Source organism: Crinia signifera, chromosome 2, assembly GCF_055691185.1.
Source record: "Crinia signifera chromosome 2, ASM5569118v1, whole genome shotgun sequence".
Lineage (NCBI taxonomy): Eukaryota > Metazoa > Chordata > Amphibia > Anura > Myobatrachidae > Crinia > Crinia signifera.
Window position 1 is genome coordinate 72,172,849 of NC_139218.1, and position 72,089 is coordinate 72,244,937.

The following is a 72,089-nucleotide window of genomic DNA, read 5'->3' on the forward strand; positions in this document are numbered from 1 at the left end:
ACACATGCCTAGGAACGTACGGATCTGATGCTGGGTCTGTGGCAGTACCATGTTCTGAATCGCTTGGATTCTGTCGTCGGTGAGGTGTCTCAGCCCTTGGGTAAGGCAGTGGCCCAGATACTTAACCCTGGTCTGGCATAATTGCAGCTTATCCTTTGATACTTTATGTCCTGTCTCTGAGAGATGCATCAGTAGCTGTCTAGTGTCATCCACTGATGACTCCAGTGACTCAGAACACAACAATAAGTCGTCGACATATTGTATCAGTATCGAACCACTCATGGGTTGAAAGGATTGTAAACAATCATGCAAGGCCTGGGAGAAGATGCTGGGGCTGTCTATGAACCCCTGGGGGAGTCGTGTCCAGGTATACTGTACTCCTCTGTAAGTAAAGGCGAACAGATACTGGCTGTCAGGATGCAAAGGGACGGAGAAGAATGCTGAACACAAATCAATGACTGTGAAATGAGTACAGTGAGGTGGGATTTGCATTAGGATGACAGCTGGGTTTGGCACTACGGGGAATTGGCTCTCAACTACTTTGTTTACCCCTCTTAAATCCTGCACTAGTCTGTAGCCCCTCCCCCCGCTCTTTTTCACAGGAAAGATGGGACTATTGGCCGTGCTGGAAGTTCTAACTAGGATTTCCTGTTGGAGCAATCGTTGGATCACTGGGAATATTCCTAGCTCAACTTCAGGTTTTAAAGGGTATTGCGGTATTTTTGGGGCTATCCTGCCTTCTTTTAAGCGGATCTCTACTGGAGCTACATTTGCCATCAGCCCAGCATCCTGTCCATCTTTAGTCCAAAGGGAACCCGGTATTTGTGCTGTAATTTCAGCTACCCTAGATGGATTTGACTCTACAACAGTGGAATACAACATTAGCCTCTGAGGACTGTCCAGCATATCTTGCACTTCTTGTGTAAGATTTCTAGGAGTGTCCAGGAATACCCCATCGGGAGTGCAATAGATGACACATCCCATTTTACATAGTAAATCTCTACCCAGGAGGTTAGTCGGGGCCGCTGCAGCCAACAGGAAAGAGTGTTTGGTATGCAGAGGCCCGATTGTAACCTCCGCTGGTTTCGTCAGTGGGTAATGCTGTATTTTTCCTGTTACCCCAATTGCTGCTACTAATTTCTTGGCACAACCTAGACCAGGAGGGAATGTTGTTAACGGGTTTGATACAAAAAAAAACTTTATGTTTAAACTATTCCACTTACCCATATCTGAGGCTCCTCCCTCAGATATTGTCTTATGTTACCTGGATGTGGGGTGTATGTGTGTCCTACTCCCTGTTTGCATATATGTGTCATGCTTAGGGCGGCGTTGGCTACTAGGTGGGGCTATGGCTATGTGTTGAGACCTACCTGTCTTCTCCCATTGTGTCTCCCAGTTACTTACATATGTGTTATGTTTCCTATGGTTACTTACCCTGCAATGTCTGGCTAGGTGTCCTTTGTTTCCACAGTTGAAACATACCATTTGGTTTTGTCTTTCTGTCATAAATCGTTTGTCCAGATCAACAGCAGATTTCTTTAAAGTGTGTATTGACATCTGTCTGCAGTTGGGGTGAGTGGTTTCTGTGTTGGTTCTCAGATTTTCCCTAAGACCTTGTATCAGCACAGAGACAATCCCTCCCTTAAGATGTATGCTGTCCCTGGGGCTGGGGATACCAGAGTGTTCTGGCAACGCCTGTAAAGCACGGTTGAAATATCCGCTGGTGGACTCACCATCTTTCTGTGTGATGGTGAACCCTAGGGTATTTTCAACTGTCGCTGGGAAATATACACCCAATTGTATATTTATTAGGCGTATATTTTCCTGGTTGCCCTGTTCAGTTAAAATCTTATCGCCCTCCACATCACTGTCTCGAATGAACTTCTGGACATCTATGTGTGAAGGGAGGCAAGCTCTCAACATGTTTCGCCAATCCTTATTGGTGGGCTCATCTGAATTTCCTCGCTCCCTTACAAATTTCTGACACTTTGCCAGATCTTTGCTGGGATCAGGGAAATTTTTGATGATTGAATGACGTTCCAATCGTGTCCATGTATTGTGCATGTCACTATCCTTTACAGGCATTACCTCATCCCCGTCTCCCCGTCCACAAGGAGGTTCCACTGTGTGCAGAGGGTGGATCTGTATCCCCCCTGCACCATTGGACAACATCCCAGGAGCAACTATCTCTGTGCTGTGTTGTGTGTACTTACCTGTGTCTCCAATCGTGTTCCTGGCATCAGCCATCTCCTCGACCAGAACGGCAGCAGCAGCTTGGGCTGTCTCAGCCTCTCTCTCCTTTCCGCTAGCTTCGCAAGGGATGGCTGATGTCAGGAATCTCCCTTGTGGATCTGTATCTTGCTTATAGGGGGTAAAAACAGGGTACAAGTTAGCAATGGATACATTATTACTCATGTCTTTCTTATGAGTCATTAACCCCTTCGGCACATATGGGGGTGGGGGAGCTGATTCTATTGTGGCAACGGTTGCATTTTTATTGTGGCTGATTGCGTCAAGTATTGCCAGACCTCTGGTTCCCCATTGTTCCTGTCCTTCCTGCCACAATTTAAGAATATCTATATGCTTCACTCTCTCCTTACGACTGGAGAGTAGGCATATTTCATCTTTTACTGCTGATAAGATTTCTGGATCGAAGCTACCAACACTGGGAAATTCTAACTTGCTGCCTTGTGTCATTTTTCTCCATTTATTTTGGTAAACAACTGCGAGTTCACCGTGCTTACAGCACATAATAAAAGCAGCCGATCCTTTTGGCCGGCTTGCTTCCTCCCTAACATGCACGTTATCACAGCGTGACCCGTTATTACCCATAATTACAGGAATAAACGTTCACGCCTAATAGATACCGGTGGGTTATTTAAGTTGAGAGCTCCCCAACCACTCACTTCTCCACACAGTGGCACTATTCCGCAATCAAGCGTGAAGCCCACAATGCGAGGTAATGTACTCAATCGCCAAGTCTTTCAACTAGTAGCGAACTACTAGTCAACTTGCAAGGCGCGGCCAGTCTCTCCAGGGCACAACAAACTTGTTTTCCTGTGCCCCCAGAAACTGGATTTCTAAAGTAGCTAATCGGAAACAACTGGGTTCCGATGTATCTTCTTGTACCCTCCTAGCGGAATCAGTTCCACTGAAGGGGCAGTTTCTATGGGCACGTCGGCACGTGAACCCGGTCCTAACTGGACTGTCCTACACTGGACTACACTGCGCTTGAGTCGTGCCGTCACACACCCGTTCGCCTCAGTTATTTTTCACACTGGGCGCTAGTTACACCTTGGTCTTATGCTTATTTTTGAAATATTTCTGTACAGAAAATCTTCCCAGGCCGGTAGCTTTTCACTAGATACTTATGCAGGTATAAATCCCTTATAATACGCTATAGGAATCTATTAAAATAATGCTTGAGTTGCTTGTTTTAAAAAAAATGAACAAAAAGAAAAAAAAACTTATTTTCTTTTATTAATCACCGCCTTATTCGCAGTATATTACTATACTGTTTAAATGAAACTAGTGGTTTAATACTGTTCACCTTTGAGTTCCTATGTGTGCTGCATGTGCAGTACCAATGAACAGCCACGTGTGTACGTGCGTTGTTCACAGGCCGCCGATGTATCGGCCACCCACGTGTTCTATAGTGTATTTGCAAGGTTGCGCTCGGGTTTCGCTATACGCAGTAATTGCGCCTAAATGTGGAATAAATCCCTTAACTCCGTCCGAAAGTTACGTATCAAGATGCGAAATAAATCCCGCACTTAATCCGTAAATCACGTACAAAGATGCGAAACTTTCCCGATGTGGGCACGTGCGCGCGCACCTTGCGTAATACACAATAGACGCTTTACGTTACTGTAAAAGGCCCAGGACTTGTCGCCACGTGGCGGAGTCCCTGGTTTTGCAGTAACTTAACAATAAAAGTTATAGTTTTGCACAGAGGGGATCCTCTATGTACTATAATAAACACAGACTCCACGTGTGCGAACCTTATCGCACGTGGTACATATACTGTAATGAACAAGCAACTCAAGACACTATACCCCGTTAAACTACTTGTGGCAGGCAGAAGTACAGTTTACTAAATACTTAATATATGCTTTAAACACGTGGTTTTCACTTATTGTACTCCGGGTTCAACGCTAGCACTTCCCAAACCCCGCACCGCCGCGGACCTGGCCTATCCAGCAATGGATAATACTTCCACCCTTTTGCTGGTATAGGTCGGGTCGCACGCCTGGTACTGAGTTCCGGAATGTGGAGCGGACGGACGATGCCCCCAATTGTTAATGGTGATTAAATATGACCAGAGAGACAATAAGTGAAAAGCGCAGGTTACGTAATAAGTCCGCAACCTGCGTACCCTTTATACCTAACTACGTGCGAACAAAACGTAGCGCAGCGTAGCGTACCTTTTATTGTATTTTGTACACCAAGAACCAATACCTTAATAAGAGATTCCTTCGCAGTACTTTGTCTCTAATCTGCGAATATACCTTAAAGGACAGTGTCCGTAATATACCTTATCGCTATTATGCGAATAAACAGACACGACCACTGTATAGAAATAAGGAGATAAGAACTCCGTAAAAAGGTTGTATTTAAGTCCCTAATGGACAAAAGGGGGGTTACAGAAATAAGAATAAACAGGTATAACAAGTGATACAATATACTAACAATGAATACTAAACAGGCTCTGCTAGGGGGAAAGAATACAGATACAAGACACAATCAGCCAACAATACAATAAGAATAAATACCGTTAATGCAACCGTTACCCGTCTCATCAAATATGCGAAGCGCAGTCCGGTCAGAGCTCACTATCGTTCAGGGATGAACTATAGTCCGGTAGAAAGTCAGGGAAAGGTAGATGTGCCGAAGTGACCGTGGCTGCTCTGGGTCGCCTATCTTATAGGGTCAGAAAGGGGAGGTCAAAGGCCGTTCTCATTGGTCAGAGATCGTATGTCAGGTCAGCTGTGATTGGGGGGTAAGATGATACACCTGGTTTGGCTAGGTCCAGGGGAGTGAACTTTAAGAGTCCTTTGTTTGATGGTTTCGGCGTCAGCAGTTATAAGAATCGGTTTCATCTAGATTCCTTTGTTACATACTTTCAACAGAAACTGTCCCTGGAATAAGGATTATGTCCATAACTATCGAGCCGTGTATATTGCGAAATATTCGCAATGACCGGAATACTTCGCACAATGAACGGAACGGAACGGTACTAAACATGATACAGTCAGATGTATGCAGGGCTAACTAAGCTATGTGTGGCGTTCTAAACCTTTAACTATATTTTATTTAGTGTCAGTATGTTATTATGAATTTATGTGTGATAGTATGGCTACTCTTCTGGTCCACTTTGTCACACATACTCGGGTATGGAAACTTTATTTGCGCAACTCTGCGAACCAAAATGGCGGCCATACTATCCTAAAATGGCGTGTGTGCAACTAGACTTCCACAGTGGTATGGGTGGGGAGGAGGTGCTTGGGGGTGGTGGGAGTGGGGAAGTGGTGGGTTTGGGGATACTGTGTGTGGTGGAGTTGCAGTGATGGGGTTGGGTCGTGTGGGTGGTGTCATTTGGTTAGGTGCCGGGCCGCATGTGGGTGTTGTAGGTGGGGGTGCTGTAGTTGGGGTGGGGGTGCAGCAGTTGTTGGAGGTGCGGGGTAGGCGTGGGTGAGGGGTGGTAGTGTGTTGTGGATGGGGGAGGGGCGGGTGTTGGTGTACTGCGGGTGCTGGAGGTGTGGTTGTGGTGTTTTGCAAGTGGATGCTGTTGTGCTGTGGGTGGTTGAAAAGTGGGTGGGGTGGTGCCGAGGGTAGGTGTGGTGGTGTCGTGGGAGGTTGGGGTGCGAGGGTGAGGGTAGTTGTTTGGGTGTGTTGCGGGTGGGGTAGTCACAGGTGTGAGGATACTGCGGGTGTTCAAGTTCCACATGCGGGGTGTTTTTGAATGGGTGGTGTGGGTTGGTGAGGTGCAGGGGTGGAATGGTTGAGAGACAGGCAATTGCGGGGGTGGTGAGGGTGCCGGATGGATGGGTGCGTGGGTACCACAGATGGGGGAGGGGGTCTGCGGTACCTGCTGAGGGATTGAGGAGGTGCGCTATGAACAGTGGCGAGAGAGAGTTGGGGGGGGGGGTGGAACCCGGTGTGGATTGAGTAGGTGGGGAAGTGATGCTGGGGATGGGGAGGGGGGGGGGGGTTGTGGGTAGGGGGTGCTGGGAAACCTGCCAGTTGAAAGAAAAGGTACGGCAGTGAGAATGATGGAAGATGGGGGAGGGGGGTTGGGGGGGGGGACTGCGACTGGAGATGCTGCAGGGGGATGTTGGTGGGGCTGTGGACCTTGTGAGGGGGGAGGGAGGGGGCAGTGGGTACCTTAACCTGGGACCTATGTACTATAGCAGGTGACGGCAGAGGTCTCTGATGGGGATAGGGGGAGTGTGAGCATCTGTGGCGTTCAATAGAAGTAAATATTTGTGGGGGCAGTGGGGGATGATATGGTATTTAGTATGTAGGGGGGGGGGGTAAAAGCAAAGTCCAGAAGAGGAAATAAGACACAAAAACGGATAATGTGCAGATCTAAACAACATTAGTGGTAAGCAGAGAGCGGCGTCCCGCTAGCTGCTGCTTACCCTCCCTGTAGTATGTATTGCCGAGTGTGGTCTGTTCTGTGCCTGTGCTGGCGTCTGCTATGTGTGACAGCAGCGGCCGGGAAATAGTTGAGCTCGCCGCCGCTGCTAAGTAGTGCCAGGGTGGGCTCATCCCCCGGTGAGACGCTTACTGCAGGGGCGCTAGTGTGAAGTGGCGGTGACTGGGGGGGGGAATAGTTGCGCTCGCCGCCGCTGCTAAGTAGTGCCAGGGGGGCTCATCCCCCGGTAAGCCTCTTACTGCAGGGGCGCTAGTGTGAAGCGGGGGTTCCCGCAAATCGCGGGAGGGGGGGTGCGGGGGGCCCGTGAATCGCGGGAGGGGGGGTCGCGGGGGTCCGGGTGTACATGTGGCTGCCGTCCCTATTGGCTACATTATAGGTGTGTGGTATTGCAGGGGGTGTAGTGCAGGCAGAGGCCAATATGTTTGTATTATATATTTGAGTACGTGTGTGTGGAATGGGATCATTCGTCAGACTGCATTTAGGTCTACAGTCATTAGGTCGACTCCACTAGGTCGACTGGCAGGAAGGTCGACCTGACTTAAGGTCGACATGGGCCAAGGTCGACATGACTTAAGGTCGAATTTGCATAAATGTCGACATGAGGAAGGTCGACTGGTCATAAGGTCGACATGGGTTTTTCACTGTTTTTTGATCCGAATGTCGACACAGTCGACATGGACACAGTTGACAATGAGAATCGGACCCTCGCAATGCTTCGGGCACGGTGCCTCGCTGCACTCGGCACACTATTTTATTCTCCCACCACGCCCTAGTGGATGGTAGGGCATGAAATACCGCCTGTCGGCACATGTCGGCTCAAAAAACAGTGAAAAACCCATGTCGACCTTATGACCAGTCGACCTTCCTCATGTCGACCTTTATGCAAATTCGACCTTAAGTCATGTCGACCTTGGCCCATGTCGACCTTAAGTCAGGTCGACCTTCCTGCCAGTCGACCTAGTGGGGTCGACCTAATGACTGTAGACCTAAGTATATTCTAATAGATGACCGCATCCCGTGTGGGAGTGTGTGTGTGTGTGTGTGTGTTTGTATAAGGCTGGGTGGGGGGTGGAGTTTCATGTGTGACCCCGCCCAGCGTTATAGACACACTCTGAGGATGATTGACACATGTAGCCAAATAGATGAGAGATAATATTTACATTTTAAAGTATTTTCTTTAAATGAAGTGAAACACAGTAAACAATGAATGCAATGTTATCTAACTGGAATTCCCTCGTGGAGGAATCCGTTGCTACGGGCGGTCCAAAGACCACTTGGCAGGCATAAAACTACATTTCCCTGTCACAAGCCCCCCCCCCCCCCCCCTCCCTTCCCCCCCTTCACTGACTATTTCTGCTTATAGCCTGAGATTGAGTTACTGATTTGAACATCTACAGGGATTGACAACAGGGGAGCTGTGTTAGTAACTGAATTATTTTAAAGGTAAAATGACAGGTAAGCTGGAGACCTCTTTCCTTGTGCAAAAGTGTTGACCAATGACATAACGCTAAATGCATTTAAGAGAATACATTATTAATACGAACACTGTGTAACCTGGCATCTGACACTCAGCACTTGCACCTGGCTCTGCAAATAACATCCAGCACATTACTACTGACTGCAGTTACAACACATTACAGGAAATAGCACACATGGCTTACATAAGGTTACATAATGTTCAGAATGTTTTACTACAGTTTTATTTTACCTAGTTTTTCCCCCTTGTATTTGCTTTGATGTCAAATGAAAGAAAGTTGAAGGAACTATACTGTATATTGTTTTTGAATACACTGCATTTTTTTCTGTACAGGGTAAATACTGTCTGCTTTGCATGTATCCACACATGTTAAGGTGCCCATGGGATGCGGTCATTTGGTCTACAGCATTATGGTCGACATGGGAAAGGTCGACATGGGTCTAGGGCGAAAGGTCATTAGTTCGACAAGTCGTTAGTTCGACATTCAAAAGGTCGACATGGGGTTTTCCACTGTTTTTTTGAGCCGACATGTGCTGACAGGCGGTATTTCATGCCCTACCATCCACTAGGGCAGACCTGGGCAATTGCGGCCCTCCAGATTTTGAGGAACTACACATCCCAGGACTAGTTTTGCTATGTGGCCATGCTGAAACTGATGCAAGGCATGCTGGGATGTGTAGTTCCTCAACATCTGGAGGGCCGCAATTGCCCAGCCCTGCACTAGGGTGTGGTGGGAGAATAAATCAGTGTGCCGAGCGTAGACAATGTCGAACTAATGACCTTTCCACCTAGAACCATGTCGACCTTTTCCCATGTCGACATTTTCCCATGTTGACCTAATGGTATCGACCTAATGACTGTCGACCATAATGCTGTAGACCAAATGATCCCAACCCGTGCCCATACATGTTACAATTATTGTATACAATATCGCATCTCATCGCATCACCTACAACCCTACGTTATCCTCTCCCTACACTGTGTATCTTTAGTCCATCCGTGCCACCCTGCACCTTGCTCTGCACCACAGTGTGGTTCTGATGGGGTGAGTCTGCAGTCTTAATATGTGTTTTTTTTTTATGTGGTTTTTTTTTATGTGTTTTTTCTTCATGGCAGGTACGGGGGGGGGGGGGGAGGGGGCTGTCCAGATTTTGCTATGGGGCCCACAATCTTCTGGTTACGCCCCTGTTACATTCAGTGGTGTAACTAATGTCCTGCAGACCCCACGGTGGCATGGGGGAGCCAGTGCTCCACTGCCGGGAGCGCCGGGATGCAGCTGCCGCACTGTGCTGACAGGCGGGCGGGTGTTACCTAACCTGCCTGCTTCCACAGTGAAGTAGCTGCAGGAGTCTCCTTCCCTCCCCGAGTAGTGGGTGCAGATGCTACAGAAGAGAAGACGGAGGCTCGTACCGGAGCTGCTGAAATCTAAATTGATGTGTAATAATAAAACGTTCTAACAATGTGGGCTACATGCAAAGCAGACCGTATTTACCCTGCACAGAAAAAAAGATAAATGTATTTACTCCCCTTACACAGCAACATGGTTTGTTCCAGAAACTTGCTTGTCTTGTTTTAACTCCATAACAGAGTCAGACAGTCTGGCCATATGTCTGCACTGTGGAGAACTAATGATCCATGAAATAATCACTAACCACACTTTCATTATCTGCAAATTATCTGTATCCAAACAACTGAATCAAATCTTTCTCTTCACTCATCCCGGTGACACAGCTCAACATTGGGATGTAGGAGGGCCCGAAGGAGCCAGGCACCTATGCTAAAGATTTGAGAGGCAGGCTCCTCCCTCTTGCATCCCGGATATCTTCAGTTTAGTTTTAGGTGCCCACCGGAGTGGGTGCTATGCTGAAGGGCTGCCGGAGCAGCCACAAAGAGAGCTAGCTAGGGTGTTTTTTTATTTATTAATTTTACACTTTAGTTAGGCAGGCACAGTGTGAGGATTCTTTAAGAATCCTCACACTGACAGCACAGCAGGGGCTGACAGAAGCGCGTCCTGTCAGCTCCCTGTGCGCTGAGAGACGCTGTCTGGTCTCTCAGCGCAGCGCTTCTACCTCCGATCTAAGGGAGGTTTTCCTGGGCCCTGGGGGACCCCAGAGCCAGCTCCCTGATTAGGGGGGGGTTCTTGGGCAACGGGCGAACCCGCGATGGCGCCCGCCATTTTGGAAGGGGCTTCCTGGCTGAACTCCTCAGAGGTCGCAGCCAGGTACAGGAGCTCATCTATTGGGCACATCCATGTGATCCCTTACGTAGGGGAGTCACAGGATTAAAGAAATCCTCAGTGGGAGCGGCTTGCAGGGGAAGTTTAGGCACCAAAACCTGATTCTCCCCGCTGCAGCAGAGACTTAGGGTGACATTCTATGGTTTGACTTAAATGCGCATGTTTTTTTTGCGCACCACATCGCCGCAAATCGCACTTTTAGAAATCGCACTTTTCTGTCAAAATTCGCATATTTAATGTGATGCGTTTTTGAGGCTGAAAAGTGCGAAGTGGTGCGATTTGCGGCGAATTGGTGCGCTGTCTTTAGTCCTGAAAATGTGCGATTTTCATGTCTGAAAATCGCACGTTTTCAGGAAAGCGCAAATTAAAAAAAAAAAAACGAGCGCGGGGTCCCCCGCCCGAGCATAACCAGCCCCGGGCTCACTGAGCCGGTGCTGGTGACATAAAATCAGGGTCCCCGACAAATAGGGGTCCCCTTGATTTCATGAAACCAGCACCAGGCTCAAGGTCCGGTGCTGGTTCCCAAAATACGGGGGACAAAATGACTAGGGGTCCCCCGTATTTTAAGAACCAGCACCGGACACAACCAGCCAGCAGGGTAATGCCACAGCCGGGGAAAAATATTATATAAGCTCCCGCGGCCAAAGCATTAACCCCCTGGCTGGTCAGCATGGGCAGGGGTCCTGGGGAAGTGGGGAACCCCCCAAAAGAAGGGGTCCCCCCCCTCCAGGACTTACCAGCCCATGCTGATAGTCCGGGGCTGTCCCCGATGCCCCTGGGCGGTGGGCATCGGGCTGATGGCTTGTGTAAAAAAAAGAATAAAAACTATTGTTTTCTACTGGCAAACTATGAGTCCCAGCAAGCCTACCCCGCATGCTGGGACTTGGAGAACCACAAGTCCCAGCATGCGGGGCATTAAAGGGCCCGCTGGCACTTGTAGTTCAACAGTAGAAAAAATAGTTAACAAAAACACACTGACACACTGTAAAATAAAAGTATAATACACACATAACACACACACCCTGATACTTACCTACCTTGAGCCCGTAGGTCGGTCCCTGGGTCCGGGCTCCAGGGCAGAAGAGTCCGGTTCCGGGGCCTTGGTCCTGGTTCCGGGGCTGGTCCTGGGGTTCCGGGGCTCCTGGGCTGAAGAATCCGGGGTCCAGGATCCGAGGTAGTCCCCAGGGGTACCTAAGGAAGCAAATTCTACTCACCTGGTCCCCGGCGACGACCTCGGCATCCTCTCCGGTGACAGCGCTGCTCCCATCTGGTACCCGGCTCGCAGGACTTTGACAGGCGCAGAGATGTTTCCTCCTCGGCGTCTCTGGCCAGAACAGGAGCCGAGAAAGTCGGCTCCTGATTGGCCAGAAATCATTCTGAATACAGACGCTGAGGAAGGAACATCTCTGCTCTAGATGCGCAGAGATGTTCCTTCCTCAGTGTCTGTATTCAGAATGATTTCTGGCCAATCAGGAGCCGACTTTCTCGGCTCCTGATTGGCCAGAAATCATTCTGTCCAGAGACGCCGAGGAGGAAACATCTCTGCGCCTGTCAAAGTCCTGCGAGCCGGGTACCAGATGGGAGCAGCGCTGTCACTGGAGAGGATGCCGAGGTCGTCGCCGGGGACCAGGTGAGTAGGATTTGCTTCCATACACAAATAGCATTCATACCAGGGTTGCCTACCCTCCTGGAATGGCCCGGGATGGTCCCAGAAATCAGCGGAGGTCCACGGGACCAAATTACGCAAATAACCCTGCGCACCACTGTGTAATGCTCATTGCACGGTGGGAGGCATGGCCATGAGGACCCAATTGCGCTGTCCACACCCCCAAAATGTGACAATCATCCATCCATCGTCCCACGCCCCCCACCCGCAGTGGTGGGTGCAAGCACCCGGTGAACACTCTGTTCACCATGGCCGCTTGCACCCGGCATATGCGCAGGAATGCGCATGCACAAAAGAGAGACAACGCGATCTCTTATTCAACCAGAATAAGGTCCAGAGAGTGAGTGGAACAAAGTAAAAGCTATTGCAGGCTAGTTCCTCTTGAGTATGGGGTAAGACTTAAGGTGGCCATGCACAGGTCCAAAGGATAAGTCGGACCCAATATCCTTTGAAGCTCCCCGGGATGGCTTCATACGATTTGGCACTTGATGTGCCATTTTTTACATACAAATTATTGCATGTAAAAGCACTCCCACGGAGCTTTGGTAGCAGTGAATGTTCTCTCAGCCAATCAGCCCATTAAGTTTGTATGGGAGTTTTCAAATTTGCCAGCCCATCACTACCAAAGCTCTCATACAAATGAATCAGAGGTCGTCCATTTATTTGTATGGGAGTTTTCAAATCTGGCCACCACTACCGCAGCAGAGGATATGTGGGGCTCCTCCAACGTCCCTCCCACCGTCTCCCGGCAGCCGCCGCACCAGAAGTCACCAGGCGACCACAGGCAATGAAGGAGCGTGACTTTCCCGGCCCCAGAAGCCCCTGGGGAGGACATATAACGGCCGGCAGGCGGGAGGCGAGCGTTTTTCTTGCACGTGGAGGGGGAGGAAGCCTGCTTCTGCGGAGTGTGCTGCTGCCACTGTGCCATGCAGTGAGGGCAACAACAGGAGGACCATGGAAGGCCCCTGCATGGATTGTCCAAGGACCGCAGGGGTTGTCTAGGTGGCGCTAGGCCGCAGGTTGTGCTAAGCTGCAGGGTTGTCTAGGCGGCGCTAGGCCGCAGGTTGAGCTAGTCCGCAGGGTTTGTCTAGGCGGTGCTAGGTACACTGCCCCAGTGTACTTCCCCTTGCCCCTATCGTTGGTAAGGATTCCAGGTGCCGGCCCCAGAACCTCGCCAGCTCATCGAACAAGGTGACCAGTGAGTATAATTGGTGTTGTGTCTGTCCTCTGTATTGTGTGTGCTCCTTCCACCTTCCCTGGAGCATTTTCCCCCTGGGTTACACCCACTGCACTTCACTAGCGGGTGTAACCAGTCTTAGTCCAGTAGTGCCTGTGATAAGGATCCCCCCCCCCCAGCAGGTCTCCTCATCCCCCTTTCCTTACAGACAGGCCCACATCCGGATCCAGCGGAGGAGGAAGTGAAATACCGGGACCATCGTCGGCCTGAAGGTGAAAGAGAGAGGACAGAGTAAGTGCAGCAATTGACACTCGTAGGCCCCGCCCCCATGCCTCTTACAGATACAGAGCGGTGAGAACGCCTCTCCTGCCAGATGCTTCTCCGCTATGCAATCTAAGGTGTCATATATTATATATGTTAAAAACGTGTATGTTTATATGTTCTAAGCAGTTCTTTCTTGCACTATGTGGTCAACACTGCAACCACCAATGGATATGACACAGACACATGTCTAGAAATACTGAAGTAGAGTCCACCGTTTTGTTTCTACCCATAGCATAGCATGCCATAGCAGTGTAAAACTTTGATGCCAACCTGGTTAAAAAAAAAAAAAACATTAGAAAGGTAGCAACACGGGACCTTGCGTGTTGGTGGGCTTCATGGAGAGTGTGTACAGTGCTTCCTGAGCAGCTGGGCCCTGGTTCCCCTTCCTTCACATTTACATGTGTCACGAGGGGTGACTGCATACCTCCCAACTCCCAAAACCCGTTTTTTGGGTACGTTCCCACGTCCCTCCCGTGGCTGGCGGTATCCCGCTGTGGGGGGGGGGGGGGGGGCAGTGGGGAGTCCCCCCCCCCCCACTCTGACAGAATAGACGCTGTGAGTCTATTCAGAGGTGCAGCTGGCGAAAACGGGGCGCGGCCCACATTTGCATATGCCTTGCCCTCATTTACATAAGCAACGCCCCCTTTTCGGGCGAGCGAGTGTCCCTATTCTTGATAGGGTAAAGTTGGGAGCTATGATTTGATTGAGCAGATTTCAGTATGTTTGTATCTATAATGAATGCAAGGTGTGTGGTGCACACAGGACCATATATGGGTGTTGGGTGTGTGTGTGTGGCACACCCTGCACCCATATCATTTTACTTACCTCTCGGGCATACCTCCCAACTTTTGACCTGAACAAATAGGGACACTCGCGCGGCCGAAAAGGGGGTGGGGCGTATGCAAATTAGGGCGCGGCTTATGCTAATTAGCCGCGACCTCATTTTCATACGAGAATAGACGCTGTGCGCATGCGCACAGCGTCTATTCTACTAGATTGGGGGGTCTCCCAACTGCCACCCCCCGCAGCGGGACAATGCCTGCCGCGGGTGGGACAGCGGGACAGGACCCGAAAATCGGGACTGTCCCTCTAAAATCGTGACAGTTGGGAGGTATGATCAAATTAGATTTGCACCCTAAAAGGGAGCGGGTTGTCGTAGACTAAAAAGACACACAAATCATGTTTTCTCCCAGCACACCAAGGGACATCAGTAATAAGATTTGAAAACCACACAGTAGTAAGTAATTCAGAGATCTGGTAAGCCTCCAGGCGCCGACAAGGTGTCCCTGATAGTGGAGGTGTAATGAGCTGATATTACTGTCCTGTATTACAGATATAAAGTCCTGTATTACAGATATAAAGTTGATATCTAACATACACACCGATCGCAGGCTCGTATTTTTACTTGGAATAGTGGGGAATGCGGGTAATGCCTGAGGAAGCTGGGAATCGTCTTATCACGGGCGAGATTCACTAAACTAAAAAAAGCCGTAAAAACCCTGTTTTCGGGGTTTTTACCGCATTTCCATATGCAGCAAAGCCCCACCGCCGGGGCTTCACTGCGGGGGGTTGCGCCAGTTCCTATTTGGCGTAAGCCTATGGGCTTCCCTTCGCATCCCCCGCCGCCCACCGCCGATCAGCGCCGCACCCCCCTCACCTGTGTCCGGGCAGCCTCCTGCTGTGCTGCCCGGACCAGTGATCTCCTCCTCCTCCCTGCACAGCTTCCGAGTGCAGGGAGGAGGAATGGAGCACCCACACAGCCGGCTGAGGGTGCAGGGAGGGAGGGGGAACCTGCTGCACATCGCCAGCCTTCGCTTTGGCGTTAATAATCGCATATGTTAATGCATATGCGATTATTAACAATGCGAATGCCGGCGATGTACAGCGGGGGTTATTAGTGAATCCCGCCCAATGTCCTGGTATAAACCATACTAGCCCTCAGCACCCCCAGAGGAGAAGGTAGATCTTCTGCATCCTGCCCAAATCCTAGTGAAGCGGGCAGGGTGGAAAAGTAATCACCAGCATTCATGTGTGCGTGGGGAGGGGCAGAAATCTAGAAAAATGTGTCATTTAGTCACACCCCCTTTCCGGGGTCACAAGAATCACAGTGGTTTCTTGTGGTGGGGTCGGGGGTGCTGCACATGCGCAAATGTGCAAAAAATGGCTTCAGTGCTCAGTGCTGAATAACGGTTTTCTGTATAACAATGTTCCTTAGTACTATGAATGCACTACTGAATGATTTTTTTTCTCTCTCACAAAAACACATTTATGTAATCACGTGACAGTATGAGAAATGTAATGCCATAAAATCCCATAGTTCTGCCTAAATGTGTTTTGTTTTAATGATCACATTGTCTGATTTTATTTTTTAAGGACTCAACACTTTTTTTTTGTCTATAAAGTGAGAAAGCAAAAGATGCCCATACACGCTGCAATAATTGCATGCGTTTTGGTCCCAATTGCATCGCACGCAAATAGCATGCGATTTGCGTGCAATGCGATCAGAACCTTGTTCAAAAAGTATGTGCAGCACATACTTTTTGAACTGTTTGATGGGATGTGCGTGGGAGCGGGCATCGCACCCGCAAATCAAAGTGTGTATGGGCATCTTAAAACTTAATAATCCACATTCAGTAAGTAGCTAATATATCTATGTATATCGTTTTGTTTGTAGATTATAATGTCTCAAATGTGGAAGATTACCAGTACAAGAGTCCACAGAAGAGAAGTGATGGCTGGTATCTGTCATTAATGGCTCCAAATGAGAAAGGTCCAAACTATGCTTGGCTGGACCCATCAAGGCTGTACTGCCACCAGCAGGTAGGATTTGTAGGGTGTGAATCATTAGTTCCCTAGTAACTAGGTTGACAGTCAATAGGTCAACAGTGAAAAGGTCGACACAGGAAAAATATCGGCATGGGAATGGTTGACCATGAGGTTTTCAATTGCTTATGACGACATGGACCCACAATTAGACCCACAATTAGACCCACAATTAGACCCACAATTAGTGCAATGTGTTCCCTCTCCTTGTCTACAAAAAAGACTGTTGAAGAGCTGGAGCACTGATAATAAACCACCTGCCTGGATGATATATATTCTGTTATGAAATCACAGTAGTTAACACGAATGAGGAAACAAGTGAAATATGCTGGCAAAATAGAATAGAAATATTAACACTTTGAGTGCCAACATCTCTGTGGGTGGGATTCTCTAACATCCTCCGCCACACATCGCCGGCATTCGCATTGTTAATAATCGCATATGCACGAACATATGCGATTATTATCGCGAAGGACAGCTCTTGTGTTAAGAGCTGTCCTTTCCGCTGTGGCCGGTGATGTACATCGGGTCCCCCCTCCCTTCCTGGACCCTTACCCAGCTGCCAGGGCTCCGCTTCCTCCTCCCTGCACCCGGAAGTGGTGCAGGGAGGAGGAGGTCACTGGTCCGGGTAGCACAGGAGGAGGCTGCCCAGACACAGGTGAGGGGGTGCGGCGTGGATCGGCGGTAGTGGGGGATGTGAAGGGAAGCCCACATGCTTCTATGGGGTTATGCCATCTAGAACTGGTGTAACCCCCCCCTCGGTGGGGCTTTGCTGCATATAAAAATGAGGTTAAAACCCTGAAAACAGGGTTTTTATGGCATTTGTTTGGTGCAACTCGCCCACTGAGAGATGTGCAAAATATCCTCTAAAAATGCCCACGTCGCTCACATTTGTTATAAAAATTCAAATAAAAAATGTTCTGTTAAATAAGATTGTGTATATATAAGCTAAACATTACAGATAATATTTCACATCTATTTTGACAAATTCACTTGGCACTCAAAGGGTTAATAATACATGAGTTACTATTGTGGTAATAGGGACAATGTGCTACAAAAGAACCAGGGATGTGTATCTGTTAAGCCCAGAAAAATCATTAATTTGGAGGAATGCGTTTCTTAAGGCCCCCATATACTATGCAATTTGGGCTTGATTTCACCCGATTCGGATAAATCGGGCCGTGAAATTGGCCCAAATCGTACATGTAGACATCCTGTTGCACGCTCCTGTGCACATTGGATCGGAGTCGGGAGGTCAGACGGGCTGCACATAAGATTTGCTAAATCTTATGTGCAGCCCGGAGCCGTGCGGGGGATGGCAGTGGGCGGGGGATGCCGGTGACCAGAGAGCCGGACGGAGGGAGCAGGGGGAGTGGCAGAGGGAATCGGGGAGCCGGGCCGGGGAAGCCGCTCCCGGCAGTGACAGCGAGTGCACTTTAACAAAAAAAAAAAGAGAGGTCTCAGCCAATCAGTGACTGCCTGTTCATTTGTATGGGCTTTTTTTCTTCTAATTGCGCTTGCTGCCGCTGCCCGGCAGTGGCTTCCTCTGCTCAGCTCCGTGGTTCCCTCCGACACACCCTGCTCCCTCTGTCCGGCTCTCTGGTCACAGGCATCCGATTTATCACATGCTCCCTGGACCCCTTGCCGGCATCCACTGCCCCCCTGCTCCCTCCGCCTGCAGCTCCCCTGGAGTTGCATGCGATTTATCACATGCAAAGCTAATCGGATGTGACCCCTCCCGGGGAGGTGCCCGGACAATAAGGTCCGACTTGTCCTTAGGACAATGTCATACTTGCCTACCTGACCCTCTCCATGAGGGAGCAAATGCTCTGTTCCTGGACTTCCCTGGTAATGTATGATTGTGGTGACCTGTTGTGAAACACCTTTCTTATCAATTACCTAGCTCCCCACAGGTGATGGCAATCATACATAACCAGGGAAGTCCAGGAACAGAGCATTTTCTCCCGCATGGAGAGGGTCAGGTAAGCAAGTATGCCATTAATACTTACACCAGCCCCATGCTAGGTGCTGAATCTCTGTCAAAGTATGGTCTTCAATGTTAGCAGATAAGCATCTGGGTTTACAACATAGCTGCCTACCCTCCTGCATTCTACAGGAGACTCCCTGAAATAGCAACAATCTCCCTCTTTCCCTCATTAGTCTAGCAATCTCCCTCATGTCACCTAGCCCACATTACACTGTTACATTTTTGGGGGAAAAAGGAATGAGAGTTAGATATTTACATTGAATCATCAGAAACATTTCCCAGCACTTTACCTAGTATAGTAGCTATTACTAACTGCTTTGTGGCTCATCTACATTTGGCTATAAGTTATATTAAAAGATTCCTCTCAGATGTAGCAGCACACACCCACGCTTCTAGGTGCCACATTCACAATCTCTTTTCACAATCTCTCCATATATGGACTTAGACACGCCCTTTGGGTGGAGCATGACACGCCCCTTCAATGGGGCACTGTGCAAAATTCTACTACCAACTATAATCTCTCTGAAACTAGTTTTCAAAAGTAGGCAAGTATGGTTTACAACAAGTTGCAATAATTAATATCCACTGTCTCTCCTGCAGGCAGTTTCCAAACACTGGGAAGAGAGTGTATGATATTCATCCTAGAGATTATATCAATATATATATTTGACAATATCTGGACAATGCACTTTCCAATACAGTAGGATGACTTTCAAATGCTATCCACTTCATATATGTATATATTTCTGGTTTTATTAATGTGGTATGTGACCTAGTTGCCCATTCCAATAAGGAACAAATCCATGGCATAATATAGAATATTAATAATGTGTAACTTTTCTTCCACTGTGCAGAAATCTGTTTTCTATTTTAAGGCTTTGCAGGACTGCATTGATGATCTGCTGGAACCCTTTAAGAGTGACCAGATTGATCTTGTTGCTGGAATTGATGCCATGGGATTCATTTTAGGTAAATTTCACAGGGGCGGGTGGGCATGGGAAAAGGAAATGGGGGCAATGGCCTACCTTTCTCCAAATGATGGTGTGCTGCTGCCAAAATGGGGGAGGTTAGAGGCCAGGATCTCCAGCAGAGGACTGCGATTTCCTGACCTCTAGGTAGCAGCTGGGGTGGCCAGTTTGTGGAACTCCATAGGTCACACAGGTGCCTTGAGTTCTGTGTTTGGGAACCACTGATCTAAGTACTTTATTATTCAGTTAGGAAATAAAAATTTGTAGTTTGTTGCCCTCTGGTGGTATTAATATAATATAATATAATAAGATTAATGACACTAGCCTACACATTTTATTTTTGCCAAACTCTAAAGGCCCCCATCTACTAGTGCAATATGGCCACTTTTTGTGTCACATTGTATGTCCTGTGCTTGCAATGCAAGGCGCATTCTTGTGAGCATTGCATAGCAATCGCATGTCTTAGTGGCTGTCACATGGATTTATCAGATCCTGCAGCTGTGACTGGGATTGTATACCCGGGAGCTACCAGGGGAGTTGGCTGGGTATTGCATGCAAGTTACTGCATGCGATACCTCACACCAGGGGTGGATTGGGAACTGAAAGTGACCATGGAAAAAATTCTAGAAGTGGCCTCACACGAGAGACACTGAATCAAATGTAGGAGGAACCAACACCAAAATTGCAGCCACCATCTTGAATCACCTCTTGATTTAATAGTTTTTGGTCAGCGTAAGATCTGGGATGGAGTGTGCTGTGCCGGTGATCTCCATGGTGGCTGAAGTCCCCTCAAGAAGATGCCCAAGCAGTTGGTGTGCTCTTGAAGCTTTAATGACAGCTGTAAGCACCCAATGTCAGCAGAGTTTGTTTGTCCTGTCTATCAGCAATGTTAAGAGATCACAACTTTAGATTTCCTGCAACACCACATTTGGGTTTTAACGTTTGCGACGACTATACCTTTAAAGTGTGTCAACCTACATCATGGAAGCCATTTTGTGGGCTAGATGAACATTCATGATAATGTAGAGTAAATTATGCTAGTGAACCCATAGGCACCATTCTCCGAATATTCATTCAGCTTACAAAATGGCTGCTTCATATGTTTTCATTTTAATTCTGTTATAATCCCTAAATGCCCATACACACTAGACGATCAGGGCTGCGGCCCAAATAATTGATGTTAATGATATTGAGTGTACTCACTAGGTGATATTGTGAAAGATATCACTCAATAGCCCCTTTCTTTCATCGTGTGTATGGGATTTAAGGAAAACACGTGTATCTGTTAATCTATTGTTTTCTGTCCATTTAGGAAGTTTGACTAAATAAAGCTCTGAATATCCTAACTAATATGAATGTCGAATGGCCCTACAGAATAATTTCTAATTCCATTTTCATCAAACAGGTGCTGCCATTGCTTCACATTTAGAGAGAGGGTTTTTAGCCATTAGAAAAGCGGGTCACCTGTGTGTGAAAACAAATACTCAGCCGTATGTTGATTACTCACAAAAGGAGAAAACGTTGGAGGTCCGGACTGATGCCATCACAACAGGTGAGTGGTCTTTAGGAGGCCATATTAATTAGGATGATATGCCGGATATTCCGATGACCACTTATTTGTCCATTATGGCGCCCTCAACTTTTTTCTGTGCAAGCAAAAACTTGCATTGTTGCTGGGTGCAAAGTGCCATTCAGGAGCAATTCATTGTGACCGATCCACTAAATAAATGCACCCACTTGGTATTTGTCAGGTACCCTAAAATGTGTCCAGAACTTTTTACCCTGACAAACCTAGTAGTGTGCTCAAGCAGAAAGAGCAACTAGGTTGTTTATATTCTAATGAAAGGTTTCCTCACAACTTAACCAAATATGTGCCAAAGAATGTTTGAATAGAACTTATCTAGCACCACTGCGTATGTAGGTTCTTCATGAATATATACGACTGCAGATACAGATGATGTCAATAAGAACTTTTATTAGGCTCATTCAGATATATCCACAATAGACAGGAAGAGCAAATATATTGTAAGTAGTTTAAAATTCCATATAAAAAGGGGATAAGGTCACTAGGTCACCAATAGGTTGACCACTGAAGGTCGACATGCATGAAAGACGACATGACTGAAGGTCAACATTGGTTAGGTTGACAGGTCATTAGGCATACTTGCCTACCTGACCCTCTCCATGAGGGAGAAAATGCTCTGTTCCTGGACTTCCCTGGTAATGTATGATTGCCATCACCTGTGGGGAGCTAGGTAATTGATAAGAAAGGTGTTTCACCACAGGTGATGGCAATCATACATTACCAGGGAAGTCCAGGAAAGGAGCATTTTCTCCATCATGGAGAGGGTCAGATAGGCAAGTATGTCATTAGGTCAACACAAGCAATACGATTTAGGGTATAAAACTAGGGTTGGTGAGCACCAATACCACAACCCATTTGGACCTTGAGAAAGACCCAGTTAGGGGTGGAAACATGTTGGACCTTGCCAGCAATAAAAGGTGGCATAATTGAGACAAGATCCCATAGAAACATAGAATTTGATGGCAGATAAGAACCACTTGGCCCATCTAGTCTGCCCCTTTTTAAAACATATTTGATCCTTATTTCTTTATAAGATATCAATATGCCTATCCCAAGCATGTTTAAATTGCTCTACTGTATTTGCCTCTACCACCTCTGATGGGAGGCTATTTAACTTATCTACTACTCTTTCTGTGAAGTAATTTTTCCTTTAAATTTCCCCTGAATCTTCCTCCCTCTAGTGTCAGTGCATGCCCTCATGTTCTGTTGCTCCTCTTCCTGTGAAGAATGTCTCCCACCTGTACCTTGTTAAAGCCCTTTATATATTTGAAGGTTTCTATCATGTCCCCCCTTTCCCTTCTCTGCTCTAAAGTATACATATTAAGATCTTTTAGTCTTTCCTGGTACATTTTGTGATGTGGGCCATTTTAATTGCCCTTCTTTGTACAGTCTCTAATGTATTTATATCCTTCTTGAGATATGGCCTCCAGAACTGAACACAATACTCTAGGTGAGGTCGTACCAATGACCTATACAGTGGCATTATTACTTCTTTCTTTCTACCGCTGATACCTCTCCCATCTGACCTGCCTTCTTCATTGCTTTGTTACATTGCCTACCTGCCTTTAAGTTCCCTAAAATAGTGACACCTAGATCCCTCTCTTCCTCAGCAGTTTCCATTATAGTGCCATTTATACTATATTTAGTCTTTGGATTGTTGAGACCCAAGTGCATGATTTTGCATTTTTTGGCATTAAGCTGTAGTTGCCATGCTCTTGGCCATTGATGGTTAACATCTGAGTGTGCACCAGTGAGAGACCCCGGGACTTACACTGATACAAGTGCACTCTGGACTGCTTAAAAATAAGCAAGCTATAGACAATGGCCTTATATCGGTCTGTTACTACCCAGTATCACAGGGTTGCCGACTTTGAAATGCTCCTCTCCGGGAGAAGCCCGGAGAGGAGACTTTCATTACCCATTCGGGGGCGGGCTTGACTGTGATGTCATTAAGCCCCGCCCCCATTTTGGAAGATACCCGAAATTGCAGATCTCCTCGGAGGGGGGCGGCGCTAAAATGACACGAGTGTGTCGTTTTAGCTCCGCCCCCTCCTCTGAGACCCGCGGATTGCGGCATTTAAAAGCCGCGATCGGGGGGCTCAGTGGGGTTCCCCCTGATTCCGGGAGGGTTGCCCACCCTTCCGGGGGGCCGGGAGGGGGACCCGATTTTCGGGAGACTCCCGGTAATTCCGGGAGGGTCGGCAACCCTGCAGTATCACTGTTTCCAATTGAAAGCACAATGGAATATACTGAGCTGTATAAGAAACTGTAAATAAAAATATTTCCAATTCTTCTCTACCTGGGCACCTGGCCTGCTCAGTTAATTGCTTTCAGGCTACAGTATGCCAGAAGGGATGTACATTTATAAGAAACACAGGATCACCTCCTTAGTGATTACTCTAATAATATGGGCAGATTAGCTGCCTTTAACTGACTAGGAATCACATAAGATAATTCATCTATATACAGTTATCAGTTAACCAACAGTAGAATTAGCATTAATGGCGCTATTTCCTTCTATCCAATGCACTAAAATCCTCATACTTCTACAAATAGATAGTTTTATTGAAGCTACTAATAATGAGAAGTGGTGTTGTTACCCACAGCAACCAATACTGTAATGCAAATCGGGTCCCCCTCCCGCCCCCCCCCCCCCCCCCCCCCCCCCCGGAAGGTTGGCAACTCTCCCGCATTCTAGCCACAGCCCTTACTCCCCCCTTTCCCCGCGGTATAAATTGCAGAATTTTGCAGGTCCACCGGGAGGGGGCGGGGCTGAATGACGTGAATCTCATCATTTTAGCAGCCCGCCCACGAATTAATGAGGCTGCCGATCGTGGGGGCGGGGCTTAGTGACTTCAGCCTCACCCCGCCCCCAAAGCTAAGCCTCGTCCAGCCCCCCTTCACTCCTCTCCGGGGAGGAGAGGAATTTTCAAAAGTCGGCAAATATGATTGTAGGAAATGTTTAATCTGGTTGCTATGGGCAACACCTCAGTATGTTTTAGAGACTTTAGTAATTCTACCCCCAATGTAATGTAAAGCAAACAAAACAGACTGTATAAACAGGTGACAAGCAACAGACACAAAGCTGCACTCTCTGACTCTACAATCTGTAATAAAGCCTACTTGTAACAACACAGATACTTCTGTCAGAGCCACCTAGACTAGCCACCAACCCATGTACTGAAGTATACGTGGCAAAACTGTAGGTGCTCTGGACACACCCTCTCAAACAAATGGAAGAATAGCTTTCCACACACACAGTTATTGTCAGTGTTTTGGGGATAATGTATCACCCTCAGCAGGGCTGCAATCAGGGACAATGCTCCCCCTAGCAGGTGACTTCGGCAGGGCCTCAGTCAGGTTCTTGCATAAAGCCAAGACCTGGGAAATGAATATCTGCTTCCCTCCTCTGCCCCTCGGTATCACTGACTTCTATATAACAACATTTGCCCTGGTAAGTAGATGTCAAAGGTGTTATGACTTATTTTTGCAATATGATAGTTCTACAACTACAGCCACATTTATAGCACAAGATATATAGTTTATGATGAAGTTATGTCCATGTTTGGTATATCTGTTCTAGGTTTACGCATTTTACTAGTGGATCAGTGGATTGAGACAGGAGGAACTATGCGTGCAGCCATTAAACTGGTGGAAGAACAAGGCGGGGTTGTTGCAGGTGAGAAACACAGGGGGCTGGTGCTAAATCTAACCTTGCCCCACAATGTATCTCTAACCATCAGCACCCGGAAACTGTCAACATTTCAAATTAACATTTCAGATGTCGACACCGGACACCAGTTTCAGCATGAAGACATGGGGGTGTATTCAATGCCGTGGGCGAGCGGCGACAACAAGCAGGGCTTCCTGCTCGCTGTCACCACTCACCCTGACAGTATTCAACTCACCCCCCTCATACGCCAATTCCCCCTCGCTCCGTTTTTTGAGCCAGGGGGAATTGGCGTATGCGGCTGCAGAAGCAGCGAGACTCGCGGCTAAAAACAGCGAGTTTTCTGCATTAGCCGCAGGTCTCGATTTCCCCAGAACGTTGAATAGGGCGAGCGGCTGGCGAGTGGGTTAAACAGCAAGGATCGCTGGTTATCTGCAATCCTCGCTGTTTAACCTCCTCGCTGGCCGCATTGAATACTACCCATGGTGTCTGTCAACAGTTTGAACCATGTCAATGTTCTTATTTTGACATTGATGTGTTGACTTTATGAACGGTGGCTGGTTACTGTCAACCGTTCGACTGGATACCCTGCACCTAACTTTGTGGAGCGGTGCAGAAGCTAGATTTTATTTTACAGTGCAGTGTAATGCCATAAAGAGGTGGTGGTAAACACAACAATAATCATCATGGCCTCCTCCCCAAATGCTGGATGCAGAACAACGTCAAGATAGCCCAGGCTGGACTATACTTTAACAGGTAGCTAATAGCATGTTTAGTGAAGAGGCTGGTTCCTATATAGGGCTGGCTCAGAAAACAATGTGTACACCTCAGATGCTACTACTAAAATTTGCTGGGTTCTCCCTGGTCCCTCTTGACTGTGAGAGACACCACAGTCAATGCGACTACTAGGCAATGCATTGCCCAAGATTAATGTACATACACATCATGAAAAGATAGTTGCAGGTACTAATAGCTGCAGCTAAGATGAGCATGGCTACATCTGTAACGACCTGGCTGGATGCATAGTCTGTGGCATGGAGAGGGGGGGTGCCCATGCGCATAGTGCTGTGTAGTCTCATAATCTATGGCAGATGTAGCCCTCCTCAGCTTTGATGTGATGTGTTCCCATGGATACAGTATATGAATTGCAGCAAGCTGCATGGCAGGCCAGGCCGTAGCTATTTGTAGCTGGCAATTGTACCAATAACGCCTATAACGTGTGCATGATTCCTCACATGCACGTTATAGGTTGTGGGCACATCTGTATATTACAATGGAAAAAGTCTGATATTGCATATTTTCACAGCAATACACTTGAATATAAGGGCTATATTGCAATATTTCACAGAATTGGTTATGTAGTCAAAATTAAGGTGGCCATACACACGCAGATTTATCTTCAGATCTGTCTGGTTGGAACAAAAACATGGTTATGGATGAGAGCAAATGACAGTTGACCATTTGCTTGGAAATGCTGGAAAACTGACAAACTGTCACTCATCTATAACCATGTTTTTGTTCCAACCAGCCAGATCTGAAGATAAATCTTACTAGTGTATGGGCACCTTAAGTTTTGTCAGACTACTTAAAATTGCATGTATAAACATATTTATCTTAACAGTGGTGTTACTATGAATTTTACTTCCGACCGAATCTACCGAACGGTCACAGAAACGCTTTCCGATAAATCAGAGCCATCAGGCAGGCCTGGCCATTTAGGGGAAGGGTGCATTGTCACAGCATTATGAGGGGTACACTGTTACACCCAGTGTACCGCTTCACTTGCCATGCTTTAGGCCAGGTTCCTCACTTTGCTGCTGCTGCGCTCAGCCCTCTTTACCATTCCCAATCTGAGTCAACGTGTATTGTAAAGTGTGAAAAAAAATTTAAGAAAAATATTGTGAAAAACCTGTGTCAACCTTGTCATTGTTGATATTTTGGTGCTGATCTATTGACTGTTGACCTAGACATTATCTGTCCGCCATCCGGATACCCAGCCTATTATATACTTTGCACACGTTTGTGTCATATCATAGCTTTCGCTAGTCTCCCGGAGTTTGTAATTTTTTTTTACACTATGGGGTAAATTTACTAAGATGGGAGTTGCCCTTAGCAACCAATCAGATTCCTTTAGAATGTAAGCTCTAACGAGCAGAGCCCACTCTCCTCGTGCTTTTTTTTTTTAGAATAGATCTCTTCCGCTGTAATCTTCTAGAAGGTGCTAAATAAATAAGGTGAGGGAAATTTACTAAAATGGGAGCTGTTTCACATGGGATGTTGCTATGGGCAACCAATCAGAATCTACTTCTTTATTTAGCGCCTTAGGAGTTAATAGTATCCGATTGGTTGCCCATAGCAACATCCCCTGTGAAATAGATCTGTTCACAAACCACACTTAAGGTGCGTACACACGGGGGGCGATTTGGAACAATATCGCGGGAAATATGGTCGCTAAGCGACCATATTGCCCACGATGGGAGTGTGCACCGGCGATATATCGCCGGGTGCGCGCTCCAGTTTTTACCCCTGCAGTGATCGCTGGTCGCAGGAACATGCTCCTGCGACCAGCTGATTACCACTGCCGGGCTCCCCCGGCAGTTTCTTTTTCATCAGCGACCATCTGTGGTCGCTGATGAAAAGGAGAAACTGAGCAACATATTGCTCAGCCATATATGGCTGATCAATATATCTCCCCCGGGTACGGGGCTTTATTTGCAGCTCTATGCAGCAGCTCTATGAGCCCAATTATATTTTACGCCCAAAATGCGGTGTCATTGCTATTTATACAATTTGTCAATGGTGTGATTTGGGGTATGATTAGTCAACAGTGATGCTGTCGACAAGGTAGTAATTAAAATCAAAGCATTTTAAACCTAATAGTTAACATTATTGTCACCTGCATCGCAGCTGCCTCCTTTTCTGGATGCGCTGCAGTAACGCCCCATGCACAGAGCGATTGGCTAATCCTGTTTGTACTGTTTGTTTCATATAGGTGTTGCTGCCATCTGTATTGAGGACAGTGTTGGAGGCAGATGGGTGAAGGAAAACTACAAATGCTCAGACTGCGTTCCTGATGACCTGCGGAGCCAGTTTAATGGTCATTATTTGAAGAGCTTTAGTGCCTTTCATATGTAAAAGGAACCACTATGAATAACACACTCACCCCATTACTAAACTATTGTTCTATCATCGATATGAGACAAATGTCATTCAAAACTCAAGCACCAACCTGAAATCATGTTGCATTGTTATCATATGTAGGCAAATAGTTACAAAGCTTCCACCAATTTCATATTCTGTAGATTATATTGACTTTTATTGAAGAAAGTAGATGAGCTCTTTCTCCAATAGGACTCAAGACGCTGAACAGAATGAATGTAATACAGCACAGGAACAATGAAGTACAGAAAAGCTTTTCAGAAACTATACCTAAATTACCTAAAAAAAATAATTATGAAAATGCTTGCGTAAACAGGAAAGTCTTGAGTCTGTTTTTGAAGGATTCTAGAGTGGGAGGTCTCTTGAAATGTGCGGGGAAGTGAGTTCCATAGAGCTGGAGCCACATGGCTAATGGAAGTCTAGGTGGACCAAGAGGCTCTTTCATGCCATCAAATTCAATGTACTTCTGTATATTGATAACTGCACATTTATATATGAAATACAGAGGTAAAGTCATGCATACAGTATCACATCGCCACTTACGGGTATCCTTTTTCCTATTTAGTGTATTGTATGACAGTCCTATTACCATGATGCTATTCTGAGATGACTCTAATCTGCTCCTAAGCAGCTGCATGTGGCTCTCCTCTCTCCAGGATGTACAGTAGAAGCAGGAGAGCCTCAGTATGCATCCAGTAGGGATGAGGGATGTCATGAGTCATGAGGGATATTTCCATGACACATGCTACACTGAAGCTCTCATGAGATCAGATTGTGTTAGACATTAACACATTTTGAAAATTTTAAAATTTCTCCTGTGGGTCCAGGTTTTTGGATCCACTGAGATACAGAAGCAGGTGCTATTTGAGTTTGAATTTTGAATTTGAGGTGACACTGAATATCTGTAATAATGTATAGTATGGGTGTGCCAGACTTTTTAGAATACAAGTCTTCCACATAAATACTGAAGCGATGACTTTTTGAGTTGTATGGCCAAAGAGCATTGTCCCTTGTATTACATGACTTAATTTTCTGCATGTTACAAATTCATGAAATTTGTAGGTTCTAAACAGTTTGACAATGACTAAAAATGATTATCAGCGTTATAGAGCTAAACAGATTCGCTAGCAAATTCTGCTATTTGTAACAGCAATAAAGAAATAAACCTATCAAATAACATCAGAGTACATGTCATATATTCCTCATTTTTACTAAATATGTTGTATTGCATATGCTATGACACCTGATTATACCGTACTTACATGAAGCGCACACATGACTATGAAAACAGGCAAATATTGCCTATTTAGCAGTGGTTAAGTATATATTAAATAGTTATTTAGTTCCCACAAGTACATATCGATATATCAATGAAATGACCATAAATGACACATGTAAGATTTGATTTGCAACAGCTGTATTCTGAGTCCAAAATGTCCTTCTCAAACAGTTGGATCTGTGTACACTTACCTCTGACTATGCAGCATTCCTGTGTCCCCTACACACCAACAGCAAGCTTATTTTAGGCTGTTTATTGCCCAGTAACACTCATTTAGCCAATGAAAATTCTCCTAACTTCCATGCTACTCTGAGTTGTCACACCGATCCGCATTGATGCAAATGTTCTCCTCGTATTGTTCTGTATACAGGAGTAGGATAAAGACGCAGATGTGGTGCTTTACATGTGGCTTTCAATCTGGCCCTAACAGTTTATAGCAGGTACCTACCACTGGTACTGTGTCTGTATACTCAGCCAATGAGATGTTTCTGTGTATGCAGTGCAAATACAGCAACTATTTACTTGCACAGCTATGCTCCTGGGGGCATTAGACAGCTTTAGGCAGCTGCCTAATGTCACCTGAACCTGGGGGCCTCCCTGTGTCGACTTTCTCGGCTCCTGATTGATCGCTAGGCGGCCAATAGAATCATTCGGATGAGAGGCACGGAAGATGAAACATCTCTGCGCCTCTCAAAGTCCATCGTGTACCGGCGGCTGATGCGGCGGAGACAGAGAAGACGAAGATGAGGGGATCTTCGCCAGAGGACCTGGGTGAGTAGGATTTCCTTCCACAGGTCCCCCAGGGATTTCTTCGGATCCAGGACCCCGGACTCTTCAGCCCTGGAGCCCCGGAACCGGCAGCGGACCCAGGGACCTACTGACGGGCTCAAGATAGGTAAGTATCAGTATGTATGGGCTTTGGATGAATTAAACTTTTATTTTTTCGTGTGTCAGTGTGTTTATTTGACTATTTTTTTTCTGTGGAACTACAAGTGCCAGCAGGCCCTTTAATGCCCCGCATGCTAGGACTTGTGGTTCTCCAAGTCCCAGCATGCGGGGGAGGCTTGCTGGGACTCATAGTTCCACAGTAAAAGACAATAGTTTTTATTCTATTTTTTTACACTTCAATCAGCCCGGTGACCACCGCACAGGGTCACCGGGGACAGCACCAGATCATTTGCTCCCAAATGCTTGAAAGTAGACAATAGTCATTCATGCAAATTGGCTGAAGCCGTTCAATTAAACACATTTATCCAAACAATTGTTTTTTGTGCATTTTCCAGCATTTGGGAGCAAATGGTTGATTGACCTTTGCTCCTAGAAATTTTTGCGCCGACCAGACAGATTTGAAAGATAAATCTTTGTGTGTGTATCTAGCATAAGACATAGCAGGGGATCCCTAGACTAAAAGCAAAGCATAAGTAAATGCATGCAAATATTCACATTGGAAACAGATTCAGGTGTCACACTGTGCCTCATTTAACATTAGCAGCCAATCTTTCAAAGGATGTTATAAGCTATGGGGTGAAAAATGGACACAGGTTGGTAGGTCTCTCTCAAATCTTAGTTTTTCCTGTGGTTTTATTTTGGCTTCATCTCCTGCTATACATCATTATTATTATTAATAACAATAATTTATTTAATAGTAGTAGTGAAACAAAGATTATGTACAAACAATGATCATTGACTACTATCTAATAAAAATGGTAGTGGTGATTACAATGGCATTAGAGTGAGTCCCATCACTGAAGTCATTCCCTGGTTTTTCTAAGACCAAAGTGCTGCCTTCGGGGGAGCCTGGCATTGTACGAATGACAAATGAATACATTAAATACATACATCTCATACATATTCCAAAATCAGAAAATGTAAAAATTTATTTTTGCAAGCATTACAAAGGGATATATCACTTTGATTGTATACATAAAAATATCAATGCCTTTAAAAGACACCCTGCGCCTTATTCAGAGGTGCACACAGATCATGTGTGGCTGTCATTGCTCCCTGATTCTCTAGTGGGACAACATGTAAACAAGAGTTTAAGCATTCCCATTGTGCACTGCCAGCCCTGCAATGCTCACTTTGCATATCGGAGCAATGCTTAAGTGTGCTGAAAATCAGATTATTCTGCCATTTGCGCAACATCGATTCCTTGAGCAGACTCCCATATAACTTTCTTATATGACCACTGTGGCACTGGTGCTAAATCTTCCCATGATACTCCCATAACACCTCCTCTAAAGACACTAGGTCACCTCCCAGAATTGGGATACATACAGATAACCAGCGGTGGGGATGCTGTTGGTCAGAATACTGATATCGGTAGAGGTTAGGTGAGTATATTTACCTTCCTCTCCCTAAATGTAACCCTCATTCCCCCCAGTCTGACCCAACCGGCCAGAGCATAACCCTAACCCCTGTAACCCACCACCTAAACCAAACCCCCCATGCCTAATGCTGGTGCTCCCCGCATATTTATGTTTGCCACCCTGTACGTTGGTATTCCGGCTCTGGCATCCCCGTTGTGATTCCAGGACTAGTCTCCTTGTGGTTGTCGGGCTGCCGATCCCATCCACTGGCATGCTGAATGCATCCCCCAAAATCCATTATGAACTGCCTATTGATCGCAGACACCATCTTAAGGAATAGCGACGTCATACAAATATGCTTTGACCATCACACACTTTGAGTTGCATGTACACAGTATTTTCACGCAGTCCCAAAAGCAAAACAATTGCTTAACCGCACAAACATAGGTTCTGAATGCACCTCGGAATCAATCCCTTTATTGCAATGTCCCCAAAGATTTCAAGGCTACAGTATCACTCGTGATCTTCTATTTAATCCAGTTACACAAGAGTCATTTCCAACACATATGCAGGCATGTATAAAGTATAAATATACAAAACGTCAATCTCATAGATATGTAAAATGTCATTTTAAATATGAACTAGTCATCTACGTACCTGTTTACGGTAATCCCCTCCCAGAGATCCCCACTGAAAATAGACCAATCACACTTTCCCAACCAGCAGCTTCAATTGCTACTTTGGTACCTTGTGTTTTATGTTTATAGATACTATAATCATGACATGTCCTTAAAAACAATTAGCACAGCACATTAGCCATCTATTGCTTATGTAAACCCCATGTCAGCTGTGTACACTTTGTAGTGTATAAGAAGTAAAGGCAATAGTACTACAATACTTTGTAGCATTTTTCAACAGTCCGAGCCCTGCTGGCAAGCTTCCAATCTAGAGCCCATTAACCACACTGCATAGATTTTAAACTCATGTGTCCAGGAAACTCTTTCTGTTCTGTAATTGAATGCAATATGTTTGCATTGTGATCCCTTTAATGTACAGCACTGTGCAGTGGCGTGAAAAGTGGGCAGCACCCTGGTGCCACACTCGGATTGTTTGAGACCAAAATGCCGGCTTCTATATAAGCGCCAGGAGCTGGGTGCTGCAGTGTGATATTCTCATCAAAAAGGATGAGTAGAGAGTGCAGGTGCTAGTCTCAGTGGTCAGCCCAGCATCTTCAGGAATGCCAGGAGTGACATCATCAGCATTCCTGTCGAGGCCACACCACTTTATAATAGGCCACACCCCCTTTTAGATGCATGCGTCTCCTGTGCCAAGGGAGATACACACTGTGCATCGGGTGTTAAAAATAAAGGATAATGAAAGTGAATAGTTTACACACTGACACTTTTAAATGTATAGATGAAGAGGCAGCATGCGTCTCTCTCCACAACAGATGCCCAAATTTACCAGCGATCTCTTGGATGCAGAGGTGAACAGACCCAATATTGGGGGAGTGGGTGTCAGTAATTAATTTTCTGAAAGGAAATTTTCCTATCCTGCTCACAATATCTTTCCTTCTAGTTAAGCAGTTTGCTCAGCACGGGCAGTGACAGATCCCTCAGCACAAATCGCTGGTGCAGCCCTGTGTGCTGAGCGATCTGTCACTGCCCGTGTTCTCAATAAAGAGAACACGGGAGATGTCAGGCAATAGCATAGCTTGGGGCCGCGCATCGCAGTCGCCAGGGTGCTATACACATGAAGCAATCCATGCTTTATTTCTAAGCGATCTAGTCAGATCGCTTTGAAATGGGGCTGAAATCGCCCGTGTATATGGCACCCTTACAATTCATTAAAAATATCAATGCATTATTCATTTATCTTCTATGTAAACAGTCTTAGAAAATGTATTGCAGCACTTGGTCCTGCAATGTACTTCAGGCCACTGGCAGCATGGAATAAAATGTGCCATGATAGCTGGCAATGTAAAAATAGAAGCCCTGTATAACCTCCTACAACAGAGCAGGGCACTAGGGGCGTATAACGTTATAGCCCCCACCCTCCCCTAAGTCTGTGCAATGTTTTGGTATCTCGCTATTCAGTGCAAACATCAGCCGTGCCCTTCCCGATTCACTGGCAACACTTCGCCTTGTTCTTCTTTGTGTTTTGATACAAGTTGCTGTCATTGCTGTTTATCCCTGGAAACATGAGACAGACATGGCACTTAGTGTTCAGAATTATATACAGACATAAACGACGTTACAGGTTAAATGCAGGGGAACAAAGACAAACCCTTTAACTATTCCAGAAACTCAATTGGTCGGCAACCAGCAGGTGAAAAAATGACCACTGCTGGAGTTTAATAGCAGATGCTGTCTGTCCCTGACTTGGATTGTGAAGATGGACATGACAGGATTATGTAGTTGTTGGCCTCTGTACAACAAATAGGCTGTAGTATCTCTTAAAATACTTCTTTCTGTAATTGAAAGTACAGAGTATCCATTATTCAAAATGCTCGGGAACAGAAGAATTTTGGATAATGGATTATTCCGCACTTTGGAATATTTTTATATTTGAATGAGGCATCTTGAGGTATCTTGCATTTATGTTGTATATACACATCAATCACATGAAATACACACAAATATATTTTATTTGTGCATGAAACAAGGTTTGTGTACTACCTCAGACACTGAATTTGAATGCCAAGCAATTATGTCCTTGCAAATATTTAGTGCCAGTTACATATCATGTCCCCAGTAGTGCCAGTTACAGGTGTCCCCAGGAGGTTTTTAGCAAAAAATAAAAGTACATTTTGGAGACTATGGTTTTCGGAATAATTTGGATAACGGATATTTGGATATGTTGTGGCACAGGGGTCCGACAGTTGGGATCCCGACAGTCATTAGCCCGACGTCGGGATCCCGACTGGCCGGAGCCAGACAGCATGGCAAGCACAACAAAGCCCCTTGCGGGCTATTCTATTCTCCCTCTAGGGGGTTAGTGGTCGAAGGGGAGAAAGATCATACAATGGTCAGTAATAAAGGTCAGTCTATACTGTCTTATTCCCATCGCCGTTCGCTGAAGATGGGGTGGCGCGGACGTCCTGTGCATGAGCAGGCATCACCCGCCTGCTTCTACAGAGGAACACCCAGCATTTTATGGGGATACCAATAAAACACTGGATGTTCCCCTGCTACCACCCCCGACCCAGCAAATGGCCCGGGGAGTGTGAATCTCCCCGAAGCCGCTGGCTGTCTTGGCTGGTTCCGAATTTGGATTGCAACAAGTGATCCCGAATCGGGCCCATAATACAGAGGATCTGTCTGAAGTACACTTCATAGGAATAAGCATAAGCATAGAACTCCGTGCTATATTCCAGTACTCTCTGATGCAATGACACCGGGCCTCATAGAAGTCTAGATTATTAAACAATAGACAGTGCACTGTTCTGTACTCCACTAACTCATTAGCAGAGAACAGCACATCTATAACCTCTCTCTGCAATTTCCCAACCTGGCCTTGAATACTCACTCACTACGTCACCGATTTTTCTGGCGTTCGTTTTCTCCAGCTCAGCGAGCACGCTGGTCTCAAATGTCAAGGATGCCACTCGGAAAAAGAATTCTTTTACATTTTCACCTAGAAAATCATAGTAATAGTTTATCTGACTATTGTAGATTAAAGACTTAGGGGGTTATTCTAGTCCATTCTTTCTGACAAAATCCTTCTTAGATGGACAAAACCATGTGCACTGTGGGTGGGGCAGATGTAACTTGTGCAGAGAGAATTAGATTTGGGTGGGGTTTTACTTCAAAGTGAGATCTATATTGCAGTGTAAAATCATGCAGTCAGTATTTACCCTGCACAGAAACAAAATAACTCACCCAAATCTAATTCTCTCTGCACATGTTACATCTGCCCCCCTGCAGTGCACATGGTTTTGTCCATCTAAGAAGGATTTTGTCAGAAAGAATGAACTAGAATAAACCCCTTAATCTCTAGATAAAATCTGGAGCATTGTGTGTTTGACAGGTACTTATAATACTGAAAAGGAGAAACCAATTAAAATAGCTGTATTTAGTTTCTGGATAAATCCTATACATGGTATTTAGGTACTTGTGAGTTATCTGGGCGTCCGATTTTTTGATTGTATGCCTTAAGTTAAGGCATACAATCAGATGCGATGCGATACGATATCGCATCGCATGCGACCATCGGATGCGATGACCCGATTTTTCCATAGGAATCAATGTTAAAATGGACTGAGTCCATTTTAACATGGAATTCAATGGGAAAAAGGGGTCCTTTTCATACCCCTACTATCCAAGTGGGCATGGAGTTGGATATAAACCTGTGGCGAGCGTAGCGAGCCACCGAGCCCGAAGCGTGGCGAGCGAAGCGAGCCCCGCGAGGGGCCGGTATTCCGTGTCCCCTCGCGGGGCTCGCTACGCTCGCCACGCTTCGGGCTCGGTGGCTCGCTACGCTCGCCACAGGTTTATATCCAACTCCATGCCCACTTGGATAGTAGGGGTATGAAAAGGACCCCTTTTTCCCATTGAATTCCATGTTAAAATGGACTCAGTCCATTTTAACATTGATTCCTATGGAAAAATCGGGTCATCGCATCGCATCGCATCCGATGGTCGCATGCGATGCGATGTCCCGATCCGACCCGATTTAAAAATCGGACGCCCGGATAACTCACAAGTACCGGTATTTATAATAACATTTAAAGAAACAATTAACAATACATCAATATTTGTAAGGCATATGAACACCCTTACAAAGAAATAAAGATCAAATAGGGTTGAGGATACCAAAAGTGTTCTCCATAAGGTGGTGAAGAGGAAGGTGTCAGAGGTACAGGACCTGTACCTCTGACAGCCTTCCAGCACTTTATTGCACCTCACCCCGGATCCGGACCAGCCGCCCAACCAACAGACCTTGTCCACTCACTCCATCACCCCCAAAGCACCACCTCTGGACTTCCTCTTCACCACCTTACGGAGAACACTTGCTGATATGCATCCTAAAATGGAATAAAATCTCCTGGAGACTGCACTGTGGTAACTATAACCCATCTGCATTTGCAGAGACTGTCATATTGGTGGCCCTCTGTGGAATTTTCACTCATCCAACAATTACCCCATTGTTACATGTGGACTATTGGCGGTATTCATAGGAACGGATACTGCATTGAGGTATATTTGCAATTGTTTTTATGTGTTATTAAATTTGCATACTTTTAATTGTTCATTGGTGTATTCCTTTTTTTCTTGTATCTGAGGGGTTGCTCTCCCCTCCTCCAGTAGCTGCTTCACGTCACACAGGTAACACCCCATTTTTTAACAGCCAAATTTGGCTGATTTGCCATGTTTCGGTACGGAAACTTCATCAGTAAAGTGGTTAATACATTTTCCGTCTGGTGAAGCAGAGGGATTAAAGTGAGTGATGCTTGACTGTGGGGGGATTTGAATTATTCACAGTCACCAAAGTCAAGTTTGAGGCATTCTGAGAGGAATGGGTACACTATCGAGGGATAAGATGAAGTTCTTTTAGAAGGTTAAAAATATACAATGATTTGATCACTGGTAAATTTAAACTTTTAGTCAAGCAGAGGTGTCACATGTGCGGAGGATGCAGGCTGCATCTGGGTGTCCCACTTCCAGGGGATGACACCAAAACACAGGCTCCTCTGTAGTGACAGTTGCCTGGTGTTTCAGTGTGAGCTTACTCAGCAGCATCTGGCTCCTGTTACTAAAGAGGAACCAACGGTACAGCCAGAGTCTCTGGAGGCAGCCCAGCATCTCCGAAGATGCTGGACACGCCCCCCAGAGTGATGGGTTTCCTATGATGCAATTTTTTTGGGGAATTTACACTACTGTTCAAAATTTTGGGTCACTTAGAAATGTCCTTATGCTTGAAAGAAAAGCACTGTTTTTTTTTCAATGAAGATAACATAAATTGAATCAGAAATACATTATATACATTGTTAATGTGGTAAATGACTATATTAGCTGCTAACATCTAGTTTTTAAAGGAATAGCTACATATGAGTATAGATGCCCATTTCCAGCAACCATCCCTCCAGTGTTCTAATGGTAGATTGTGTTTGCTAATCATGTTAGAAGACTAATGGATGATTAGAAAACCCTTGTGAAATTATGTTAGCACAGCTGAAAACAGGTTTGCTCGTTATAGAAGCTATAAAACTGTTCTTCCTTTGAGCTAGTTCAGTATCTAGAGTATCACATTTGTGGGTTCGATATTACTCTCAAAAAACAGAACTTTCATGTAAAACTTGACAGTCTAGTCTTGTTCTTAGAAATGAAGGCTATTCCATGCGAGAAATTGCCAAATAACTGAACATTTCCTACAATAGGTGCTCACTTTAGTGAACAGCACAAACAGGCTCTAGCCAGAGTAGAAAGAGAAGTGGGAGGACCCGATGCACAACTGAGCAAGAAGTCAAGTACATTAGAGTCTCTAGTTTGAGAAATAGATGACTCACAAGTACTCAACTGGCAGCTTAACTAAATGGTACCTGCAAAATGCCAGTGTCAATGTCTGTAGCATATAGGGAGAGTCTTAAGGTGCGTACCCACGGTAAGATATAGTGCAAAATCTAGCACACTATCTAGCTAGTTTCGAATAGCATGCTAGATAGTGCACTATATCTTACCGTGTGTACGCACTATCCGACGTACGATGCGCGCTGGTCGTCTGGCAGGGAGCTGCTCGGGTGAACATGCAACTCAATTCTGTCTAGAAAGCATAAGATAGTATAGTGTAGTACAGCTGTGACGTCATATCGTATATGATATCTTATGCACATTGTATGTTATTTTAAGCACAAATCTTATGCTTTTGACCACTGGGACTTTCCTGGGAAATCTTATACAATATCATATGGAACATAAATCGTACCATGGGTACGCACCTTTAAAAACATTGTTAATTGTATATTGTTATTATTTATGTTATGGAGTTACAAAGAGACGCTGACCATACCTGCTAATGAGGACACAGACCAATATTCTGCATGCATTTCCTTAGCCACCTTTATAGCATCCTGTTCCATGAGTGCATACTGAGAAGGGGACTGCATAGAAAAGACAACATGAATACATGCAATGATTAACACAATTACATCATCCTTTTACTTTTAAGTAGCAGGAAAATCCAATACAAGGAAAAGCTTAAATATTCAGATATGAAGGCACATGCACCCTTCATCTTACCCTTTTCTGATGTTAAACACCACTAAAATGAATTCTCATTTCTTAAGCTGGCCTAGCATGCTACAATCATACAGATAATGGACTACAAATCAGATACAGATGTATCAAAGCATGGAGAGGAAATAGAATAACAACCAATAAACTCCCAACTGCCTTTTTGAAGGCGGTTTGAAAAAGGAGTTAAATGCTGATTGGATGGTACTTTGGGCCTGATGTCACTAACTTTGGGACTAATTCTTCAGTGCAACCGTTCGGCTCAGACAAATGCGCAATAGGAAAACATCAACCGATTTGCGTACAATAGCCAATTTGCGACCACATCTGATTTAGGCCCAGTGTGCTTAAATAAAACTAAAAAAAGCTACAAGATACATTTGCTAATGCAGCCCACACACGCGCCGATGCCAGCGGTGCGATGCTGTACGATGGGGTGCGCGCTCCCGCGGCACCCCATCGCACAGTACAAAAAGTATGTGCTGCACATACTTTTTGTACTAGCTTTTTCTAGCACAGCATCGCATCGCATGCACATCGTATGCACAAGGCATACGATGCGATGCTGTGTGTGCTAGTTAAGCCCACAACGCACGCTGGAATCGGTGCGTGTGTGGGCTGCATCACATTTTTACAAGTACATGGTCATACATGCGTCATAATAATGTGAGGTTAAGAAGTGATAATATATGATATAAATGACGATTATTAAACCATCAGTTCAAATTTTAGAAAAGCGGTGAGAGGACATTATTATTAGATATACAGAGATTCCATATTTCAGGGTTCCAATTAATAATTTTACAAAGAAGAGATCAATATCAAAATAAATCTGAACCTTGGTTTATATATTAGAAACAGGTACAAAAGGCTCTAATAAGAATTATTAGTTATAATTGTAGCATTAGCCATGCAAAACTTTGTATCATACGCAAAAAGGTTCAATATCCCCAAATCTGCTTCTAGAATAAACTCTTATTTTTTTATAAAACTCTTCTGGATTTGCCTGAAACAAGAATGGAATCTTGGAGAACGTTGGAGACAAGAGAAGTGATACAATATTACTTACAGTGAGATCTTTCTTTAAACCGACCAGAAAAAGCAGCACAGATGAGGGGTCATTTTCCTTTAGTGCATCCTGAAGCCACTGCCTGTCAGTCAAGTAATGTCAGTGTCAATGTAGTGATCCAACATATTGCAGGCATGTATTACAGATTGTCACACAGGCCAATGAGAATCTCACTTACTTTGTGTGTTCTAACGATGAAATATCTGTCAGATCAAAGGCTATAACTATAGCTGAAAGAGACAACCATATCTAGGTTTATTAAATGCACAATTTAAACAACAAATTATTGCAGCGAAGTGCCCCAGGCCGTCACTCTGATCGGCTCGGTCCCCCGCATGTTTGCACGGGGGACCGATGTTGAAGCACTGCGAATGCGCATATTTACCTGTGCACAGTGATTTTGTGCAAAGCCTCTGTGGCGCTTGCACAGGGGGAGGGGTGATGGAGGCGGGGAGGGGGCGTTCACATTTGAACTCCCTGCGTTTCAACGATTGGCGACCATCGAATGATTACGGGGCTTCATGCTACCCTGCAAATGGATGTTAATGCAAAACATCCATTCCTAGTGCAGCAGGGATAATCGCTGGGTGGCCTGGGCAGGTACTCGCATGCCCAGCGGGCGATGTTAGTAGGCTCACTAAGCAGCGAAATACTGCTGTTTTGGGAGCCAACCAGAATGACCCCATTAGTGTTGTGAATAAATAAGCTGCATTCTCATAAATAATGGTTAAACACACAAAATAGCTGCCTCTAGTGTACGCAGCTGGAAGATGCAGACCAACTGTAATTAAAGGGATGTGGATACTGCCATCTACTGGACAAGTTTACAATGCTCATAGATTTATTTATTTTTTACACAACTTTTCATTAAAATTGTGCACAATCATGTAAATCATGATCGACAGCCAGCCTTGAAGAAGATACTTTGTATCGAAACCGGTCGGCTACCCACACGCTGAGGAGGATTGCAGAGGCTCTTATCACTGTGAAGGAGTTTCCAGGGACGCCTGCTTTTGTTACATCATAAGCTCTGATTGTCTACAATTGCATTGTGGACATGCGCAAATGGTGAGAGTCCTCTGTTATATACCCTCCGTGTATTTTAAAAGGAATTGTTTTTACGGTACTTATGTAGTATCTGGGCTGCCGATTTTGTGATTGTATGCCTTACCTTAAGGCATACAATCAGATGCGATGCGATGCGATTCGATGCGATTTTGCATAGGATTCAATGTTAAGAAGGTCCTGTTCATTTCCCCACTATCCAAGTGGGCATAGAGTTGATTTTATATAGCGTGGCGAGCGCAGCGAGCCACCGAGCCCGAAGCGTGGCGAGCGGCCGCATATTTCTTAAAAAGTATTCTGTGTCCGCTCGCCACGCTTCGGGCTCGGTGGCTCGCTACGCTCGCCACAGGTTTATATCCAACTCCATGCCCACTTGGATAGTGGGGAAAGGAAAAGGACCCCTTTTTCCCATTGAATTCTATGTTAAAATGGACTCAGACCATTTTAACATTGAATCCTATGGAAAAATCTTGACCATCGCATCGCATACGATTTGGTCGCATGCGATTTCTAAATCGGACGCCCAGATACTACATAAGTACCGTTTTTACTATTAAAACGTATTGCACCATGATGTCTTTCTCATCCCTTTGAGTCTGAAATCTGGGAAATAGAAGACAGAGTGGATTCCCTTGGTGGTGAATTATCCCCCTCAAATCACAAACGCATTTGTCTACTGTTAATCAGGTAGACAAAAAATCTGGTACGAGTTTTCAACACTTAAAGGCGTATCACACTGAAAATTCTCTGTTAACAATATTACACTATTGTGCTTTTTTCTTTCTTCTTTTTGGGTGTAATTCACATGAGAACAAGAAAGAATCTGTATTAATGCTGAGGAAACCATTCATATCCTGTATGGTACATGATCGACAGTCTGTAGTAAGTGTTTCCTTATCCAAAATATTTTGTAGACATGTTCATAAGGAGCATTTGTAATCTCGTGGGGACTCATGAATATATATACCACATTCATTAATGATATGTTGTTTTTTTATCAGCATACATATAATGGGCCTGATTCAGAGATGTACGCAGCGACTGCAGGAGGCATCTTGCTAAATAGATGCTTCCTGTCTGCTTCTCTGATCTGCTGCTGCGTTGGATCGTCTGCGAAACCGTAGTCATCTGTGTAATCATCAGGTTACTCAGGATTCCTGGGGAATTCTGGTCGCTAAAGCAGGTCAAGATGCATCCAAGGATACAGCCACTGGCTTCAGCACCCTAGAAGACTGAGACGACCTCCCCTCTTTTCTGTACCTGACAGCATTCTCGCATAGGCCCTTATTCTGATTGAGTCGGACGGCTGCGTGTGCGGATGGACGGCCGATGTTTTGTGTTTGCGCATGTGCAGAGGCGTTTCTGCGCATGTGTGAACGCCTCGAACGTCCAAACACGGCGTGAATTCCGTGCAGAAAACGATCGTTTTCATCATTCGATGGTCAGCGACCATCGGAGAATGGGGGAGGTTCCCACAGATGGGGGAAGTGTTCACATGAAACATCCACTCGCGGTCCATTCGCTTGGCGTCCTACTGCATTCGAGCGATCCGTACGATAGGCGGGGTTAAAAACACTCGGTGCCCATCCAAAATACACATCCGTCCGATTCAACCAGAATAAGGCCAATAATGAGGTCTGCACATGTGCAATGCATCATCTGTGTATGCACAAGTCTCACACCATCTGAGATGTAAAACCATCACGATTGCATACATTTCTGAATAAGGGCCCATACAGTATACTTATATTTACACACCGACACACATGTAAAATCAAAAATACAGGAAAAGCAACAAAAGAGCAACATGTTCTTGTAACCAGACATCACCAACAACCATCCAGCAATGAGTCATACCTTGAGCACCTCTGTAGTATGTGGAAGCGATGCATTTAAACCTCTCTTGCCCGGCTGTGTCCCAGCTAAAACAATAATGACACAAAACATAACTTATAAAAAAATAGCCTTTCTGTAACCAATTTCTATTTGAGCTTATTTTTTCAAGTAAAAGACATTTTTAGGGGGAAACAGAAAAATTGATTGGAGCAAGTGAAATGCCTTCCCATGAGGGTGATACACTTGGTCCAGTGAGATTCAATTTTTTTCATAATGCTAGAAAAAGTAACTCTGTGACAGTGGCGATTACTTTCTCATTTGATGAGAATATCTTCCCAGAGCCAGAATATCACGTTTGGATACAGAAATAAATCGCTCAGGGTCACATATGGATAGGGAATCAATTTGAAGTGCAATTGGTTTAATTCTGCACAGAATTAATTTTTGTGGCAACTGCTAAACTGCTGGCTTCAAACGACTACTGCAAGTGAACAACACTTTACGTCTGGCGTAAATTTTTGGAGAGGGAAGGTTTATGGCAGTGATGGCTAACCTTGACACTCCAGCTGTTGTTGAACTACACATCCCAGTATGCCCTTTATCAGTTTTGGCATGGCCAAATAGAAAAACGGTAGCAGGGCATGCTGGGATGTGTAGTTCAACAACAGCTGGAGTGTCAAGGTTAGCCATCACTGATTTATGATATACTTAAGTTGATGCACTTGTAACTTGATCATATTAAGGCCTCCTGTATAATAGTACACTTCTGAGTCACACTGATCTCTATTTGCGCTAGCTAGAAGTCAGTATAGCATATAGTACAAGCTATCCTTTGTTCTCTCATCAGGAACGATATATTTTATGGAGGACCTGTCAATGGCACTCAAAGGGATTAAAACAGAGTTGAACACAAGTCAGTTGCAGATGTATCTTGAATGTATTCACACTATGCATGCTCAGGAGCTGAGTGTACGCAACTATAGACAATGCAGACTCATATGCAAGGGTGTGGTATGATTCACCGACAGTCGGGATCCCGACTGCCTGGTCTCAGACAGCGTGGCCAGCGCAACAAAGCCCCTTGCGGGCTCGCTGCGCTCGCCACCTATTCTATTCTCCCTCTATGGGAAAATACGAGGGAAAATAGCCGACGGCCGTTGGGAACCCAGTCGTCGGTGTTTTAACAGACGGGATCCCGACGTCGGGTTAATGACTGTCGGGATCCCGACTGTCGGGACCCCATCCGCCACCCATATGCAAACAATTAGCAGTTCTGCTTGGGACTGATACGGTGTAACTGGGTAGCAAGCAACAAGGCATTTGTACAATGGCAAAGATTAGCGAGTTCAAGTTGTAGTTGTAAGTTAGGAATTATGCCTTTTTCATATGGATATTTGGCACCAAGGATAGGACTGGTGGAAGTGCACACAGATAATGATGACCAGTAGCAAATCAATTGTCCGGCAACAGAAATGCATACAACTCTTCATATGAGTAAAGAACTGCACACGCAATGCAGGAGCAAACCTAGCCAATTTCTACCCAAATATAAATTCAATCTTCCCTCCCAGCTACACTGAGACATCCATTCTGACATAGAGGGCCAGATTCTCTAAGCTTCAAAAGTGATAAAATGGAGAGTGATAAACAGCCAGCCAATCAGCTCCTACCTGCCATTTCACAGACCGTGTTTGAAAAATGTCAGGCAGGAGCTGATTGGCTGGCTGTTTTTCACTCTCCATTTTATCACTTTTGAAGCTTAGAGAATCTGGCCCACAGTATGTTATACAGGATAAATCAATTATTGGGATGCTTTGCAGGTTTTCATGTGCCCAGCCTTACATGGAGCAGAGACTAGTAATCTTAGGCAACGTGTTGGGTCACGCATAGATATATTTATGTTGAAACTGGCGTCAGGATGAAACAGAGAAACCTGAGGGGAACAGTTTACAGTCCGTTCATCCACATTTCTTGTTACTCACAGTTGTAAACTGAAAGGAACTCCCAGGATCTCAAACCTCTCCATCTCAAAGTCTACCCCGATTGTTGCCTTGTAGTTTTTGTCAAAGATGTCTTTACAAAACCTGAAAATAAAAATAACAGGGGGATTAGTCCCGGGACACAACACATTCAGCATTACAGTCAGAGCCGAATATGGCAAAAGGACATCTATATACGTATAGTGCAGTGGTTCCCAAACTGTGTGCCGTGGTTCCATGGGGTGCCTCGGGGCACTGGCAGGGTTGCCTTAGGTTGGTGGTCCAGAACCAATAAAATGTATTTATGGCCAATGAAATAGGTAAAAATCAGTGCTCGTGGCTTCCAATTATAAAATATGTGGGTAAACAGAAGTGAATCATGGTCCTCACCCATATAACTGAACCTAAAGGATAAAATCTAATCACAACTTATTTCATTTAATATTTTTTTCTGAAATTCTCAGTAACAATCTTTTGGCCTTGAGGTGCTGTGAAATATATTATGATAAATTAGGGTGCCATGATTCAAAACGTTTGGGAACCATTGGTATAGTGACTAAACCATCTCAAAATACAACATTGTGTAGCTAAAAGTCCTACTTGTCACAAGTGTTACCCATTTGGAATTAGAGGCCATATTTATACTGACTGAAGTTCCACTAGTCATGCCATCTACTCTCAGTTCTAACGCGTTAGGGTTCATTTTAACCCAGACTCCCATATGTGAGGAGTTTGTATTTTCCTATATGTGCAAAGTTTGTATTTTTCTATATGTGCGGAGTTTATTCTACCTTGATGTTCAGCAGACAGAGGGAAGGTAATGTCATAAGACCCTCCTCTTTAGCAGCATAACAGCGGACCCAGTATCATACTAATGGTAGGCCAGCATTATGCCGCCAAATTGGATGTGTAACAGTGCGAGATAAGTGTATTTTTAGTTTATTTATTTTTCATTCTATGGGCAGTATTCAATGAGGCCAATTCGCCATGTTTTATTGCGAATTTGTGCTATTTTCGCGTTGGAAGGTGATTTTTTTGTGGCAGAAAGTGAATCACCCTATTCAACGTGCACTTTTCGCCATCTTTCTAAGTGATTTTCGCCGTGTGTCGCCGTGTAGCAAATCGCCATCTTTTCATGTGAACTTTTAAAATAAAAGTTTTTTTTTTTTTTACATTTGGTGTCAAAGAAATCAGGAATTTTATTCTGTGAATGGGCATGTTATTTTTATTCATGTGCTTATAGCACATGAATATATATTTAACTTAAAAAAACATTTTTTTTTTTTTTTTACACATAACAGCCAGCAGGGGTCCGGGAGCCGCTCATTACATATTCATATATTCACTGCTCCCGATCATTACATATGCACGATCAAGAGCAGTGAATACCCGGTTCCCTGCTGGCTCTCCCGGGGGGGCAGCTTGTGCTGCCTGGGTCCCGGGGAGCCCTCCTCCCCTCCACATATGTTCTGGGGCAGGCAGGGAGACTTCCATCTCCCTGCCTGCCGCCGTCCCCCGGCTCCCTGCAGGACGCCGCAGGGGTTCGCCATCAGGGGCAGCGGGCCCCTGTGACGTTGAATACGGGGATAGCAGGGGGACAGTGAGGCTCCGGAACACGGCGACTGTGCAGCGAATCCTAAACAGGAATCGCTGCACACCCGATAATGTTCATTGAATACTGCCTTATAAGGTAATTGATGCACATACAAAATAGGGATGTGTGAATGCTGGAGGTGATAGTGGTTGGATGCAGGGGGATCCCAGAGTCACGATCAGTGTACTGGACCTAAAGATTTCTGTTGCTGGCCCTGCCTATGAATGAATACAACCCATTTGTGTGTGCTGCAGAAGAGGTTTACATAAAATGCCCACTTACCTATTTATTAAGCATGTCTTTCCCACTGACAGGTCACCAACCACAATAACCTTGGAGATCTTAAATCTGCTGGGAAAGGAGTGAAAATGGAACACAAATAAATCTATGATTATTATTAAGCAAGCTAAAAGACTGTAGATGTAATTAATATTTACAGGCACATAACATCTTCATAAACATACATATTGTATATGTGGCTAGAAATTCTAAAGCTTTCTGTGTAATTAGTTTCTGCAATGTCAAGACGTGTGAGAATTGTATTTGTGTTCCAGTTCATTCACTTAGGATGTGTTCCGGTTGGTAACTGTAGCAGGTGGATCTGGATTATGCCAGGCACACGTCAGACACTTATATGCTGCTTGCTCTCATGTCGTAAACCATTTATGTGCAACAAATGTAACTGATATTAGGCATCAATTAAACAATGAATCCTCCCTAATACAGCGGAAATAACTTGCTGCCTGTCAGGTCAGACAAGAGAGGTCCTCGCTAACGACGGCCATGCTGCAGCATAGCACGCGCTACTCTCATCGCTCTCTTCCCATCGGCATCAACAAGAGTACATTAACTTGGCAATGCCAGCAACCGCCTGAGTCCCTGCCACCGCCAATATTGGCATTGGCGGGGATCATATAATGTATATGAGGCTTAAGTGTAGTGTAAATGACATTGTAAGAGTGTAATGTAAAATACAGTGTGTGTGTAATGTAAACTACAGTGTAAGGGTGCAGTGTAACCTACAGTGTAAGGGTGCAGTGTAACCTACAGTGTAAGGGTGCAGTGTAACCTACAGTGTAAGGGTGCAGTGTAACCTACAGTGTAAGGGTGCAGTGTAACCTACAGTGTAAGGGTGCAGTGTAACCTACAGTGTAAGGGTGTAGCGTAAACTACAGTGTAAGGGTGCAGTGTAACCTACAGTGTAAGGGTGCAGTGTAACCTACAGTGTAAGGGTGCAGTGTAACCTACAGTGTAAGGGTGCAGTGTAACCTACAGTGTAAGGGTGTAGCGTAAACTACAGTGTAAAGGTGTAGCGTAAACTACAGTGTAAGGGTGTAGCGCAAACTACAGTGTAGGGGTGTAGCGTAAACTACAGTGTAAGGGTGTAGCGCAAACTACAGTGTAAGGGTGTAGCGCAAACTACAGTGTAAGGGTGTAGCGCAAACTACAGTGTAAGGGTGTAGCGCAAACTACAGTGTAAGGGTGTAGCGCAAACTACAGTGTAAGGGTGTAGCGCAAACTACAGTGTAAGGGTGTACTGCAAACTACAGTGTAAGGGTGTAGCGCAAACTACAGTGTAAGGGTGTAGCGCAAACTGCTCTGCGGTGTGAAGGTGTTTTCATGCAGCATGTAACCATACATAATGCAATCATACAGCAGATTATTTAATGTGTATGATGTATAAATACATTGCATTCCTGCATCGCTGTGTTGCACCATCATATGGTGATTACCAAGCTTCAGCATGACCATTCCTCATTGCCATCCCCTGACATTTATATTGTGTAAAACAATAAACAGATAACTACATAAATAATTCCAGCCCCAGTGCTCATTGCCTCAACTAGTTTCTGCAAATGTGTGGAGACAAACAAGGGAGAGCACCACTGAGGCCTTTATACAAGGCAGTGCAGCTCACACTACACCCGGCACCCTGTCATAGTGGGAATCAGACCCAGACAGATGAACATAGAGCTGAATTACATGGGGAATCAGGCCGCAAATAAAATGTGAACCACCTCCTGAGAAAGCCGGCCTTGTGCTGAGGGGCACTGGAACACACCTAACCCCCGGTAGTTTCATATTGAGCAAATTTTTTATAAAGGTAAAAAAATATTACTATGAAGGTTGTTTTTTTCCTGGATATGGGGGGGGGGGGGGTTACATATTACATATTGTTTTTCTGGCCCAAACCTCCTAAGTCAGACAGTTGGAAGGTATAACAGTTGTGCCAATACAATAAAATAGATTGAACCAGTTAATTTCCCTGTTCGGTAATTAAGTATTCCGGGTTCCAAAGGTGGCAGCAGATTTATCGTTACTATGGTAAAGATTGAGCTGTTAAACTCCAGCAATAATAAATAGCACTGAGTGCAGGCACAGAGGCAGCTCTGACCTCCACTGGAAAAACCTACATACAGTGGGCAGAGTTCCCAGAAGAAGGGATGTTTGGGAGAGTCTGGGTGGGAAGGAATGAGCACAAAGGATCGCAACGTCTACATAAAACATAAACTAAGAATAAAAACAATCATCACAAGAAATACACATTCCAGTAATGTAGGTAGTACAGCCCTAAGGGTTAAGCCCAGAACAGCTACTGACATCTCTGTTAAAGAAAAATAACTGTAATTGCAGGTTTAAAATATGTCCAGTGGAAAGACTGGAATATGGGGCACTGGGGTGTTCGAGAGTCTCTCAAAACACAGACGGTTTGTAGTGTTGAATAATCTAAATCAGATTTTATAATTAGTGAGAAAAATATTTTTCTGTTAAAATTTGTTCTGGGCAGTTATTGTACTTGTAAAGGAACAACCCTGGTCCTGACACACCCAGTGCAGTACTGTACATGGCTTTCATTGTGTAGGCCTAGTTTAATCGGTACATAATCAGGCGGCCTGGTGTGATGACATCACATATAAACTAGTCACCAGTAACGTGTGGAGAAAGTGTGTCAGGCCCTCACAGAAGCCGAGAAAGTGTGGCAGGCCCTCACAGAAGCCACTATGTGAGGTTGGGCTGGTCACACAGTCCCATATGTGTACTCTCCTAAACAGCAGACAAACTGCATAAGAGAAAAACATGGTGAAAATGTGGCATACCATATGATTAACATGTAGGCTGTTTCATTTATAAGGACCACCTTATTTGTACAAGGAACGGTTCAATGACAAATGGCCCAAAGAACAATTACAGCAATAGAATGAAATGCCTACAAGAGCAAAGAATATCATCTAAAAGACAACCACTGATGAAAGGTGCCAGACAAAAGTAATCCACTAGATGTCATAAATAACATCCCTTCAGTTATCTGCTTACTATACGTAAGCCGGGTACAAAATCCTGGGTGCGACCCAGCTTGCTAGTGTAAAAGGGGTATCACTAAGATGTGAGTTGTATTAAAATGGGATGTTGCCCATAACAACCAATCAGAATCTACTTCTTATTTATGTAGCACCTTTCAGGATAGATAGAATCTGATCGGATGCTATGGGCCAACATCCCATCTTCCATAGAGCATCTCCCATCTTTGTACATTTACTGCTAAAACACCACACTTAGGGGGGTATTCAATGTCAGGGGCACGGCTGTCGAGCTAGCGCGACAGCCGTGCCCCTGTCCCGTTCTCGGTGAGCTCGCCTGGAGCTCGGCAGTCGGGATTCAATGTCCCGGCCGCCGTGCGGCGAGAAGGGGGCGTGGCCGCGAGTTGCGGCCGGGGAGTGACGAGCTGCAGCCGGCAGCTCGTCACTTCCCGGCTGTTCTCGGCAGAATGAGCCCGACAGCTAGAGATGTCGGGCTCGTTCTGACAGGAAACCCTGTTCAATGCTGTCGGGGAAGACAGCATTGAATAGGGCCCGTCGAGCATCTCCCCCACGGGAGATGCTCGACGGCGATTGAATCTCCCCCTTAGCAACACAGGTTTATATCAGTACATTGTACCCTGCACAACTGTCAGATATTTAGTCATATATAATACCAAAAAAAGCCTCGACCCAGGTTATTGCCTCTTCAGTCCGGGCCGGGGCTTGGTGTAAAAGGGGTAAAAAAACAAACAAAGAAAACAAACCCATGTCCTGTTCCCCGGGTGTCCAACCCGGCAAATTATCAGGGTAGGACATGGGGCTTCCCCGGAGTCATGGGCCATGTAAATGGGTAACCCAGGTCATCCGACCCAGGGACTCATTTCCACCAATAGGGGAGCCCCAACTTCTGGACCGCAGCGTCCTTCTGTCAGTCCAGAGGTTGGCAGGGGCCATGTACAGCCTCCTCTGCTGTCTGTGGTACTATACAGACAGCAGCGGAGGCAGGGAGGTGAATGGATGCCTGTGTACGGCATCCATTCACATCATGAACGGGGGCTGGGGGCAACCCAGCAGATTTCCTGGATGCTGAGCTTACCCCCAGTGTGTTGGTTGGTGTTGGTTCTGACTGGAGAGTTTCCTGGTGCTTGGAGATGATGTCATCTCCAAGCGCTGGCTCAGGGCCCGACTTCACCGGCATCGCCCACCCTGTATAATGCCAGGGGACACCGGTGTAAAAGGAAACAACTTCCGGGTGGCATCCGGGTGCGACCCGGTAGTTTTTGTGTAAAAGTGGTATTAAGCTACTTTACAGGACTTTCATTGGGCTGCTCCCATCCTATGGAATGCCTTTCCACGCACAATAAGACTCTCCGCTAGCCTCCAAACTTTCAAGCGTTCCCTGAAAACTCACCTCTTCAGGCAAGCCTGTCATATTTACGTTCCATACACATAAACCACTGAGGCACTTATGTATTATATAGCTTCCCTTCTGGACTTGTAACTTGGTCGGACTGCTATGTTATTACTGATGCCTGTCCTTGTGTTTCCCTCCTATATCCCTATAGATTGTAAGCTTGCAACAGGGCCCTCTAACCCCCAAGTCTGTCTGTTGTTACTTTTATCACTGTCTACTATTGTACAGCGCAACGGAATCTGCTGCGCTATATAAGAAACTGTAAATAAATAAGTATTTGCTTACCCCACAGTCCCTGTTCTCTGCTGCTTGCACGCACTGATGACTTTGGGACTAAAGGAATCCCTGGTTTGGAGACACACTTCTTTTTTGAAACACTAGAATAAAGAGCAAAGTAAAAGTCAACTCTGACACAATTACACAACCATTTGTACAATTGAATGTTTATTATTAAGATGAAATGCTTTACATTTTTCATAGACACACAGCTGTTAGGTGTGGCGTGAACAGTAGATCTAAGACAATGACAAATGAATTCCTGCAAACCCATTACAGAGAAGTTCCTGCAAAATGAATCAGACTTTATTGATACATAGCCTAAATGGCAACTTATTATTTTATGTTGTCGGTTAGAATAAAACAATCATCAGGGAAATCATTAGGGTTCATTTTAAAAACTACATTGTGAGCAGCCTTAATATGTGCCGATCAGACTCTCCACTGTACCTACTGCCAGTTCTAGCCTTAACAACCTACTGGTCAGAACATTGGTTGATTCACAAGGCTCTCAAGTCACTTATATATGCGTGAACCCTCAGGAGGAAGTGGGTTCCATACAGTGATGTCAGCTGCCGGTCCCCCCACGCCATCGGCCCATTAGCATGGGAACGCCCAGCGTTCTCATGGGAACGCCTATGAAATGCTGGGTGTTCTCATATGCAAATGACCCACCCCTCTCCGCCCACATACTTGGGTGCGTGAGCCCAGGGAACACCCTGTTCGCTGTAGACGCACTCATCCGGCATATGCACATGCGCAGAAATGACCCTCCGCATGCACATATGCCTACCATCGCTGCCCTTGCGAAATTTATGGTCCGTGCGAACGCAATGTCTGAGTCCGGCCAGTCGGGATCCCGACTGTCGGGACCATATACCACACCCGTACGTTGGGCTGTGAATTTGCAACCCTGTCAATTATAGGAGGCCCACGCATGTGCTCTGCGGACCATGCATGCGGACCTTGCTCTATACATGTGTGCAATTTATGGCTCTAAGCTGCACTTCAGCAAAGAAGTGCATTTGTTATGTACACTTGGCTCAATGCACCTCCTTCAGGTCCAGTTGGTGCTTCTTTTGAAGTTCCAATTATCTCGATGGACAAAGATTTCCCAGCCTCTGTGATGGGCGTGTTGTGTGTCCCCATAGGTGCCGTAAGTCACCCAATGGTGAGTTAGTGATCCGATGTCCGTGATCTAGGTTAAAAGTCATTCAGTAAACACCCATTGCCTTCCTCTTTCATCCTCGTCACTTTAATAACCTCACTAAGGGCCAGATTCTCTAAGCTTCAAAAGTGATAAAATGGAGAAGTGATAAACAGCCAGCCAATCAGCTCCTACCTGCCATGTCACAGACTGTGTTTGAAAAATGTCAGGCAGGAGCTGATTGGCTGGTTGTTCATCACTCTCCATGTTATCACTTTTGAAGCTTAGAGAATCTGGCCCATATGGTGGACATTTTGCCGGAACTTGTCCTGTATTATTTTTTTTCTATTGTCTGACGGGGTCCAGGATAGGAGAACCCCTGATCTAGATACATCAGATACAAAACTGTGTGTAAATACTAACACAAGGATCTGCTCTCTCAGATGCTGCTTGTGCTGTTTGCTGTGTCTGCGCTCTGTCCTCCAGGCATATGTTCCACCTCATCTGCAGCTGAGAAAGTAACTGTAACTTCCTGTCTGGCACCACAGTCATTAGCCAGTTGTGCTGCCTCCCTGATCCTACTTGAATAGACATGAGGACCTGAGGCTAAATGCAAAACACAGGGACCACCTAGGGTGAGAGTGCTGGAGGACTGTCAATGAGAGGGTGTCACATTACACACTAGTGGGAGGGAAAAGAGACAGGAAATCTTACATAAAATGTTAAAACAGTCACAGTTTTCGCACATAAGAAGTAAAGCGGTTTCTGATGTATTGGACACGTTTTAGGATTCTCATTGAAAGTTAATAGCGAACATGTATTCTGCAAGCAAGAAAAAAAAACACAAATACACAAAACAAAGTTAAATGTATTGGATGTATGCCTGGAGTGAACCAGATTAATATGCTGCTGGTGCCAAACTGTATACATGTGGAAATGGTTTGAAAGAAATATGGTATTCTTACATGTTTTTCATTGTGTGTTAATTACCTTAAAGGACCATACACACTGGGCAATTTTGCCCAGTGTGTATGGACAGTGATGATCGTGGTCATCGCTGGGGGGAAAACCGACCAGTGCATACACACTGAGCGGCTTTCCCCCCTGCCCTGTCAGCGGATGGCAGACCGCTTTCTATAGAGCACTGCTATGGAAACAGTCCACAAAGCCGCTCATCTGCTGGTAATACCAGCAGATGAATGGCTTTCCCGGCAATGATGTGGGAGTGCGCATCACCGCGCCGTACACACTGGGCTGCTTTGAGCTGAAAGCCACTCAAAACACCAAGTTTGAGCGGCTTTCAGCTCAAAATCCCCCAGTGTGTATGGGCCTTTACCACTATTTTGCGGCCAACTCAGCAACAATCCCAATATCAGCAGTAAAGAAACAAACCAATTCTAGAAATGCAAACATAAAATCATGGGAACCCAAAAGGTAGTTTCTTTTTGTAAGTGCTATTCTATCAGGACGGCTGCAAATTCACAAAATCCCATGCAAAGCACATTTTTTTATTGCATTACAAGCTTCAAAGGAACACAGTATTACACCACCCATAGATCAACAAAAATGTGCCCACTTGAGTGCAGTTCCATCAGAAGTAGCGGCTAAGGGGCATATTTGTCACATTACCTATATTTCATATCTGCAAAACAAACATAGTTTGCTTGTAATTAATTATTACATTTCAGGTCCTGGGACATCCTGTCCCTACTAAAAGTCTATTAAGCAAACTGATAGCTATTGGCATAACCTTGTTTTGAGGTATGGACCCAGCTAATGTGCTTGCATGGCAGCATGTGACATGACACATACCCTATGTTATATACCCATGGGTTCCTTTTTAACTGTCTATGTGGCTAATTCAGGTTTGTGAGGAGGGACTGGGGTAGACAACGGCTCCGGGAAAAAGGGGCATATAGCCTCCATATTTCCAGGAGTGGTCAGGCCAAGGATTATGAGGTGCAGTTTCTTTGGCCTCACAAACTGCCATACGACAGGCAGGCTGAGTGGGATTAGACTTACTCCAGCTGCAGAGAAGCACCGTGAGCGATGGTCAGGATGTTCCTCTTAATCCGCAACCCCTATAGGTCTCTATGGTGGATGCAATGCTGTCAGACTTATCAAAACGCAAAGCATTCCTGAGCTTGATCCCAGCAGCTAACATCATCTAAAGATGGTGTTAGTTCCCCTGGAACCCTCCCCAGTAAGGGCTGCTACACATGCAGGAGCCACATCACTGAAGTGAACATCGAAGGTTCAGGCTCTTTTCAGAGGCCCTGTCACTGCATGTATTCATTCATGCTGGCAAAGTAATTGCATTCTGCAATGTGATTTTGGCTGCAAGTATTGTGCCCAAATTGCATAGCAATTGTGATTATTCATACATGGACCACTAAGTAAGGTAAGTAGCAGAGGGTTGGAGCATATGAGAAGAAAGATAATATGGTCTGGGCCGGTATCCACAATACTTATGCTGGCCTTACCTACTGTATATGGGAATTTAATGGAAAAAATACTTTACAATACAACCCGGAATAGAACCTGTGGCAAGCGCAGCGAGAAACCGAGCCCGCAGGGTGGCGAGTGTGCAAGGGGCTTAATTGCGCTCGTCCCCCATTCGGAGTACCGGCGGTCAGAATTCCAATGTCAGTATACTTACCATCGGAATTCCGACTGTCGGCCTGTCCCACCATACCACCCAACACAAAACGTGCTTCAGCGCCGCAGGCATAGTATGTCACTGCAAAGCCTTAGCAGTCATCCAAAGTGCTCAAGTTCAGATGGGCCGAGTGAGTCAGAACAATACAGTAGTGATACTGTAAGATAAAGCTGGATATGTATGTGCTGTATTTGATTCAGTGATACAGCACAAGGGTACAGCAATTCTTTACTTTCTAGATTATAAATCATTTCCTTACCTGGGTCAATTCGGCCACAATCCTGTCTCGCCGCACTGGGGGAAGGACGCTCATGATTAACCGCTCTCTGGGCTCTAGACTGTGGTTAAAAGTTCCTATTAGAAGCAAAGTAAATGATTAAATTACGATTAGAAATAATAAGTGATCGAATGAAGTGAATGGTTAAAGCCACAATCTCACAGTCATGATAATGGTATAAGAAAACCATACATCAATGCATTGCTGATTCCTCCCACAGATATGAGTACATGTGTAGTCACTGTGTATAAGTAACCAGGAGATTATGGATGATTCATCTGTTTTATACATTTAGCTGGAATGTTTATACAGGGATGAATCTCCATATTTAAAATGTTTGGGATCAGAAATATGTTGGATATGGGATTTTTATATTTTCATACTATAATGAGATACTTGGGGGTGCGACTCAAATCTAAACACAGAATACATTTATGTTTCATATACCCCTTACACACACACGCACACACACAGCCTGTAGGGATTTTACACAATAGTTTAATGCTTTTGTACAGTAAACAAAGTTTAAACTGAACATCATGCTGAGAAAATCCTAAAATTTCACAATATTCCATATTTCAAAATATTCACACTCGTTTCACATTATTTTAGTATCACCTGAAGACATTAAAGGGCTTTTGAGCAGTCTTTGTGAAAAACTGCTCCAAACCCCTTAATTTAGGTTTTTAAGTAACCAGATTGCATTTACCATACTTGTAATGAAAAATGCGATCTGGATGAATTTACAAAAAGTACTGAAAAACCTGCAGTGAGCCCCGCGATAATAACGCCAGCTTTACACACGTCTCACTGCGATATAGGGATGGCCATCGACCATCCATGATTAGAAATCATTGATGGTTTATGGCCGATGTCGAATAGTTTTGCCATCGATGGGGGAGAACCAGATGGTTTCCCACCATCGATGTCAAGCTAAAATGAATAGTTTCGTTTTTGCTTTTTCCACAAGGTGTCAGGACACGGAGCATAGCCCCGCCCCCAGCACCCACGAAGCCCCGCCCCCGCATTACTACAGGCCAATCAAAGAAAATGGATGACCATCAATATATAAAAACATTGATGGTCATCCATTGAATATGTATACACTATTGATGGTCAGTTGCACTTTTGCCATCGATAGCAACTATCGATGTCACAGCTCGCACGGTCAGTATTCAACTGACCCGCTGCACACTCTGTTTCCCCCCCCCGCTAGGTTTTTGCAGTGGCAGGGAAGTGGTGTGTGCGGCTGCTAAAACAGCGAGGCTCTCAGCTAAATGCAGCAGGCTCCCTGCATTAGCTGTGAGCCTCGCTGTTTGGAGGAATCCTCGCTGGGCTCTGACAGCGAGGATTCCCCCGGAATATTGAATACGGTGAGGTGCTGGCGCAGGGGTTAAATGGCGAGGGCCGCTTGTTATCGGTGATCCCCACGGGCCCAAATCGGGGTATGTTTCATGAAGAGTGGAGATCCACTGCAGGGACAGGGCTTTCTTGCATGCTCTGTCCCTACCTGCGATAATTGATACATCTGGTCCCACATTGCAAACTGAGACATTATTACTACAGCACATCCATATCCTCAGATGCAGATGGTGATAAATCAGCCCTTAAATCCTCTAAAGTTTATTTTTCCAAAAAGTGAAGCACTGTAAAAGTGAGAAAATAGTTTCCGAAACATAGAAAAAACATCTTACCTCACTCTTAAACCATCTTGAGTAAGAGTTTACATAAACCCCAAAGAGAGTGTGCAGGAGAACCACTGCTGGATCCTCCTATAACAATGCTGCACAAAGCCTGGCTGGGGAGAAGTGTGCACAATTGTGGCAGTAACATGAGAGCAGGAAATTCCAGGAGATCTCAACTGTAGCAGGCAGCACAAGAACCACACAGAGCAGAGGCAGCATCCACACACAGAACACACAGAGCACAGGCAGCACCACAAATAACAGGCACAGAGCACTGGCTGCAGCTCCATACAGACCAGGCACAGAGCAGAGCAGCCCCGGCAGGATGCATGACAACAGCTTGCTACAACACACGCAGCACCACGGCTACACCGCACGTTTCCACAGCGATGGGAATGCAGTTATACACATACATACACACACATTACCCTACTAGGACCGGGGTTACTAATCCTGCTTCTATTCCAATTGTTATTGTGATTATAAGATTGTAATCATCACAATAACCCCATACACTGTTTGTAATATGTCACGTAAATGTATACTGTATTGTACACACACACACACACATAAAAAAAAAAAAAAAAAAACATAAGCTTGTTGCAGACACCATGTGCCTTGCTAGGTGATTAGATGGTGAGTGTGTGTGTTGGAGTGGGGGGCTGCTTACCTGGCACAGAGCAGTACCTCCTGGAGAAGAAGTGTCACGCTGATGATCACACAGTTAGCCGAGGGTGCAGAGAGGGAGATGGAGGAGCCGGCCCAGCTGCTACAGCTGCGTCTTGTTACTGTGACTCCAACCTCTCAGTCGCCTGGTTATTATTCTCCTGATTCCCACCCCCAGTTGCTGACTCTGTTCCTCTGCTGAAATGGAATGGGGGATGAGAGCAGTGACTAAGCCCCCATGCTGTGTACACGGCCAGGAAGTGCCTGTGAGCACCCCATGCTGAGAGAAGAAGCCACATACTCACATAGATGGGGAATTAGCATAAGTACTTCCCCCCTCCTTATTTACCACTTCATCGCTAGACCTGTTACATCCTATTACATCTCTGTCTGTCTGTATATAGTATTTAAAATAAATGCACTTAGAAAGGAGTTTAAAATAAAACTTATCTTCTGGAAATCACATTTTGGCTCAGCATAGGTTCTTCTGATTGTGTCATAATTACTGAGAGGCTTAGCAACCGTTAATTATATATATATATATATATATATATATATATATATATATATATATATATATATATATATTATGAAAATCAGGTAGCACTCCTGGCCACCAGGAACAATGGGTAAACCTCTCATAGCTGCCCATCCCACAGGTGCCCACTTACCACGATGGTGCAATTCATACTGAATGCCATCATCATAGTCACACTCACCAATGTACAATGCCTATAATCTTGGCATTGCATAGCAGGGGCCACAATCAGAGCCAGATTAAGGTCTAAATAGGCCTGGAGCTGAAAATGATCAAGGGCCTATTATGCGCAATAATAGGGGTTGCGGCCAGCACCTAATAATGTGGGGGCGTGACCAGTGTTCTGTTTGGGTGGTCTGCTCATGGGTGTGTCTATATTTGTGTAAATACTTTCAACTAATTACATATGCCTGGAAAATGCAGGGGGCTGGCATAAGAAAAATGCAGGGAGATATATTGGCGGGTGCACTCCAAAGGTGCACCCGCAGGACGCCGATGTCCTAAGATACTTGCGTGGTGAGATGGCACTCCACTCATAAAAAAATACTGAAAACCGAAACTTGGTAGACAGTATGTCAGCAACTTTTATGTGGTAACCTAAGTTTACCACACCATATACCCCTTATACAAATCATGCAACACAATAGTAACCCCTTATACCAGGGCTGGGCAACACCGGCCCTCCAGATGTTAATGAACTACACATCCCAGGATGCTTTGCATTAGTTTTGCTATGTGGCCATGCTGAAACTGATGCAAGGCATGCTGGGATGTGTAGTTCATCAACATCTGGAGGGCCGGTGTTGCCCAGCCCTGCAGGGCCGGTGCAAGGCACTGGAGCGCCCCAGGCGAGTCGGGGGGGGGGGGGGGGGGTACCTGTCCTGCGGCGCTGTGTATTTAAATCTGGCGGCGGGGGTCCCTGCAGTCCATTAGAAATCACTGAGATCAGCGTGCGCCGTGCTGCCAGAGTTTTCACACTAGAAGCACTTCCGCATAGCCCGGCGGATAGCGCTCGTGATTTCTAATGGACTGCAGGGACCCCCGCTGCCTCCGCCGCCAGATTTAAATACACGGCGCCGTAGGACAGGTACCCGGGCGGCACAAAATGCCGCCCTCCAGTGGCCGGCGCCCTAGGCAAATGCCTAGATTTGCCTAGTGGTGGCGCCGGCCCTGCAGCCCTGCCTTATACTGTACTTGCTTCTTACACATTATGCCACATGGAATGAGACAAAATTCACACCGATTGAGCAAAAATTCACACAATGGCACACAGATTGAGTCAAAATACACGTTATGCCACACAGATTAAGGAAAAATTCACATTTTGCCACATGGATTGTGCCAAAATACACACTATACCAGGCATGTCCAAACAGTGGCCCTCCAGCTGTTGTGAAACTACACGTCCCAGCATGCCTTGACATAGTTTTAGCATTCCCTAATTGCAAAACTGTGGCAATGCATGATGGGACTTGTAGTTTCACAGCTGGAGGGTCATAGTTTGGACATGCCTGCACTATACCAAACAGATTGAGCAATAATGCACAATATGCTTCATAAATAGGGGCATTGCACGCCAAAGGCGCACATCAAAAATTTACACCATAATGCCCATTACATGTTAAGCCTCACACCATAATCTACATTACGTATTACAGTATGCCAAACACCACAATGCCTATTAAAAATTATTCTACATAAGTGTTGCTGACCTACATGTTCATTGCCAGGGGTTCCATGTTCATTGCCAGGGGTTTCATGCTCATTGCCAGGGGTTCCATGCTCATTGCCATGTGGGATTACATGCTCATTGCCAAGGGGGAATACATGCTCGCGGTAACTGGGGGACAGTCGCCGCCGGGCAGAAATGACAACCATTAACAGCTGGGCAGAGAGCAGGGGGCTGCCCGGCTGTATTCAGAGCACTGCATGTCCTGGCTATTTGAAATAATACCCCTTTCATACCAGAAAATGCAGCGAATATGGTCCCAGGATCATGCAGGGACATTCTCGGACAGGCCCCTTTTACACCAGCCTAGTCCCTGCATTTTCTGGTGTGAGGGGGAGAGAAAACCACCCCCGCCCCCCTTTAAACAACCAGCTATATCTTCGGAACCAACTGACCCATTTACATGTAGCCTTCAAATGATTTTGGTCCCGTGAAACTGAGCCGTTTACTTCCAGAGAAATCTGCCCTCAAACAACATGAACAGCCATGAAATTACATTTCAGAAATGAAAAAAAATAGTTTTACCTGCAATATCTCTAGAACCAATGAACCCATATTGACCAGGTATCAGATTGAAGGCCCAGCCATTTGGGTTAGACTGAGATCAACCTCAAGTTTCTGTGATGCCGGAGGGGGAACTGGCAGCCGTTGGAGCCGGGCGGAGGTCGGAATTAGCGGGTCCCACTTTATCTTATGGGGAAAACGTTCCAGGTTTGCCTGGCGGTATCTCTGGTTCCCGGGGGCTAGCGACGCGGGGCTGGTCTCGTTGGAAAGCCCTGACCCTCAGCTACAAAATGGGCCTATTTAGAGAGTGGGCCTGGAGCTAAAGCTCCATCAGGCCCATTGTTAATCCGGCTCTGGCCACAATGATGTGACCATGCAGCCATGCCCCAACTAACAGCCTCCTGTGCCACATCATATCACCCCTATGTCAAGTCATGCCCCACGCACTATACACCGCTGTGTCTACCAGGCTGCCCTGCCCATAATATGGGACCAGGCATACAGTAACACTGCTTTCTACAAAAGTAAATTCATTTTTCTTAGAACCATAACTCAGAGTCACAACTGTCCTGATTTTCGCGAGACAGTCATGTTTTTTGCGACTGTCACAATGTCCCACCTAGTCCGGACACCTACAGCTCAGCAGCGCATCCGCGCTTCTGACTGCATGGTCATCAGAAATGACAGGGGGGGATGCTCAGAACAGTGATGCACAGCAACATCTGATCTGCGAAGGTGAAAGGAGGGAGGTGATTGTGGGGGAAAACTTTCAGACATGGCGGGCCCAGGAGTGCTTACCCCCTATAACCTCCTTTAGTCCAGCTCTGTTGTGTATACAGGGTTTAAGATTATTTTTGCAATCTAGCTAGTTGGAATGAAAATCTGGTAGTAGTAGTAGTAGTAGTAGTACGTTTATTTATAAGGCGCCGCAAAGTGTCCGCAGCGCCGTACATAGCAAACAAAAAAAACAAATTACAAGGTAACGTACAGGGTGTGTAGAAAGATACAGTGTAAATAGGAGTATAGCTGGTAGAACTAAAATCATAGTTTGAGACATACTTGCCGACTTTTGAGCTGGGCTTTGCGGGAGAGAGCAGCTTGTTAGAGGATATAGGGGGCATGGGAGCTCTCAAACGTAATTTGGATAGCTCCGCCCATGGCCCCGCCTCATTTACGGGCATGTAAATGGGGCGGGCCATGGGCGGAGCTATGCAAAGTACATTTCAGAGTGTACTTTATAGTTACATTTTGCAAATTTGAAAATCTTTCCTTCTTCCCTCCCTCCCTCCCTCCCTCCACGACGCTGCTGCTGCTTTATAAAAAGAAATGTTCCTCTCCTCCTGCACCTTATATGTTATAAGGTAGTGGGGAGGGGAGCAATTTTTATGAAGCTGCAGCGGCAGCGTGAGGGTCTGTAGCGAGGGGGGGGGAGAAGAGACAGCCTGAGCCCGAGCCCTATTAAAGAAAACAACGGGGAGCAGAGGGAGAGAAGCAGTAGGGAAGGCCTTCTGGCTAGGGCCTTATTCTTTTCTTTTTATGATTTGCACGTTTTGCACTTCACGTTTTTTCGTTAGTTTGTCACGTTTTTTCATTTGGGTAGTGCGGCTGTCCCTAACGGGCCTTCCGTTCCCCAAACGTGACCGGGACTCTTCACCTTTTGGGGAGAGTCCCGGTTCCCTCGAGGGCAACCCCGAGCCGCAAGGCGGAGGGAAGCCTAAGCGGGTCCCTCCAAACCTTCGGGTGCGGAGGACCCACCGTCCGAAACCCTTCCGGGGGTGGAGGAAACGCGGGTCCCTCTAAGCTTTGGCGAAGAGGACCCACCGATCCCTTTTTTCCTTCCTAGGCCTTATGGCTGAGGGAGGTCAGGGGAACCATGGGGCCTTTCTCCTTTGGGAGAGGGCCACAAGTTCTGTACGGCTGCCCCCTGTGCACGCGTTTAGTCACGTCACTGGTGGTGGTGGGAGCACACCTCGGGCTCCCTGAGTTTCTTCAAACTCAGGGAAGCCTGCCGCTAGCTTACCATGTACTCTGCGGCGCTGCCCCCTGCTGCTCGTGCTGCTTCCTTTGCTGCTCCCGCGTCTGCCCCATGCTGTCACTGTGCTGCCGCTGCCAGGGCTATGACGGTGACCTGACCACGTCCGGTGCTACAGAACCCCGGCCGGCATGTAATAGGACAGCCGCGAGGTCACCGTCAGCCCCTGCGCTTTGTAACTTGCGCATGCGCAGTCACTGGGTTTTTTTTTTTTTTGACAGGCAGCCTAAAAGCCGGGAGGATCCCATAGATTCCCGGGAGACCGGGAGAAGGGATCAAAAAGCGGGATACTCCCGCTAAATGCGGGAGGGGCGGCAACCCTGGTTTGAGAACACATTACAATCGACCATATGAAAACTTTCTGAACATTTTACAACCAGCCCACTTGTGCAACATGGGGCCTAATTATGACCTGATCACAGGACAAATTTGTTGTAAAACTGGGCAAACCCATGCTGTACTGCAGGTGGGGCAGATGTAACATGTATAGAGTGAGTTAGATTTGGATGAGTTATTTTGTTTCTGTGCAGGGAAAATACTGGCTGCTTTATTTTTGCACTGCAATTCAGATTTGAATTTCAACACATCGCACCCTAATCTAACTCTCTATGCACATGTTACATCTGCCCCACCTGCAGTGCACATGCTTTTGCCGATTTAAAGAACAAAAGACATATTTCAAGTTTGATCAGAAGGGGCCAAATTCGGCCACGTTCTCTGGTGAAAGGTCTGCGCATGCAGATATTTGCACATGTGCAGATCCCCTGTGCGAAGGCCTTTGGTGAGTATCCCACTTGCTGAGGCGTTCACACAAATAGGGTAGGGGGCAGTATCAAGGGAAGGCCCAGCGTTTTATGGGCATCCATATGAAAATGCTGAGCATTCCCAAGGGATGCTTGCTCGGGGCAGGGCAGCTGACGTCACATGACATAAGCGCCCGCCCCCTTTTCGGCTGATAGTGGCTGTAAAAAAAGTACATTTTGTCTGACTTTTATTAGCGGAGGCAGGAGAAATCATACGATGGTGAGATACCATCAAATTATTTCTCCTGCTATTAGCCGCATGCGAGGGGATGTAATTGCATGTCTTCCGATGTTCCATGGTGCACAGATTCTTCCTTCTTTTCAAACTGTACTTCCAAATCTGCGGTTCCAAATAACCAGCCATTGCTCAGTCCGGGTCACAACCAGGACATCATTTGTGGGTATCTAGTTGTCACTTCAAATAAAATTAATTTGACATCAAATGTGGTTCTCTTGACACTTTTGGAATGCTACAATTCATAGGAACACCCTGGGAATTGCCAGAATTGTTTCATGAATGCCTGTTTATACTTGTTTTACATTGCCCTATCTGATAGATAAAGTTACATTTATAATAACACCCATAATTAACAGGTGATGCAATAATATGCTGCTGTTCCTAGAGACGGGGAGATAAAATATAATTTTCTTGTTTGTACCGTACAAGTGCCCAACATATCTGCTATTTGGGCACAGCAGGGAAGCTGTGTTTTAGAACTTTTATTGTTTTTAAATAGACTAATACAATGTGCACGCGTAACAGCAAAAACTGCAATTTTTATTAAACTACCTTTGGTGCTGAATTAGCCTTAAGGCCAGCCCCTGGACAGCACATATAGGGGCCCATTTATCATTCAATATTTGCAGCTAAATCCTCAAATATTAAGTATCCCCTGAATGTATCAGGAGGGACCGTAGCAGGAATCTCCAATCCCTCCTGCCCCACCACTGGCCTCACCCCCTTAGGTTTGTATGGGAAATGCGAAGGTGCCCAATGTATCAACATTAGGCAGCAGCACATTGTATCCCTGAGTTACCGCCATTCTGAGATAGTGGTAGCCCATTGTAATATATGTGAAAAAAAGCATAAAGACTACCTTAATACAAAGTATTGAGGAAAAAACCGAGGCCCTTTGGGTGACCATAGAAACAGGGGAGAAGGCGATTCTTCGTATAGGGGTGATCTACAGACCACCAGGTCAGGAAGAGAAACTTGACAAGAGCCTATTGCAGGACATCAATAAATGGCATTAAAAGTAGAGGTGATCTACCTGATGTAAACTGGGAGCTGCCTGTTGCAAGTTCCACCAGAAGTAGGGACATTCTCAATTCCTTGCAAGGAGCATCCCTCCAGCAATTGGTGAGGGAGCCCACTAGTAAGGACGCAATATTAGACTTTATACTTTCAAATGGTGACAGGATATCTGTTGTAAATGTGGGAGAAAACCTGGAACCCATTGACCATCAAGCAGTATGGTTCAAAATAAAGACAGAACAAAAACAAAGGTGTTAGATTTTAGGAAGGCTGATTTTGTAGAGATGGGAAACTCTGTAAGGGTTTCTTTGGCAGAGTGGAGGAACTTGGAAGAGTACAGGAGAAGTGGGAAAAATTAAAAAGTGCAATACTAAAAGCAACAGAACTTTGGCCCTTATTCTGATCGGTGCGGATATTCCCGCTTGCGTACGGCCCGCCGATGTTTATCGTCTGCGCATGTGCAGAGGTCACTCTGCGCATGTGCAGGCGATTTCGCCGCATGGATTCTTTATACGCCGCACAGGGGGCGTAGAGGGGCGTGAGGGGCTACTTATCCTCATTACCCTATGCATACGCCCCGCGTTTCATGGGCGTTCCCATGCAAACGCGGGGCGTATGCATGGTAATGAGGCCGTGACGCGTGGGTACGGGGCGGGCATCTGACATCGCCGGATGTCAGCTGCCCGCCCCCATACAAGATTTCACACGGACAAGTGTCCGTGTGGTCTTGTGTTGCGGGACCTGGTGGAGCGTGCGGCCCTGCATTCGATGTTCGGCGACCATCGAATGCAGGGGCTGCTCCCACCATGGAGGAGGCGTATCCCCGTCCACATTCATGCGGACCGCCACATATCCGCATACGGACGGAGGTGGCGATCCGTATGGAAGGCGGGGATTCGCAAAGACGGACATCACCGCATATTTCTGATCGGGCCGCACCGATCAGAATAAGGGCCATTAATTTGTATCAAAAGAGTTAGGAAAAACACAAGGAAAGGATTGTGGTTTGCGAAAGAAGTAGCAAGTACTGTATTGTGAAAGCAAAAAAGTTGTAATCCCACTGCTCAAAAGTGGAAGCAAGGAAGAGGTAAGCAACTATCGACCAGTGAGCCTTACATCAGTAGTAGGCAAATTGATGGAAACACTCTTAAAACAAAGAGTTGTAGAATATCTCAAAACCAACAATTTACAGGATCCGAAACAGCATGGGTTTACTGGGGGAAGTAAAAATCTTATTGACTTTTTTGAATGGGTGACTAAAGTAATAGATCAAGGTGGGGCTGTAGATGTAGCTTATCTAGACTTTAGTAAGGCTTTTGACACTGTCCCACATCGCAGCCTGTTAAATAAACTTGAAAGCTTGGGATTGGATTCTAAGATAGTTGAATGGATAAGATCTTGGTTGCAGGACAGAAAACAGAGTTGAAGAGAAAAGAAGTACAGTCAAAGGAAGGAAAGGTTAAGGCCCCCATACATTAGTCCGACTTGTCCTAAGGGCAAGTCGGACCTGATTTCCCCCTGCAGCTCCCCGGGAGGGGGACACACGATTTGGCACTTGATCTGCCAAGTTTTGCAAATGATACATCGCATGCGATGTATCGTTTGCAACTCCCGGGGAGCTCCCGACCGCCGGTTTTCCAACCGCCGGGATACTAACTGCATCCCCATTTACTATATAACACTGCATGAAATTGTATTTGGACACAAACCCTCTTTTATATACTTTTATTAAATAACTAATTTCAATATACTGCCATATTATTTTATTTATCCTGTTTTTTTGCATGTTTGATATACATGTATACCTGTTTATCAGAATACATTTCCCATATATGTTGTGAAAACATGGGCCCTTATTCAGATCTGATTACAGTACAAATTTGTTCTCAAAATGGGCAAAACCATGTGCACTGTAACATGTATAGATAGAGTTAGATTTGGGGGAGTTATTTTGTTTCTGTGCAGGGTAAATACTGGCAGCATTATTTTTACAATGCCATTTAGATTTCAGTTTCAACACACTCCACCCAAATTTGCACATGTTACATCTGCCCCACCTGCAGTGCACATGGATTTGCCCATTTTGAAAACAAATTTGTACTGGGATCAGATCTGAATAAGGGCCATTGTGTGACACTGGTCCTTAAGGCCCATACACACTAGGCAACTTTAAAGCCGCCCAGTGTGTATGCCACAGTGATGAGCGGTGAGCGCTGCTGCACGCTCCTTCCTTATTGCTGGGAAAGCCGTTCATCTGCTGGTATTACCAGCAGATGAGCGGCTTTGAGGACGGCTTTGCATAGCTCTGCACTATGCAAAGCTGTCCTCCCCCCTCTGTCGGCGCCAGGCAGGGGGAAAGCCGTTCAGTGTGTATGCACTGAGCGGCTTTCCACCCAGCGATGATAGTGATCATCGCTGGGTATAGTCGCCCAGTGTGTATGGACCTTTACATCCACTTTTATTAATACCCCATTGGTGTGAGGGACACCTAATACCCCGTTTTCACTGCCGCAAAAACCCGGGTATTTCCCGGGGCAAGCTAAAAATTACTGAGTCTTGTCTCAGTGTGAAAGGGTCTTTGTGAAATTCCCGGGTGTTATGCCCCTGGAATTACACCCAGGTTTTTTGCAGGGTTTTTCCTGGGTAATAGACGGGTGTATGGCAGTGTGAACAGCACAGACCCGGGTTTTTCACACAAAAACGAGCTCATTGGGGGATGTAATCATGTGATATGTGACATCATCTTTAGCCAGCCAATAAAAGCTGCTTTTAAACAGCCTATCACAGCAATTTGTACAAATTTCCCAACACCCAATCAAAGCTGTTATTACATTCCACACACTTGTTGGAAGGCAGACCATGGAGACAGGGCCGGCAACAGAAACCTTGGGGCCTTATACTCTAATATCTCTGGGGGCCCCCACCCCCTCAAGCACTATTAACCCCCCTCACCAGGATACCCCCTCACCAGGATATATATATACAGAAGATTAATACATACATGCTTTATTGTAGTGCATTTCAGTCTGCCTCCCCCGCTGGCCATCTCAGGGAAGAGGGGGGGGGGGACACGCACTTCTTTATTTTTTTTACATTTCAGACAGGGGGCGGGGCGCCTGGGTGCCGGGTCGGAAGAAGAGGAGTGAGCAGGAACCTGTCAGAAACAGCAGTGCCGCTACACAGCTGAGTCTGTGTTGCGGCGCTGCTGACAGGTTCCTGCATCCGATCGCATGCCTCTGTCCTGCTTGCACCTCCCCTGCGGCCATCTCCCACTGAGAGCTGCCCTGCAGCAATCAATGCACTGGGCTGAGCGGATACAGCGAGGACCAGGGTGCAGGGAGGGGATAGAGGCTGTGTGGCTGGGCTAATCAGCCAATTGGCTGAGCCCTTTGTCCCCCCCATGTTGCCGGGCGCACCGGCAGGTAGTGGGAGCCGGACAGGGAGAGAGAGAGGATGGCAGTGCTGACAGTGAGCGGGGACCAGCTTGTGAATATGAGCGGGTCCCTCTGACTATTGCTGTCAGTGCCTGGCGGCAGGCACCGACACGCACACAGCAAGAAACACAGTGGGCAGCAACCAGACATGAGCGGGGGACTGCACAGTAGACGGTGGGTAATACAGACGGGCCGCGGCTGGGCTCTGGGGCCCTTCAGATTGCCAGGGCCCGTCACATATGTCCCCCTTGATCCCCCTGTCGCCGGCCCTGGGTGTGACCATTGTTCTGGTTGGGTGGTCTGCTCATGGGTGCGTCTCTATTTGTGTAAATACTTTCAACTACATATATATATATATATATATATATATATATATATATATATATATATATATATATATATGGAGAAGGCCGGCACTCCGCTTCTTGTGGTAGAGATTTCTTGCCTAGGTGCCATCCAAGGTGTCCGAAAACATATGGATTGATTACAGTAGCGCACGCAGGGGGGGGCTTCTGAGTACCCAGAAACCCCCCCCCCCCCCCCCCGGAATCTAAGGCACCTAGACTGAAAGCGGAGGGTCCCCTCTTTCCATGGGTACAATAATTTAAAAAATCAGCCCTAGGGAACCGGAGATATCTGACTTCAAAGCAGTGGTCCCCATCCAAGCCTGCTAATTGCTCTTCCCAGTCAGATATTTCAGGTTCTGTCTGACATAGAGTTTATCTGATGGTATATTCCAAAAGCTGGGACTGTCCTTCTTTGATGGACACTAGCAGCTTGTCTCTACTGTTCCCAGAACCAGAGATATCAGCCTTCCAGCAGCTGGTCACTGCTCCAGCTCCACACACCTGGTATGTAGTTTTATATTCTCGTTGGCAGATTGCTCTGCCTCCTGAATTCTGATCCCCTAGTCCCCAATACCATTTGGTAGGTGGGGAAATCTATTCCTGGGAACTGGAAATATCTGCAGTCAAGCAAGCTGTCCTCCCACCAGAAAATTATGAATAATAAGCCCACTCCACTATACACCCCTCCTCTGCCTATTAAACATCCTCTACCACCCTGGAAGTTATGTATCAGGGCCCCTTCATTCAGCCCAATGCCCCCTTCTCCCACCCCATCTCCCACCATCTGTGCAGTAAAGGGGTAATTAGTGGAAATTACTGATCCAGGCCCTACATGCTGAGCGGTTGATATAATACCCCCTACCACCTGCGGAACATCAAAGCTTCCCCCACCCCTACCACTGGAGGATCGGTGGGGGCCCCAATACATTGTTATGCCCAGGGATCTACACTGCTGTTGATGCCCTTGTATGTATATATATGTATGTATGTATGTATATGTATATGTGTGTGTGTGTGTGTGTGTGTGTGTGTGTGTGTGTGTGTGTGTGTGTGTGTGTGTATATATGTATACACTAATATATATATATATTTTTTATTTTATTTTATTATTATTTATATACATTTGGTCTATCTACAATACTTTCACTGACCCGGCATATACTGGGTGTCCATCTCCGTGCTTTGCTCCGCCCCTCTGGAAACCCCCTTCTGAAAATCCTGCGTTTGCCCCTAGATTACAAATTGCAGAGAGAGTTAAATTTGGGTGGGGTGTGTTTAGAGTGACCAACCGTCCCGGTTTGCCCGGGACAGTCCTGATTTTAACCTCATAAATCCCGCGTCCCGGGCAAACCCATCCCGGGACGCGGAAAGTCCCGTTTTAAGCCCCGTTTTAACAAAATAATATTGTTGGTGTTACTTAGTGACGTGACGGGCAGCTCACTGCTCTATCCGGCCGCACAGCATTAGACTTGGAGTGTGGGAGGGGATTGGAAGCTGTTACGCGGTGTGCATTATTGGTTAGTTCGGCCGCCGCGTGACCGCGTCTCCTCCCACTCTCCCAGTAATGCTGTGCAGCCACTGACTGCTAGCCAGGGCGGGTGCGGCCGGTCACCGCGTCAGGCAGCATTACTGGGAGCACGGCGCCGCGTTACTGACCTGCTGCTGCCTTTGCTGGTGGGCCCCTGGCCTGGCGTGACTGAAGACGGTGACCCGACGGCTGCTGGAGGCTGGAGCCTGCGAGGCTCTGCTGGAGGCTGTCAGTCAGTCTCTGCGTCTGCGACGGACGGTGTGCGTGCTGCTGAGTGTGCCACCCTGCCCCTGCCTGTGTGCCGCCGGGTGAGTCACTCTGAGAGAGTCGAGCTAAATCATTAAAAGTTCTGTTCTATATTCTCTCATCTATCCCTCCCATTTTATGCAAGGAAAACGCACCTAAAAGTACTCCATATGCCCCCAAAAATTCAGAGGGCTGCTGCCCCCTAACCCCCGACTTTCCTGGGGGGGGGGGGTTGTCGAGCCCGTGACCCCCTGTCCCGGGTTGGCCCTTTGGAAAGTTGGTCACCCTAGGTGTGTTGAAACTGAAATCTAAATTGCAGTGTAAAAATAATGCAGCTAGCAGAAACAAAATAACTCACACAAATCTAACTCTCTCTGCATGTTACATCTGCCCCACCTGTAGTGCACATGGTTTTGCCAATTTTCCAAACAGATTTGTACTGCAATCAGATCTGAATAAAGGCCTTTATGCAGGGTTGCCTGCCCTCCTGGAATGGCCGGGAGTCTCCCAAAAATTGGGTCCCCCTCCCGGTCCCCCAGAAAGGTGAGCAACCCTCCCGGATTCAGGGGGACCCCCACTGCACCCCCTGATTGCAGCATTTAAATGCCGCAATCCGCTGGTCTCAGAGGAGGGGGCAGAGCTAAAATGTCACAATCGCATCATTTTAGCCCCACCCCCTCCACGGAGATATGTGAATTAGGCTATTTTACATTCTGGGGCGGGGCTTAATGACATCATGCTCAAGCCCTGCCCCGAACGGCTGCTGAAATTCTCATCTCCGGGCTTCTCCCGGAGAGAATCTAAAAGTCGGCAACCCTGCCTTTATGTGGTCACCTAAGTTTACCACACAGAGGGGCGTGGCCTGGCAGCCATCACGCGAGGCAGCAAACTCCTGAGCTCCGGCAAAGGACTACAAATAAAAAGAGACCTCAGGCTCTCCTCCTCACCCCTTCCCGACAAAACACCCCTCAGAGCCCGGCCGCACCTCCGGAGATCAGTTGCGGGTGGCAGCGGAGTCGGGAGGCCTATTTATAGGCTTCCGCGGATTGCGGCCTACCCGCGATTCCGGAGCCGGGGCCTCGATTTGAGACGGCAGCCGGGAATCGGGCTCCGCGGCGAGTGGATACCGCCGGACCCCCCAAAAACCGCCCAGCGAGCTACCCAGCCCCCCAACACCACTCCCAAGGGCCTACCTGACCCAGCAAACATAGGGTAAGGGCTCCCACCCCGCAATTTCTCCCCCATCAAGCCCAGCACACACTATACCCTTTGCGGCGGCCATCTTGGTTGGGGCATCAATACCTCACAAGCCCCTGATTACTGTACTCCTAACTAACAAGGATCCCACAGGGAACTGACTCTCTGATGTGAACACTGACTCTCAGTCCCCACCTGTAAAGGGCCCATAGGACCCAGTCACTCCCCTATAACTCTGTACAGTGATCTCATAACGCCGACCAGGTACCAACACAGACGTGCTGTCACTGAGGCGTCCTAACAGATGATGCTCTCTGATACATGTGGCCTCCATTCCTAAATATGGAAGGCGACTAAGAGGCGCAGCTCCGCATAGCCAACCGTCCAACATACCTTTCACCAGACTTTCCGCCTCACCAAACAACGCTCACTGACCCCCGCTGGGCCGCTGAACACCCCCGCTGCATGGACAAGTATTTTGCGGCGATGCCTGGTTCACGAAGCCGCTCACAGAGAGACAAATTGAAAGGACACAGGGAATCCAAGATGGCGCCCGGACCCTCCGCCAGCGTGTCTCTTCCCGCATCCCCCTCTCACAGCCAGTACCAATCGGAGGATGAGCAGACTTCAGTGGACATACAGGTACCTGAACCTCTATCTCTTACTACCCCCCTGCTGCTGTCTGATACAGACCAGTTTGACTCTGCCACCCCTATCACCTATGGGACTTTAGCTGCAGCCATGAGATTGGCTGTTGGCCCTCTCCTTAAGGAGCAAACTAAAGATATTAACCAGCAACTGGCACAGCTGCAGCAAAGGGTCCTCACCACGGAACACAGAGTGGGGGAGACCTTTGTTAAAGTTAATGAGATCTCTAAAGTCACTACTGACCACACTAAGACTATTAATCAGTTACAGAATAAAATCCAGGATCTGGAAAACAGATCCAGGAGAAATAAT

The 72,089-nt window shown here is 46.1% G+C and overlaps 2 protein-coding genes across 3 annotated transcripts; one reads left to right on the forward strand and one right to left on the reverse strand.

The window, feature by feature from the left end:
• The first annotated feature begins 7,995 nt into the window (after positions 1-7,995).
• Positions 7,996-28,907, forward strand: LOC146059815 (adenine phosphoribosyltransferase-like). The gene is made up of 6 exons (XM_083172369.1): positions 7,996-8,113; positions 16,213-16,358; positions 19,224-19,317; positions 20,722-20,868; positions 24,485-24,580; positions 27,564-28,907. Exons 1-6 carry the CDS (start codon positions 8,107-8,109, stop codon positions 27,704-27,706), a joined length of 633 nt encoding a protein of 210 aa, XP_083028495.1. The 5' UTR covers positions 7,996-8,106; the 3' UTR covers positions 27,707-28,907.
• Positions 28,908-30,868: 1,961 nt separating this feature from the next.
• RAB34 (RAB34, member RAS oncogene family) lies at positions 30,869-57,805 on the reverse strand. 2 transcript variants are annotated; one of them, XM_083172372.1, is made up of 11 exons: positions 57,521-57,805; positions 55,148-55,242; positions 51,092-51,183; positions 46,376-46,441; positions 44,503-44,604; positions 42,542-42,606; positions 39,798-39,849; positions 39,620-39,701; positions 38,327-38,417; positions 34,847-34,954; positions 30,869-33,510 (listed from the first exon to the last, which is right to left on the reverse strand). In XM_083172372.1, exons 2-11 carry the CDS (start codon positions 55,199-55,201, stop codon positions 33,443-33,445), a joined length of 780 nt encoding a protein of 259 aa, XP_083028498.1. In that variant the 5' UTR covers positions 55,202-55,242; positions 57,521-57,805; the 3' UTR covers positions 30,869-33,442. The 2 variants fall into 2 exon arrangements, with proteins under 2 accessions (XP_083028498.1, XP_083028496.1); XM_083172370.1 differs by having other exon boundaries at positions 46,376-46,444.
• Between the last annotated feature and the right edge of the window lie 14,284 nt (positions 57,806-72,089).

What these genes read in the sequence shown, in the direction of transcription:
- LOC146059815 (XM_083172369.1), top strand. An exon ending in TGCCATGGGATTCATTTTAG is followed by an intron (nt 19,318 to 20,721) that starts GTAAATTTCACA and finishes TTCATCAAACAG; the next exon opens with GTGCTGCCATTGCTTCACAT. An exon ending in GACTGATGCCATCACAACAG is followed by an intron (nt 20,869 to 24,484) that starts GTGAGTGGTCTT and finishes TATCTGTTCTAG; the next exon opens with GTTTACGCATTTTACTAGTG.
- RAB34 (XM_083172370.1), bottom strand. Translation starts at nt 55,201, where the DNA reads ATGAGCGTCCTTCCCCCAGTGCGGCGAGACAGGATTGTGGCCGAATTG. An exon ending in CAGAGAACAGGGACTGTGGG is followed by an intron (nt 46,445 to 51,091) that starts GTAAGCAAATAC and finishes CTCCTTTCCCAG; the next exon opens with CAGATTTAAGATCTCCAAGG. An exon ending in AAAAATCGGTGACGTAGTGA is followed by an intron (nt 33,511 to 34,846) that starts GTGAGTATTCAA and finishes TCATGTTTCCAG; the next exon opens with GGATAAACAGCAATGACAGC.